The sequence below is a fragment of the Nannobrachium achirus genome (assembly GCF_963921795.1).
Source record: "Nannobrachium achirus genome assembly, contig: SCAFFOLD_210, whole genome shotgun sequence".
In the NCBI taxonomy this organism is placed as follows: domain Eukaryota; kingdom Metazoa; phylum Chordata; class Actinopteri; order Myctophiformes; family Myctophidae; genus Nannobrachium; species Nannobrachium achirus.
In genome coordinates this window covers 31,782-99,280 of record NW_027664989.1, presented here as the reverse complement: position 1 = coordinate 99,280, position 67,499 = coordinate 31,782, and the positions used below count along the sequence as shown (strand labels likewise).

The window sequence follows — 67,499 nt, the reverse complement described above, 5'->3', positions numbered from 1 at the left end:
AAACAATAGGGGGAATAAGAATAATAAAGTCGGGACATATGAAAGCTTTGGCCTAATTATTTTATTTTGTCATGTGTCTAATCTAATCTCCACATTAGATTAATAATCAATAGCGCGGTGCGTGCTGTGTTGGCCTTGAATCTCCCAAACCGTAAATAAAACAAAGCCATAAAATATATGTTTCTGGATAAACAAACGTGTCTATAACCACTCAAACTGCATGGCGCACTGTGCGCAAATACGCTGATCATTGATTTATTCCTGCATGCAAAACTGAACTGTTTTAAAATGACTTTCAAAACTCAACAATCTGTTATAATACAAAGGCCTCGGCGGATGCTGGGCTGCGCTGCGAAGCGATACGAAATTAAACCAGTGACATTAAAAGTAAGATCATGATACAGTAGGCCTAGGTCATTTTCTCAAGCCTGTTCCCAAACCATGAAGTTAACATTGAAAGCGAGAGTGTTTGAGAGGTCAATTGAAATGCTAATTCAAATTCGGAAGACAATAGAACCCCCGCTGGCAGCAGGGGGAGGAAGTGTTGCGCTCCTGGGCAAAAAGGGAGAGAAAATAACGGTCAAAATGAACGATAAATGCAGGCGTAGTGGTAGTTTTTTATTTTCAGTCACCCAAGTGTTAAACCTCCCTGTGTTCAGTGTTCCCTTGTCGGGTTATAGTCAGTGTTACTGTGTGTTCCTGCCTTTGTTCGTCCTGCTGTAAGCCTGTTAGTTAATGTCTCCTGTCTTTCCCCTAGTTTAATATTTCCCAGTATAGTTAGTGTCCCAGTCTACTTCCCTGTGTTTGCGGTTAAATGTTTAATACATATTGGACTTGATCTGCCTGCCTGCCGTGTTCTGCTTCTGGGTCCTCCACTTCTGCCTCACACCGTGACAGAGATGAGGCCACACCCCAAACAATAGTGGACACAGGCAATCATCCACAACTGCACACTCCTGACAATATAAAACACATTTTCACTGTAAACCATAGAACCAAAATAACACAGTAAAACGGTAAAAGAGACCATACAAAACACAAGCAAACAGTCTTACCGGTTAACAGAGCAGCATACACATCCACCTCTACATCATGCAACCAGCAGTGTTTTGCTTCAACTGTTCTTCAGGTGGATTCAATCAGCCGACGCCTAACAAGCAACCATCTTAGCTGCTGCATTCTGGGAAATGTAGTTTTTCTGAAAACCAAACAAAGCCATCATTTAGTTTCAGTTCACAGCCAAAAAACCTGACCTGGATAAAAAAAAAAGAAAATCAACTAATCAGCCGATCTACAAGGTTAAAACAAAATAAAGTCGACAAATCTGCTGATCTACAAGCTTGCCGTTGAACTCAAAATACATCAATAATCAACGCAGCTTATCTTAACAAGCAATAATTACATTCCCGAAATGAATCTTTTTACATTCCAATCCCAAAACCAGAAACAAACATTTCTGAGCCACATGTTCACTTACCAATTATCTTAGTCACACAGCCTCAGTGTCAATATCAGAGTTGGTCAGGTGGTTCTAAAAGCCAAATATAGTGTGGGTTAAGTATAAATGAAGTAATGCTGTTAGAAATTGGAATAGCATTGAAATGAAATGTGTACAAACCTGCAGCAGCTCCAATGAGGTTACTGAACAATCTGAAGACAGACTGGCTTTATACAGGGTGTGGTGATTACCAATGCTCAGCAGCTGTGGCTGATTGTGACTTAGGGACCTTAGGGCACAGGTTTTTCCTTGGCCTCTGGGAAGTGTGCATACAAAGTTTTACACTAATCGGTGGTTATAGGTAAAAGCACAAATTGGCCTCTAGTCTACACAACATGTATGCAAAAGACTGTAGGCCTATATGCAACAGACATAAAAAAAAAACTGTGATACTATGCACCTGGACAGTTTGATGATGTACATAGTAAGCCTTGCTGAGCTATGAAGACCATATGAATCGTCCGAGCCATGAATCTCATAGGGCAGGAGCCTATCTCCTGTTTCTGTAGCGTAGTATGTCGCAGGGACTTACCCCCAATCCAACCCTTGATGCTGAGTTTCAAGCAGGGAGGGACTGGGTCCTGTGTTTTAGAATTTTTGTTATGACACGTCCCAGGTTTGAACCCGGATCTCCCAGTCTCAGGGCAGACACTCAAACCACTAGGCTACTGAGCTGGTACATGATATCATTGCAATCCTTGGAAATCACAACATATGTGTAGACATGACAGTTTGTATTATAATGCTATTTTCAGGATTTATGATGCAAAATACATTATTTAGTAATGGCGGATATTAAAATACGCATCAAAGGGGGTTGGGGGACATTTTTAGGAAGGCTCCATATCAGACATTGTTCAAGTAACTAAACTGTAAAGTCTACCAAATGTCATGGTTTTATGCTTATATAGACCCCAGGGGGGATTCAATCCAACGACCTTCTGCATGAAAGGCATTTGCCCTGACCACTACACTAGGCAGCCACAGGTTCTGTTTACCATGTTTGTTTAAAAAAAAAGTTCTATATAGTGCCTTGATTTTATTGATTTATTTTTTTATATTTTGGAGGATTGGGGTGAAATCAATCGGAGTAAATGTAATTTCTGACATTTTCGAGTGATCATATTTTCTTTCACTCAGAACAGAAAAATAACGGCCGGTAGAGAAGGGCTCATTTTAAACATGAACGTGATCTGGAGCTAGATCAGACGTGTCAACATTAAAGAGTTTCACATACGCACATGCCATGGGCATCAACTCAGCCCGACGTGGGGTTTGAATTCATAACCTTCCGTATATCAGGCACAGGCACTGACCACTACACTACGGCAGTCACACATAATGGACCTGTCATTTAAAAATAAAAATAAATAAAACGTTCCATGTAATGTACTTGACGCCTTCTTTCAAAATGATATAGCGCCCCCCTTTGGCCAATTGGGGTAAGATTGGTTTCAGTGATATTTGGACTAACCCTCTACAGTAGTTCATCATGAAAATTTTACTTTGCATGTATGTTTTAGAGGCAGAAGAATAATTTGCATAATACTTGCAATATTCATTGAATTATTAAAAAAGCATGTTTCAATCTTAAAAAAATCTGATCTGACAGATCTTTAGATATTGGTCCAAAGTTCATGTAAAAAAGGTTCCGTGCACGTGACGCGAAAGTTCCGGAGAAAAAGCGGGTTTAAGTGTTTTACAAACTGCTCAAAATGGCGGAAAATCTAAGGGCGGAGCTTACTTAACAATGACAAAGATGTCTTCCGCTTGAGTCAAGGCACGCGTGTAAGCAAGTTGCATGTCTTCAAACGAAACGAGGCATGACTTATGCCCCTTTAAAGTTTGAGTTTTCAAACGCTTCGTATAGTGCCCCCCTTTGGCCAATTGGAGTAAGATTGCTTTCAGTGATATTTGGACTAACCCTCTACATATTTGCCAAATGCCATGAACGTGTCACTTTGCATGTATGATTTAGAGGCAGAAGAATAATTTGCATGAAACTGCAATATACAGTGAATTATTAAAAAATAATGTTTCACTTAAAAAAAAATCAGCCGAGACAGATCGGACCGTATTGGTCCAAAGTTCACGTAAAAAAAGTTTTGCGCACGTGATGCGAAAATCCCAGGAGGAGATAGATTTTGACTGTTTTTCATATAATTCAAAATTGTGGGAGAAGTAAAGGTCAGAGGTCAAAAGTCAGAGCGTAAAAGTTGTTCGGCATGAGGAGACGCATAAGTGTATACAGGTTTCATTGCTGTACCTGAAACAGGGCATGAGCTACACCAGTTCAAAGTTGGTATTTTTCAAAGGCTTCCTACAGCGCCACCCTTTGGCCGATTGTTGCGAGCTTCGCGTTTTAGCCGTTTGGCATAGTCCTCTGCCATACTGCCGAGTTTCGTAAAAAGCGACTGCACGGTCTAGCCGCTAGAGAAAAAGTGGCGGAAGAATAATAGTAATGATGAAGTCCAATATCAATGAGTGGCCATTTGCCACTTCGTGGCCTTGGCCACTAATTACTGTAATTCCAGCTGAACCCTGGGTTACAGTGCACAAGTGCACAGTGCACTAACCTACATTATTGCAAAATGTGATTAAAATGTGACTTTGCATGTATGTTTTAGAGGCAGAAGAATAATTTGCATAAAACTGCAATTTACATTGAATTATTAAAAAAAGCATGTTTCAATTTAAAAAAAATCGATCTGACAGATCTTTAGATATTGGTCCAAAGTTAATGTAAAAAACATTCCGTGCACGTGACTTAACAAAGACACAGATGTCTTCTGCTTGAGTCAAGGCACGCGTGTAAGCAAGTTGCATGTCTTCAAACGAAACGAGGCATGACTTATGCCCCTTTAAAGTTTGAGTTTTCAAACGCTTCGTATAGCGCCCCCCTTTGGCCAATTGGAGTAAGATTGCTTTCAGTGATATTTGGACTAACCCTCTACATATTTGCCAAATGCCATGAACGTGTCACTTTGCATGTATGATTTAGAGGCAGAAGAATAATTTGCATAAAACTGCAATATTGAGTGAATTATTAAAAAATAATGTTTCGCTTTAAATGAAATCCGACCAGTCAGTTTAACCGTATTGGTCCAAAGTTCATGTAAAAAAAGTTTTGCGCACGTGTTTACCATGCTAAAACAGAGCAGTGATGGCTGAGTGGTTAGTGTCCATACCTAGGACTCCGGAGGCCCCAGAGGTCGCAGGTACGATTCCCTGCTCCAGCTATCACTGCTCCCCACTCCCCCGCGTTCCTTGTGAGCAGCACTGGGTTCAGCTGGGTTAAGCTGAAGAAAAAAAGCAGCTGGGTTGGGCTGCGATATCTGAATTTCCCTCGTGGGATGAGTAGGTATTTCATCATTTCATTCAAAATGTGGGGCATGCGTACAATTGGCTAAATATGTATTTTTAGACACAATACGCCAGCAGTTTCTTTATAGCTATTTACAGTAACACTTCTAGCCCCCATAAGTCACATCCATGGGCTTATTAAGTGTGCCTGCTATGCAATAGCAAAACACTTATTGTAATCCGCCATACTTAAGTCAGTAAGTCATGTTCTGGCAAATTTCGGCGCGTAATAACTGCCGCACGATTTACACCACCCCCGCAATATATACATCAAAACGTGCGGCTCGGCCGGGAATGGGGTGCTATTACTTTTCTTTCCGATCCGCGTTACCATGGCGACGTAATTCGCAAAAAACGACGCCCAAAAACCCCATTGACTTAGAATGGGGGAAATTTCGGCACGTAATAACTGACGCAAGATTTACGCCACCCCCGCAATATATACATCAAAATGTGCGGCTCGGCCGGGAATGGTGTGCTATTACTTTTCTTTCCGATCCGCGATACGATTGCGATGTAATTCGCAAAAAACAACGCCCAAAAACCCCATTGACTTAGAATGGGGGACTCCGAAAAAAACCCAGAAACTTTGGCGCCACATAACTCTGCCATACTTTTGCCTAGCAACGTGATTTAAACTTTAAAATGCACACACAACTTTGGTCTTTTTCCGGCCAATAGGGATGAGCTGTAATTGATTAAGCCCCGCCCCCTCTGTATTCCTATTGGCTGGCTTTTAAACAGCCACTACTCCAGTTCACAGCATGGTACCGTCTTGAAACTTGGTGTCTGGACTTAAACGGCCAATAGGGACGTATTACTTAAGCCCCGCCCCTCTTAAGCCACGCCCCTATCTTCCTATTGGCTTAGCTTTAAACAGCTTTATCTCCAGTTTGCAGCATGGTACCGTCTCGAAACTTGCTGTGTGTACTTAGATGGCCAATAGGGATGAGCTGTAATTGATTAAGCCCCGCCCCCTCTGTAACAGGAAGTGCCCTTCAGCCAAACAGGAAGTGCCTCTACATCTCATGAACCGTTTGTCGTACAGACGCGCATATTGCGTCATATGACTTGATTAAGAGTCCTTGACCTTAATTGGGGCCTATTTCGCCAAACAGGAAGTGCCCCTCACCAAACAGGAAGTGACCCTTTACCTCGTGAACCGTTTGTCGTACAGACGCATGGATGGCATCAAATGACTTGATTAAGAGTCCTTAACCTTAATTGGGGCCTATTTCGCCAAACAGGAAGTGCCCCTCACCAAACAGGAAGTGACCCTTTACCTCGTGAACCGTTTGTCGTACAGACGCGTGGATGGCATCAAATGACTTGATTAAGAGTCCTTAACCTTAATTGGGGCCTATTTCGCCAAACAGGAAGTGCCCCTCACCAAACAGGAAGTGACCCTTGATCTCGTGAACCGTTTGTCGTACAGATGCGCGGGTTGCGTCAAATGACAAGTTTAAGAGTCCTTAACCTTAATTGGGGCCTATTTCGCCAAACAGGAAGTGCCTCTCACCAAACAGGAAGTGACCCTTGATCTCGTGAACCGTTTGTCGTACAGACGCGCGGGTTGCGTCAAATGACTTGATTACGAGAATGGGGGACTCCGAAAAAAACCCAGAAACTTTGGCGCCACATAACTCTGCCATACTTTTGCCTAGCAACGTGATTTAAACTTTAAAATGCACACACAACTTTGGTCTTTTTCCGGCCAATAGGGATGAGCTGTAATTGATTAAGCCCCGCCCCCTCTGTATTCCTATTGGCTGGCTTTTAAACAGCCACTACTCCAGTTCACAGCATGGTACCGTCTTGAAACTTGGTGTCTGGACTTAAACGGCCAATAGGGACTTATTACTTAAGCCCCGCCCCTCTTAAGCCACGCCCCTATCTTCCTATTGGCTTAGCTTTAAACAGCTTTATCTCCAGTTTGCAGCATGGTACCGTCTCGAAACTTGCTGTGTGTACTTAGATGGCCAATAGGGATGAGCTGTAATTGATTAAGCCCCGCCCCCTCTGTAACAGGAAGTGCCCTTCGCCAAACAGGAAGTGCCTCTACATCTCATGAACCGTTTGTCGTACAGACGCGCATATTGCGTCATATGACTTGATTAAGAGTCCTTGACCTTAATTGGGGCCTATTTCGCCAAACAGGAAGTGCCCCTCACCAAACAGGAAGTGACCCTTTACCTCGTGAACCGTTTGTCGTACAGACGCATGGATGGCATCAAATGACTTGATTAAGAGTCCTTAACCTTAATTGGGGCCTATTTCGCCAAACAGGAAGTGCCCCTCACCAAACAGGAAGTGACCCTTTACCTCGTGAACCGTTTGTCTTACAGACGCGTGGATGGCATCAAATGACTTGATTAAGAGTCCTTAACCTTAATTGGGGCCTATTTCGCCAAACAGGAAGTGCCCCTCACCAAACAGGAAGTGACCCTTGATCTCGTGAACCGTTTGTCGTACAGATGCGCGGGTTGCGTCAAATGACAAGTTTAAGAGTCCTTAACCTTAATTGGGGCCTATTTCGCCAAACAGGAAGTGCCTCTCACCAAACAGGAAGTGACCCTTGATCTCGTGAACCGTTTGTCGTACAGACGCGCGGGTTGCGTCAAATGACTTGATTACGAGTCCTTAACCTTAATTGGGGCCTAGTTCGCCAAACAGGAAGTGCCCCTCACCAAACAGGAAGTGACCCTTTATCGCGTGAACCGTTTGTCGTACAGACATGTGGGTGGTGTCATATGAAGAACCATAATGTTAAAGCTTATGCAAAAAATGGTAATGTTAAAAAATGTAACGCTAATGCTAACACCAACCGCTACACAAGGTTGCACAGACTTAGCGAGCTGCAGGCACACTTAACATTTCTTAGAAATTTTCTTTTCTAGTTCTGTGTAAAATTACATATTTAGCCTCTTGTACACATGCCCCCAAACACTGAAATAGGAATCTCTAAAACAATAGAAAGTAAATTTAATCAATTTAACACTCATCTTTTATATTTAAGTGTGCCTGCTATGCAATAGCAAAACACTTATTGTAATCCGCCATACTTAAGTCAGTCATGTTCTGGCAAATTTCGGCGCGTAATAACTGCCGCACGATTTACACCACCCCCGCAATATATACATCAAAACGTGCGGCTCGGCCGGGAATGGGGTGCTATTACTTTTCTTTCCGATCCGCGTTACCATGGCGACGTAATTCGCAAAAAACGACGCCCAAAAACCCCATTGACTTAGAATGGGGGAAATTTCGGCACGTAATAACTGACGCAAGATTTACGCCACCCCCGCAATATATACATCAAAATGTGCGGCTCGGCCGGGAATGGTGTGCTATTACTTTTCTTTCCGATCCGCGATACGATTGCGATGTAATTCGCAAAAAACGACGCCCAAAAACCCCATTGACTTAGAATGGGGGACTCCGAAAAAAACCCAGAAACTTTGGCGCCACATAACTCTGCCATACTTTTGCCTAGCAACGTGATTTAAACTTTAAAATGCACACACAACTTTGGTCTTTTTCCGGCCAATAGGGATGAGCTGTAATTGATTAAGCCCCGCCCCCTCTGTATTCCTATTGGCTGGCTTTTAAACAGCCACTACTCCAGTTCACAGCATGGTACCGTCTTGAAACTTGGTGTCTGGACTTAAACGGCCAATAGGGACTTATTACTTAAGCCCCGCCCCTCTTAAGCCACGCCCCTATCTTCCTATTGGCTTAGCTTTAAACAGCTTTATCTCCAGTTTGCAGCATGGTACCGTCTCGAAACTTGCTGTGTGTACTTAGATGGCCAATAGGGATGAGCTGTAATTGATTAAGCCCCGCCCCCTCTGTAACAGGAAGTGCCCTTCGCCAAACAGGAAGTGCCTCTACATCTCATGAACCGTTTGTCGTACAGACGCGCATATTGCGTCATATGACTTGATTAAGAGTCCTTGACCTTAATTGGGGCCTATTTCGCCAAACAGGAAGTGCCCCTCACCAAACAGGAAGTGACCCTTTACCTCGTGAACCGTTTGTCGTACAGACGCATGGATGGCATCAAATGACTTGATTAAGAGTCCTTAACCTTAATTGGGGCCTATTTCGCCAAACAGGAAGTGCCCCTCACCAAACAGGAAGTGACCCTTTACCTCGTGAACCGTTTGTCGTACAGACGCGTGGATGGCATCAAATGACTTGATTAAGAGTCCTTAACCTTAATTGGGGCCTATTTCGCCAAACAGGAAGTGCCCCTCACCAAACAGGAAGTGACCCTTGATCTCGTGAACCGTTTGTCGTACAGATGCGCGGGTTGCGTCAAATGACAAGTTTAAGAGTCTTTAACCTTAATTGGGGCCTATTTCGCCAAACAGGAAGTGCCTCTCACCAAACAGGAAGTGACCCTTGATCTCGTGAACCGTTTGTCGTACAGACGCGCGGGTTGCGTCAAATGACTTGATTACGAGTCCTTAACCTTAATTGGGGCCTAGTTCGCCAAACAGGAAGTGCCCCTCACCAAACAGGAAGTGACCCTTTATCGCGTGAACCGTTTGTCGTACAGACATGTGGGTGGTGTCATATGAAGAACCATAATGTTAAAGCTTATGCAAAAAATGGTAATGTTAAAAAATGTAACGCTAATGCTAACACCAACCGCTACACAAGGTTGCACAGACTTAGCGAGCTGCAGGCACACTTAACATTTCTTAGAAATGTTCTTTTCTAGTCTTTAATTACAATCTAAAATATGAACCCTTGTTGTAAAAAACTAAAGTTGTCCTTTAAAGAGGAGGCTGTCAACCAAGAGGGCTACGGTGCTGTGAGATCCAAGCCAGTGCTTCTCAACCCATACAATTCCAAGTGCTTGTTAGGGTGTGGGGGACCACGGTTGATTGATATGATTATTTGGAAGCCAGGGATATTTTGGTTCAGATTCTGGCAAATTCGCCAAATTTGGCACAGATGTTGTCCATAACATACTTAATCATTTTAAGATGGGTGCCAAGATGGGCACCCCATGGTACTGCCGTATTGCGCAATCCAATTGGGCTCCCATTGACTTTCTATACAGGAGGAAAATACCCAGAAAAAGATTTTTTTTCTGTGTATTTAAGGAGGATCTGAGGGGTCTAACTAGGGGTTCATCATGATGCTGAATCCATTGCAGGCATTTTTAGAAAACAATACACGTATGGGTGCCTAAGGCCTCCGACTAACATGAATACTCACCCATACGTGTATTGTTTTCTGAGACCATTTCTATCCCACGGAATGTTTTTTGTGCAAAACAAATGCCTGCAATGGATTCAGCATCATGACAAACCCCTAGTTAGACCCCTCAGATCCCCCTTAAATACCCAGAAAAAAAATCTTTTTTTCTGGGTATTTTCCTCCTGTATAGGAAGTCAATGGGAGCCCAATTGGATTGCGCAATACGGCAGTACCATGGGGTGCCCATCTTGGCACCCATCTTAAAATGATTAAGTATGTTATGGACAACATCTGTGCCAAATTTGAAGAATTTGCGAGAATCTGAACCAAACGGTCCTTGCATTGCACTGGGGGCCCCGACTAAAACCCATCACCATGGAGAAGATGAGGACACTCAATAAATACTTGTTTAGATGTCCTACTGGGTGGGTTATATACTGTATTGTCAGAATTGTCTTTGTTTATGTGCTAAAGAGTCATTGAAAGTCATTTCACCATACATGAATTCAATGAGAAGACCCCTGTAAAATAACGATTACATCATAAATTGTTGGCCCGAACCAGTGTAAACAGATGAAAAGTATTTTATTCCTTCTTCTCTCCCAAGACTTTGAAATCATTCAACACAGCATGGATGGAATGGTTGCAGTTTTATTGACCGTTTACAGAAAGGGCACAAAGGGCAGAAAGTGCACATGATGCGTCAAACCGATTTAAACGCTACAGTGCATTCTAGCATGTATAACGTCCATCTGCTTGTGTGTGCACATGATGAGTCAAACAGATTTTAACGCTACATTCTAGAATTTGTATACGCTATGTACATGAACACATTAAGGCACCCTAGAATGCTAGAATTGTGGCAGTACAGTATAGGCTACTACTCATACCACCAGATTGGTTTCTAAAGAAACCATAAACATGTTAGAATGCTATTGGTCCCATTTACCCATTGAGACCCGAGGCACAGTCTTCGAGATCAGGGGTTCCCAAACTTTTTGGTCTCAGGGCACCCCATAATATATATATTGTTTTAATCCGAAGCACCCCTACATTATAATTTTCACTCCCAGCACCTTATATTTATAGCATATTGTCGTTCTCGGGTGGAAACCTTGTATGTCCAAAACCGTTCGTTTTGTATTTATCATCTATAAAATGTACTAAACAAGTGAAAACAGCAGATCTACAGCACACAACTGCTTGTAGATCGGCTGTTTTCACTTGTTTTGTGCGACAGTCTTGTATGATGAAGCACGGCTTTGCTTTACCAAAATACGTACAAATTTTAAACTTGGAGATACGAGGTTTCTTCCCAGCAGTGACGATATTTTAGTGATTATGTTCCGAGGAAAACGTTGATATAATAGCCATTTTGGTTAGAACAGACTGAAAATAACTTTGTTCTTCCACTTTAAAAGGATACTAAATATTTTTTCAAGTGTCCAAATAAATTCAAAATATTATCAAATGATCTCGCAGCACCCCTGGACTGCCGTCGCAGCACCCCCGGGTGCCCCTCTCACCCACTTTGAAAACCCCTGTTCTAGATTCCTTTTAAATCTTCAGTTTTCCAACGTTTTCGTACCATGGCCCCCCACAATTATATCATGTACTGTATTTGGCCATTTGTGTGGATTTCTTTTTAGCATTTCTTTTTTCCAAGTTGTTAAAAAATAGCAGCAAAGCTCACAGTGACGGGCTGTAAGCTTGTAATCTGCCATTTCTGAACAGCCAATGTTAAAAACTAAAACAGCTCAGTGGCCTTGTGGTTAAGAGTGTCCGCCCTGAGACTGGGAGGTTGGAGTTCCATCCCTGATCGGCTCATACCAAAGACTCTGAAAAATGGGACCCAGTGCCTCCCTGCTTGGCACTCAGCATCGGGGGTAAGTCCCTACGACATACTAGCGTCATGTCCAGGGGGTGTACTTGTACATCAAGCTGCCTCACGCTACAGAAACAGGCGATAGGCTCCTGCCCAGTGTTTCTCAACCTTTTTTTCTGCATGGGCACAAGTTTCATGTCCCAAGAATCCATGGGCACATCAAGCCTTACCGAAGGTCATAAAGGAGTGTGGATCACTAGCATCCTTTAAACTTGCCCTGAAAAACCACTTACAGGCAGCAGCCGTTCGCAACTGGTAAAAAAACTAACCTAGCCCAACCCTACCCTCCCCTGCCCCTTCTTTGTATATACTGTTTGTTTAGACTTACTGTTTTCTTTTTTGTTTTTCTTTACATATCTACTGCATAGTACTGTGTTCTATTTGTCTGTCATTCAATGTTATATGAGATACTTCAATGGTTTCCAGTGGAAATAAGCTTAGTCTTTTCATGGATCTCCTTTTAGTAGACCTTGTACCAGTGAACTGTACCGTCATGAAACTGTACCTTTTCCTATGCAAACTTCTAATAAAGTCTTCAATCAATCAATCAAACAAACATAATAAGGGGGTGTAAATATCGTCACTGTTAGGAAGAAACCTCCTGATTAAAAGATAAACCTTGATTTAAACCAGTTTAAGGCTTAAACCGTGTTGGTGCAAGCCGCCCTAAGGGTCCATTTGGTTCCATGTACAAATAGAATCTAATGGATACTTACAGGACTGTAACAGAGTGTACAAATGGAACCAAATGGACCCTTGCAGGTTTGTAAGCTTGCACCAACACGGTTTAAGCCTTAAACTGGTTTAAATCAAGGTTTATCTTTTAATCAGCTTGCACCAAACCTTAAATCTAGTTTCCATTAATCAGGTTTAGTTTTAAACCATCCTTTTAATCTTGGTTTGAATTTTCACTGTAAACCTGGATAACTGTTAATCCTGTTGCACCACTACTTTAAACTTTGATTTAAACATCAGTAAGGGATTCATTTTAAACCTGCTGTAGAGGTGGTTTAAATGCAAACATGCCATTGACATGAATGGGGGTCCCCCTCCTGTGAGGGAAGCCTCACAGCAAGCCCTACAGGATTGCAACTGCAAGCTGAAGCTGCGGACAGCGTTTCACAGTTGAAAACAAAAATCTCATCATATTGTTGTCTTCAATATCCTTGTACATCGGCTATTTTAAAATAGCGAACACTTAAATATTTACAGGGACATAATACAGTCAGTTGTCATGGAAGTGGACTTCCCAACCAATATGCAGACGTTTTAATTTTCGAAATCGCTTCATAATTGACAAAACTATCAAACTGTGGTGTATTTCTTTGCTTCCTAGTTCCTAGATAGCCGCGCATCGCCGCGCCGCACGGCGCTGTAGCGAGCGTCACCGTAGTATGACGGAGCGTTATAAAATTAAATATGTTTTGGCTACAGGCGCTCTTCTTAACATAGAAGGTGATAGGCCTGCCCACATTCTCCCCGAAGTAAATATAAAAGTAACGTTAATGATATTAGGCTCAAGAGAATAGTTTATTGCAGTGTGTTTACATCGCAAATCCAAGATGGAGGACATTTAATCCATGAATTAATCGCAGGTTATAGTTTTTCACAGGTTAAGGGTTTAATCACAGATGTGTTAAGCAATGCTTAGATTTAAATGGTGCAACACACCTCGATTTAAAATAAATCATAGATCAACAAAACCATGATTAACCCTAAACTAAGATTTATTTAATCCCTCTTGGTGCAAGCCACCCTGAGAGTGTACAAAAATCAATTTCAATTCAAGTATCACTTCACCCATTTTCATATAATAGGTCCTAACTAATGTTCATAATATATAATATATTATCTTCATATAATTGGTCCTCCCTAATGCTCATTATAAGATAGAAGCCTTTCAAAAATATATATTTAAATAAATACAATAAAATTGCCTCGGTATACTCCCTGAGGGAGTGGAGGAAGTTGCTCAGGATAAGGAAATCTGGAGGTCTCAGTTGGAACTGTTACCCCCGCGACCCGATTCTGGATAAGCGGTTGAAGATGGATGGATGGATGGATGGACAATAAAATGGCCAATGTCGTCACCGGCAGGCAGGTTTCTGTATGGTCCACAGCCCTACTCTGAGACACAGAGAGAGTGGACAGAAATGGTTCTTATTATCTTATAATGATCAATAGAGAGGACCAATTATGATGAAGATGGGTTGTTGGCGCGTTCCAATTTCAAATAGCAAACAATGGCCTCACACTGGAGGTCCCCGGAAGCAGCGTTCCAGGTGTCACATGTTTTCTAATCTAGATGATGGCACGTGTTCTAGATGTCATAGAACAGGGGTCTTCAACGTTTTCAGGCCGAGGACCCCTTAGTTGAGACTTGAGAGAGAGTTGAAGCAGGGACCCCCACAACCTTTTCATAGATTCCATATAGTTTCGTTGTTTGACAGCACAATCATCAGTGTATTTTGGATTCATGTAAATTTGTGTTTTCAGATATTTAACCACTTGAACCGTCAATACTTCATAAACTTGACCTTTACTCTGTAATTAGTCTGCTCTTTTCCCCCTCTACAACAAAGCTCTTTGCCAAAAATAGACAATCTACAAGCTCACAGCGCCTCGCAGCGTGAGGCGTTGTGAGCTTGTAGATCAGCTATTTTTGGCTAAAGTTCTCAGAATAAGGACACTAGGGTTCAAGTGGTAAATATAAAAAAAGAAGGAACTAGAAGAAGTGCTCTTCCGAGCACGTCTCCACCAGGCCACGCATCCTGGTGGTGCTATAATAGGCAAATGTAAAAAGGGTGGCATGTGTTCTTCACCAATCTTAGACCTTTCATGGCGCCACCATGAGGCTGATTTGAACATTTTGTAGTGTAATTTCTTCCTTGGCCTTGTGCGTGCACAATTTCATTACAATTGCACGCTGTGATGCATTTTGTTCGAAACGGATCAATCCTGCAAAGTTTGGAGGCCAATCTTAGCCATTCAGGATGGAATATTTAATACGGGTCAGATCCGTCTTGATCATATGACTGTAGAGATACTGTGTACTGATTTGTGTTAATTGTGGGTAAAATCTGAAGGAGTAATATCCAAAAATGTGTCTTACATAAGTCGGCCTCCTGGTGGCGCTATAAAAGGCTGATGTGAAAAATACAAGGAAATGTTTTTTCCTTGGCCTATAGGGAGAGCGCTTAAAATGGTGCAACACACCTCGATTTAAAATTGATTGATTGATTTCTTTATTGACATATTAGCATATAAGCATACAAATAGCCAAAAGGATGAACATAAGAAAGCTGGTAGGCTTATTTCCATTATGGTCCTTTCCAATATAATATAATACAATATAGTACAATAATACAGTACAACAATATTCTCTAAAAGCATCTTACTGTTGCAAATGTGACATAGTTATGAAAATTGTCTTTTTTCTTCTAGCCATCTTTTATGTGAAGATTTAAAAGTGTCCTTTGAGACTATGGATTTAAGTTTCTTAGGAAGTCCATTCCACATAACGGCTGCTGAGTATAGAAATGTGCTCTTTCCCATACCGCTGTTGAATTTGTATGGTACAAAGTCAGTAGAGCTACCTCTGGTGTTATACCGATGGGTGTCCTTTACATCTACAAAATATTTTATCAGATACCTGGGTACCTCCCTGTTCTTAATTCTGTGAACCATGCGCATTTTTGTGTGCGATACTCTCAAATCATAGATCAACAAAACCATGATTAACCCTAAACTAAGATTTATTTAATCCCTCTTGGTGCAAGCCACCCTGAGAGTGTACAAAAATCAATTTCAATTCAAGTATCACTTCACCCATTTTCATATAATAGGTCCTAACTAATGCTCATAATATATAATATATTATCTTCATATAATTGGTCCTCCCTAATGCTCATTATAAGATAGAAGCCTTTCAAAAATATATATTTAAATAAATACAATAAAATTGCCTCGGTATACTCCCTGAGGGAGTGGAGGAAGTTGCTCAGGATAAGGAAATCTGGAGGTCTCAGTTGGAACTGTTACCCCCGCGACCCGATTCTGGATAAGCGGTTGAAGATGGATGGATGGATGGATGGACAGACAATAAAATGGCCAATGTCGTCACCGGCAGGCAGGTTTCTGTATGGTCCACAGCCCTACTCTGAGACACAGAGAGAGTGGACAGAAATGGTTCTTATTATCTTATAATGATCAATAGAGAGGACCAATTATGATGAAGATGGGTTGTTGGCGCGTTCCAATTTCAAATAGCAAACAATGGCCTCACACTGGAGGTCCCCGGAAGCAGCGTTCCAGGTGTCACATGTTCTAATCTAGATGATGGCACGTGTTCTAGATGTCATAGAACAGGGGTCTTCAACGTTTTCAGGCCGAGGACCCCTTAGTTGAGACTTGAGAGAGAGTTGAAGCAGGGACCCCCACAACCTTTTCATAGATTCCATATAGTTTCGTTGTTTGACAGCACAATCATCAGTGTATTTTGGATTCATGTAAATTTGTGTTTTCAGATATTTAACCACTTGAACCGTCAATACTTCATAAACTTGACCTTTACTCTGTAATTAGTCTGCTCTTTTCCCCCTCTACAACAAAGCTCTTTGCCAAAAATAGACAATCTACAAGCTCACAGCGCCTCGCAGCGTGAGGCGTTGTGAGCTTGTAGATCAGCTATTTTTGGCTAAAGTTCTCAGAATAAGGACACTAGGGTTCAAGTGGTAAATATAAAAAAAGAAGGAACTAGAAGAAGTGCTCTTCCGAGCACGTCTCCACCAGGCCACGCATCCTGGTGGTGCTATAATAGGCAAATGTAAAAAGGGTGGCATGTGTTCTTCACCAATCTTAGACCTTTCATGGCGCCACCATGAGGCTGATTTGAACATTTTGTAGTGTAATTTCTTCCTTGGCCTTGTGCGTGCACAATTTCATTACAATTGCACGCTGTGAGGCATTTTGTTCGAAACGGATCAATCCTGCAAAGTTTGGAGGCCAATCTTAGCCATTCAGGATGGAATATTTAATACGGGTCAGATCCGTCTTGATCATATGACTGTAGAGATACTGTGTACTGATTTGTGTTAATTGTGGGTAAAATCTGAAGGAGTAATATCCAAAAATGTGTCTTACATAAGTCGGCCTCCTGGTGGCGCTATAAAAGGCTGATGTGAAAAATACAAGGAAATGTTTTTTCCTTGGCCTATAGGGAGTGCGCTTACAAAGTTTGAAACTGATCGGTGGAGTTATAGGTAAAAACACAAATTGGCCTGTTATAGCGCCACCATGAGGCTGATTTAAAGATTTGTGGCATTTCTTCCTCGGCCTAGTGGGAATGTGTGTGTGCGATTTCATGTTAATTGCACTCTGCGTTTGTGATTGGAGGCATTTTGTCCAAAACGGACCAATCTTACAAACTTTGAAAGCCAATCTCAGCCAATCAGGATGGAATATGGACAATCAGACAGGTCCATGTCGATCACATGACTGTAGAGATACTGTCTACATTTTTGCGTGATTTTTGGACAAAATATGTAGGAGTACTGGCCAAAAGGTAGTTTTGCACAAATTGGCCTCCTGGTGGCGCTAGAACAGGCCCGTGTGAAAAATGTGGGGCAGAGGTTCTGAATTGGCATCCAGGGAGTGCGCTTACAAAGTTTGAAACTGATCGGTGGAGTTATAGGTAAAACCACGAATCGGCCTGTTATAGCGCCACCATGAGGCTGATTTCCGAAATTTGATGTGGCATTTCTTCCTCGTCCTAGTGGGAACGTGTGTGCGCGATTGTGTGATAATTGCGCTCTGCGTTTGTGATTTGAGGCATTTTGTCCAAAATGGACCAATCTTACAAACTTTGAAAGCCAATATCAGCCAATCATGATGGAATATGGACAATCAGACAGATCCGTGTCGATGACATGACTGTAGAGATACTGTCTACCGATTTGCGTGATCTTTGGACAAAATTTGTAGGAGTAGTGTCCAGAAATGTGTTTTGCAAACATCAGCCTCATGGTGGCGCTAGAACAAGGCCATCTGAAAAATGTGGGGCAGAGGTTCTGAATTGGCATCCAGGGAGTGTGTGTGCTCATTTTGGCAGCGACCGGGCCAACGGTGCCGGAGATTAGCTGGTAACAAACTCGGAGGACGGACGCACGGACGGACGCACGCACGGACAGGGGCGAAAACATACTCTCCCTCAGCCTTCAGCTGGTGGAGACAAAAAGGTTTCTATCACACAAAGATTTGGAGGACCCCCTATAGTAACTCTGAGGACCCCCTAGGACAGGGGTCTTCCCCAGGGGGTCCGGGACACCTAGGGGGTCCTCAGAGTTACTACAGGGGGGCCACCAAATCTCTGTGTGACAGGATCATTCTTTTAAATTAACAACTTAACCCTTGGATGCATGACCAACCAATACCTACACTCTTCCATGAGTGGGGTCAAAAATGACCCCAATTAAAATCAATGCGTTTTGCAATAAACTACTTTGCTCTCACACGTAACTCTGCCATACTTTTGCCTAGCAAAGTGATTTCAACTTTAAAACACTCACACGACTTGGACCTTTGTTCTGCCAATAGGGACAAGTTGTAATTGTTGAAGCCCCGCCGCCTCTGTCTACTAAACGCGTGCAGCAGCTGTCACACTTTGCTGTCACACTTTGCTGTCACATGTAACTCTGGCCTACTTTTGCGTAGCAACGTGATTTCAACTTTAAAACGCTCACTTGGCACTTTTTCCGGCCAATAGGGACAAGCTGTAATTGTTTAAGCCCCGCCCCCCCCGTCTTCCTATTGGCTGGGCTTTAAACAGCCATAACTCCAGTTTGCAGCATGGTACCGTCTTGAAATTTGGTGTCTGGACTTAGACCACCATAAGGATGAGCTGCAATTGTTGAAGCCACGCCCCCTCTTTCCTCCTATTGGCTGGGCTTTAAACAGCCATAACTCCATTTTGCAGCATGATACCGTCTCAAAACTTGCTGTCTGGACTTAGTCAGCCAATATGGACGAGCTGTAATTGTTGAAGCCCCACCCTCTATTACAAGTTTGTTGTTTCCACCCGCCCTGACGGTCGTTTCTCGCCCTTAGGGCGTCTTACTGGTAATAGTAGTAGTAATATAGTAGTAATAGTAGTAGTAATAGTAGTTGTAGTAGTAGTAATATTTGTAATAATAGTTGCGACCGTAGGTCGCAAGTTTAGTATGTGAACGGTCACAGCTTGTCCGTATGTATGTATGTATCTCTGTCACGCCTGACGATGTGGGTCTATGGGTTTATTGCTCTGACATCATGCTCTGATGTCACTGTGATGTTTTTATGCCCATACATGGAGATCCCTGTCTGTAGAACCAGCTACACAGATATGGGATGTCTTGGCCATATATGGATTCTGTTAGTGTGGTATGTGGCCGATGTTGTCTCCATATATGGGTATTCCCATATGAAGTCCTGTTAGATATGGGCTTAATATTAATGACATCAGGGAACTCCATGTATGGGCATAAAAGGGATTCTGTTAGTGTGACATCATAGTGAAGCCAGAGCGTGAAGCCAGAGCGGCAAACCCATTCTGTTAGTGGTTCCCCTGACATCACAGTGAAATCAGAGCATGATGTCAGAGCGTCAAACCCATAGACCCACAGTGTCAGGCGTGACAGAGATACATACATACATACGGACAAGCTGTGACCGTTCACATACTAAACTTGCGATCTACGGTCGCAACTATTTTACTACTATTACTACTACTATTACACTATTATTACTACAACTATTACTACTTTTATTACTACTATTACTTACTACAATTACCAGTAAGACGCCCTAAGGGCAAGAAGCGACCGTCAAGGCGGGTGGAAACAACAGACTTGTAAGAGGGTGCGGGGCTTCAACAATTACAGCTCGTACAGACTGTACAATGCTGCAAACTGGAGTTATGGATGTTTAAAGCCCAGCCAATAGGAGGGAAGAGGGGCGTGGCTTCAACAATTGCAGCTCATCCCTATGGTGGTCTAAGTCCAGACACAACATTTCGAGACGGTACCATGCTGCGAACTGGAGTTATGGCTGTTTAAAGCCCAGCCAATAGGAAGACAGGGGGGCGGGGCTTCAACAATTACAGCTCGTCCCTATTGGTCGGAAAAAGTGCCAAGTCGTGTGAGCATTTTAAAGTTGAAATCACGTTGCTACGCAAAAGTATGCCAGAGTTACGTGTGACAGCAAAGTGTGACAGCAAAGTGTGACAGCAAAGTGTGACAGCTGCTGCACGCGTTTAGAAGACAGAGGGGGCGTGGCTTCAACAATTACAGCTCGTCCCTATTGGCAGAACAAAGGCCCAAGTCGTGTGAGTGTTTTAAAGTTGAAATCACTTTGCTAGGCAAAAGTATGGCAGAGTTACGTGTGAGAGCAAAGTAGTTTATTGCAAAACGCATTGATTTTAATTGGGGTCATTTTTGACCCCACTCATGGAAGAGTGGGGTAGTGATACAAAAACTGCAATTTCTTAAAATTAATGAAAGGAATGATAAAAATGCAAATGGCCTCATGTCACAAACATGTTTTATGAGGAATACCTGGAATATGAAAATATTTAAACTTTTAATTTTAAAGATATTGAAGAATAACAACCCCTGGGGTCGTTTTTGACCCCACTCATGCATCCTAGGGTTAAACCCTCACATCCATATTCTGAGAACTTTAGCCAGAAATAGCCGATCTACAAGCTCTCAACGCCTAGTTTGTAGATCACCTATTTTTGGCAAATAGGTTTGGTGTAGAGGTAAAAAAAAAAAAAAAAAAGATCAGACCAAGTACAGAGTGAAAGGGTAAAAGTATCGACGATTTAACCGATAGCCGGCTTCCCATAACCAGTCACACTGGTTATGGGACTGGTCCATTGGTCAATAAATCAATAGAGACTTATTCTAATTACAATTTAAATGTTGATTCTGCTACAGGGGCCCTACAGCACATATAATCAGCAGCCATTGTATTGTTCACCCATGCATTACTCATATTACATTATTATTACACATTTTTACAATTTTTCACCCTATACTTTAACATTACTAATATTACAGCACTACTCTCACTAAAACATCTGTAGAGTTTACATAGTTTGAAATATATTCATGAGATTTTGCCTATCAATTGATGACACCTTGATGGACAATTTCTCTATTCACTATATATGTCTCCAATGTCTCAAATGAGGTCTTGAGTCTTTTTCACTATTCAGAATGCAAGTTTTCCATAGGCGGAGGTCTTTTTCAATCCTCTTTTCCTATTCAGAATGCAAGTTTTCCATAGGCGGAGGTCTTTTTCAATCCTCTTTTCCCTAGTAAGTGATCACAGCATTACAATTTGGTAAGAGAAATGTGATGTTTTACACTGCATTTGTGACTTTTCAGGGGTTAGCTTACATTTGGTGGGTCAAATTGTAGTTTTGTGTCCACAACTGTTCCAATTTGGGCATGCATTTTAGGCAGATTTTTCCCCTGGACCCCCCTGGGGTTCAAGTGGTTAAATCTCTGAAAAAACATGAATTCAATATATACTGTACTGATGACAAGTGCAGTCAAACAAGTCGAGGAAAATCTGCAACACAATTTTACACAATATGTAATGCTTTATCTCCCTCTCAGCTAAGGGGTCCTTGGCCTGAAAACATTGAAAAACCCTGCACTAGGGGTCCCGGACCCCCTGTTGAAGACCCTTGTCATAGAAGTCCAGGTGCTGTCTCTGAACTCGTCTCTCAGTAGAACCTGCAAGCAGCTTGGAGGAGGCCTCACATGTTGCAGACAATGGCCGCGTTTCCCAAAGCGATTTTGAGTGCTCGTAAGCTCAGGCATGGTCGTAGAGACCAAAATCGTCCTTCGCAGCCTGCGCAGGCACCTGTCAATCAAGAGCAATGAGGGCTTTCAGGAAACCGGTCGTCTCGTACAATGGAACCAAATAGCTGTGATGACGGTTGAATGCACACCTCATACGAATGGCCATCGTAAGGAGGATTTTAGAAGCAAACACCTTTCCCGCAAGTTTCCCACGGGTGCTGCAGACAATGTTTTTTTTAAGGGTGCGCACCGTGCGCCGGGGCGCCCGTAAGCACCCTTCATAGAAAACTGAGCACTATATAACTAAGTATAACTATGAACGTTTATTTAAAAAAGCTATCTAAGTCTTGTGGATGGTAGAGTAGGCTATTCTACACACCTGCTATACAAAATAAACAAGTGAACTATATATTTATATTTATATAATAAATAAATAAAACATACAAAGGTGAACTATGTTTTATTGTTTTATTGATATAGGTCTATAGGCTACTGAGAAATAGCGCACCACATAACACACACTTACATAAAAAAGAACAAGCTTATAGGCTGCCTCATTTGTTAAGTGGGTCCGTGGACCAGTGGGGGTCCCCTCTCCCCAGCTAAAAGTCATGCAGTGATGCGTGAAAGCGGTGATAGAACTCGGATCATCCAGTCGCTAGTCCAACACACAACCCCTCGTGCCAACACGACTCAGCGAGAACCAGTCCGCTCAGACAGTGTGCTGGAGCCAGGCACTCATCATCCTACACTCTGAGAGTTAGCCTACATTTCTGAACCATTGGGTTCCTAACTTGCAAACTTCCAAACTAAAATATAACAGCCCTGCGCCTCTTTAGCCCCTCGTGCGTCGTGCCAACACAACACTGAGGTAAAGAGACAGGGACGTTTGGAGTTAGGAACCAAATGGTTACAAAATGTAACTCACAAGTTGAGAGTGTAGGATGATGATCGCCTGGCTCAGCCCACTCTCTGAGCGGACTGGTTCTCCAGCGCTGAGTCTGAAATCAGGCTAGGATGATGAGGGTCCATTGGTTCATATAACTAATTGTAGCCCTATATTTATTACAGCCAGGCTTAATAGCATGACGAGTTGTGAGTTGGACTAATGACTGGGAGCCTTGGGTTCGACTCCTGCTTGAGCAGATCGATATAAACGATACAGAGCTCATTTTGAGAACCAATACTCTAGTCTACAATACTGTAGGCCTAGCCTAAAAAAATAAAAAAATATATATATTTAAGACGGGCAGTTAAGTCAATTTGTGCAGTCAGTTATAGGCCTACCAACAGGCAACAGCGCTTTGCAGCTTTGCATGTATAGTTTCAAATTAAAACAAGGGGTTTGAGCGGTCAGTTAGCCTACCAACAGCGCTAAAGGTGTGTTAATTTTCAGTGTTGTATGTTATGTTTTATTGATGGGCCGGCCCGATACAATCACACAAGCCGCTGAAATTCATTTCGGAGCGCAGCTGCTGACGTCCTATCAATCGAAGCCCAGAGCCATTCAAGGAGAGAGTTGCATCATCTCCGTTCACATGGGGCCAGAGTTGGCAGAACTCTCTAATACAAGGCTCTGGCCAGCCTACTGGCGTGCGAAGGCTGTTTTACGAGAGGCGCTTACAAATGCGTTTGAGAAACGCCATAATCGTAAGGACCGCAGCCGAGCGAAGGCCCTCGGACGACATGCGCTTTGGGAAACGCGGCCATTGTCAGTACTTCAGATCCATGGTTCTCAAAGAGGATTCCAGAGACTCTGTGGGTTCCTTTAAGGGGGTCTAAATTGACCCATACAAGTCTGTAACTCTGACAGTGTACACATGGAACCAAATATTTTGGTTCCATTTGTACACTGTCAGAGTTAAAGGACAACTTTGTTTTTTTTTACAACAAGGGTTCATATTTTAGATTGTAATTAGAGAAAAGAAAAGATGAGTGTTAAAATGTTTTCGTTTACAGCTTTCTATCGTTTCAGCGATTTTAATGACATTGATTTCAGTGGTTGGGGGTATGCGTGCAAGTGGCTAAATATGTCTTTTTAGATACAATAAGCCCATTCCCATTAGCCCCCCGGCTCCACCGAGCGCGTCGAGCGTCGCGTCAACGTCAACGTTGGGAACGCTCCCGTTTTAATCAATGAAGGGAGCTCCACTGCCGACGGTAACGTCAACGTCGGACGCTCCGGTGCCGGCATCCAAAATCAAAAATTGCCCCGGTTCAATTTTTTGACGGCGTCCACAACGTCCAGTCATGTATAAATTATGATTAAATGTAATTGCATTGCATATTAAATGTATATACCGTACGTGCCTTTCTGCTGTTGGATATCCATTCACGTCATTCACAAGGGTGACTAGATGTCCCAAAATTCCTCGCATATTTTTTTATGTAATTACAGTGGTCTTCCCACTTGATATAGGCTAATCACAAGTTCACAACAGGCAACAACTTTTCTCAATTCTTCCTCCTAAAAACAGACCAGCAGTGAGTGACTGAGTCTGATTTTAGGCTATACATTATCGTGGCTGCGCTGGACTGGTGTACCGAAAATAGCCAATCTACAAGCTCAGACACAGTCACAACAGCGTGATGACAGATTCATGCACTCGACATGTTGTGAGCTTGTAGACTATCTGCTATTTTTTTCCGGCACTTTACACAGCATAAATTATTATAATTAGGCATATATAACACTACAGTTGATAATGCGAATATCCTATGATCTTTGATAGAAATATCAACACATTCACGTTCAGTGGAGCCAGTCGGACGGCAACGTGTCTGCGTCAATGACGCCGTCAAGACGCAGAGCAACGCGACGCAGCCAGTGGAGCCCTGGGGTAAGATGCACCACAATCTTTCATGGGCAGATGTGACTTATGGGGCCTAGTAGTGTTTCTGTAAATAGTAATGAAGACATTGCCGGCTTATTGTGTCTAGAAAGACACATTTAGGCACTTGCATGCATGCACTGAAATCAAAGACATTAAAATCGCTAAAACAATAGAAAGAAGTAAATGAAAATATTTGAACACTCATCCTTTCTTTTCTCTAATTACATCAAAAATATGAACCCTTGTTGTAAAAAAAAACAAACAAACAAAGTTGTCCTTTAAGGGGAAACCTTGAAATGTGAAATTTTGAGAAACACTCAAACACACTAGATTGATTAGTTTTGGAAGCGGTGTCCTAGATGTCATAGAAGTCCAGGTGCTGTCCGGACGTGAACTCGTCTCTCAGCAGAACTTGCTGTAGCTTGGAGCAGGAGGCCTCGCACGTGAGGACCTGGCCCTGGGAGAACATCTCCAAGAAGGACTGCTTCACGCTGGGATCTGCCGTGTTGGACCTGGCCTCAACCAGCATGGAGGTATCTAGAATACCTGAGGACATTAGTATTAGTAGTGTTATTATTCTGCCGACAGAGGCTAAAACATAAAAACAAATGGAAATAACTCAACTTCACATGAAAAGGTTTGAGAACCACTGACATAGTAGTCTCTCAAGAACAGACTAACTGAGCTCCATTTAAGTGAAAAGGACCTTTTATTTGACGATGGCTAGCCAGATTGCTGACATAGAAACACAATGAAAAAACCTTAGAAGGATTCAAAAGACACTTCGAGCTGGAAGAAGTTAATAAATGGCCGAAGCTCCCCAAAGAGCAAATGGGTTAAAGCAATTGACTCACCCAGGTAAGGGTAATATGCAAGTTTAGTAAGGACTGCTGCACACTGGGATCTGCTGTGTTGGACCTGGCCTCTACCAGCATGGAGGTATCTAGACACCCTGAGGACATTAGTATTAGTAGTATTATTATTCTGCCGACGGAGGCTAAAACATAAAAACAAATGGAAATAACTCGACAATGTTAAGGAACTCGAACGGGAGCAGCCTTCCCCCCACCATGGTGCCTTAGGCTTATATTGAATTAATAAATACAAATATATAAATGACATGTTTAATAAGTTCAGAATCAGGTGGTGTAAACCAGGTAAGGGTATAAAGGTAACTAAGGGATTATATAGGTTAGGTTTGACTTTCATTCAAAGAAACTGGGTGTGCTCTTTGACTCAGAGTTCAAACTTTGAAAAGCAGGTTAATGCAGTAGTCAAAGTTTCTTTCAACTCCACTCCATAGCAAAAATTAAGCCATTCCTTTCTGTCCACGATCTTGAAATCAACATACATGCCCTCATAACATGTCGATTAGAGTAGACTACTGTAATCCCCTCTACATTGGGATCCGCCTCCAATTGGTCCAGAATTCGCGCCTTCTCTGTTGCAGCGCCCGTGCCGTGGAACAACATTCCATTCTCCGTTAGATCTGCTCTCTTTTAAATCCAAGCTCAAACACCTGTTTTACTCGCAAGCATGTGAATACTCCTGATACGTTCTCCTTGCTTTTACCTCTTCATTTCCATTCGATATACGGTTAATTTTTCTAGTATGCCTCTATCTTTTTATTTGTTGTACTGATGAAATGATTATATAGCACAACGTTGTGCTTCATAAATACACATGATTTGATTTGACTCAAGGGGTTAGGGTAAGGGTTAACTCAACAGGGTAAAACGTCATTCCCACCAGGCCCGATAAACGTCGCCGTTCACATCAATTATGTCGGTGTTATCATTGTGGTGTGGACGCTACCATCCACTCTCATCCACTTCAATGGAGAAATATATCTTTTTATCGTTATCTTTATCACGCCGGGTGGGAATGACGCTTAAAGGAGTAATTCACCCCCAAAATGACTTTTTTTCTATTGATTACTCACGCCATGGAGACTTGAGTTCAATAATACTTTTTGGTATTTTCCGCATTCTTAAGACAAAAATGTGATTATAGTAAATGTACCCCCATTGATTCCGGATGGGGACCCGAATGCATTTAGGTCACCATCCGGAATCAATGGGGGTAAATTCATTGTACTCACATTTTTGTCTTAGGAATGCGACAAAAAACAAAAACTATTCTTGAACTCAAGTCTCCATGGCAAGAGTAATCAATAGAAAAAAAGTAATTCAAGGGGAGAACTACTCCTTTAAGGGTTATAAAGATTAAAGATTGTGGTTACACAGGGGTAGTATTGACTCACCAGGGTAAGGGTAAGGGTTAGTATTATTTCCACACCCGGGGCTAGGGTTAGGGTTATACAGGGTTAGCATGGACTCACCCGGTGCGTAGTTGAGCACCCTGACATCTGGCTCCTCCTCCGCCAGCACACTGAACATCATGTCCCGGGCAGCCTTCCTGGTGCAGAGCAGGACCCAGGATGGGAACGGCTTCACCGCAGCCAGAGAAGAAACGTTGACCACCGTACGATTCAGCCCTGCGCGCTTTGGAAATGCCTGTTAATAAAGATCAGGGTTCAGCAACCTTCTTGAAATGAAGTGCCATGTTTTTATTTTCTAGATAGTCAAGAGTGCCATGTCAACAACAATTCGGATTTTGATTGTCGGGACATTGTTATAATGGTCATTAGACTCAAGAGCAATACCCCACCTATCTCCCCGAGTCCCTCCCCAGTCAGAGTTCAGAATTTTTATGAATGTAGAATTATGTGCAGGATGTAATTTGCTGCAAATTAGGTGACTTAATTGAATTGACCACGTTTAAAACAATATTTGATTTTAAAATAAAAATCCTCTCACAATTCTGCCAGTGATCACCATCCCCTGTGCCAATGTGCACCCATGCCTAAGGTACTACTACTACTATCCATAAGACGACTGCTGCTGCTCGACTCCTTACTAATACCAAGAGAGTGAAGCATATCACTCCAGTTCTTACACTGGCTCCCTGTGTGTCAAAGAATTGGAGGGAGAGGGAGTGCATTTTACGGCAGCGGCAACTGCCAGCAATCAATCCGCGGCACCTCTGCAGCAGACATTGTCTGACGGTACCTAAAGCCTAACCTCAGTACAACTATGCCTAAACCTAACCACCGTCGGTCCGTGTTGTCGGCAGTTACCGGCGACGCCGTGTCTGACACCGGTGCCGGAGAATGCACTCGCTCCTTCTGAAGAATTGATTTAAAAAACATGTCTAATCTTTACGATATCACTAACCATCCATTCCAGACCTCTCAGGTCATCAGGGAAAGCTTTCTGTCCCTAAATATGAATGTGGGGAAGCAGCATTTAATTGTTATGCGCCAGCGCCACATTATCTGGAACAAACTCCCTGAACACTCTTATTTTGTTCTTTATTTTTTTCTCTTTTGCAAGGTAACGTATCTACAGTATAATGTCTTACTTATTTTGTTCTATGCATCCTAATGTAGTTTTATAATTGTTTTATTGTGTTTCCTTTGCTTGATGTTCTGTGTTAAGCACATTGAATTGCCTTGTCGTTTATATGTGTTCTATAAACAATATTTCCTTCCCTTTGCCCACTACTACTACTGCCACAAGCACCTATTACAGTTAAAACATAAAACATTTATATTATTTAAAGTTTTCAAATCTTACCTGCAGCACAGCAGTTATTAAAATGTATTTTACATAAAAACGATAGTTTTATATCATTTGAATCCATCTCACCAGCAGCACAGCGGCGGTCAGACACAGAGCAGAGCTGATGTTCAGTGACAGATATGAGTCCATGTCCTTCATGTCTGTAAAGCTCCTGGCATAGCGGGACACGTCTCCAACAGAGGCTGTGATGACATAAGAATTCAAATTTAACAACACATCAACATAATGTTTACATGTCCTCTTCTCTAGACCAGTGGTTCTCAACCTGTGGGTCGGGACCAGAGATGGGAAGTAACGAAGTACAAATACTTCGTTACTGTAACGAAGTACATTTTTCAGTACTTTGTACTTTACTGAGTAATTATTTTTCTGAGTACTTTTTACTTTTATCCGTTACATTTTAACACAAGTATCTGTACTTTTACTCCGCTACATTTTCAAAACAGGCTCGCTACTTTGTTTTTATACCGGTATGTTAATGTTGCGCCGATGCGTGGCAGATCAAACAAAATGATTAGAGCGCTTGATCATCATGCATACAGGCTGCGATGACGCTCTGCTGCTGCTGTGCTGTGTCAAGTAGGCAAGGGAGGGCAAGCACCGGTCTATTTACTTCCTGTAGACTAACAAATAAAACTAATCATATAGGCTACATAATAGCCTCATACCTTGTGCTCTTATTTTGAAATCCGCGGTTTTCAGAGTCTGGTTTAATTCTACCATCATGACAATGCTGTGTAAACCATTCATCTCGTCGTGGCTTTCAAACATGTCAACACGATTCACGTGGATTCTATAACTCTGGATTATGAACACGACTTTGGCCATGTAATGCACACGCGTTGGAAATGCGTTCTTTTTGAAGCTCCGAAGTTTAGGTGAGTCAGTGGCAGTGCTTTTTAACTCATGCTGGATAAAGTGTAGCCTTGAAACGGGCAACCTAGATAAAGTAGTGCTTCTGTCAAGTTCTGTGTGCATGAAAAAATGGTCTGCAGTCTGCACAACTGTAGCTTCGGTCATCTTTGCCTCGCAAAAGCCTTTAGTGTGTGTGTGTGTGTGTGTGTGTGTGTGTGTGTGTGTGTGTGTGTGTGTGTGTGCGCGCGCGCGCGCGCGTGCCATCATGCGCTTGCATGCATGCGTGTGACTGTGTTTGAATTGATTGATTGAATACTTGATTAGCAGTTCGCATAGCAAAAGCACGACTACAGTATGGCTTACATTGGGGTCCAGTGACAGACATGCAAAATATCTTACAGTAACAGTCAGAAATCTGTCTGTCTGTGGATGTGAGATGTATTATAATTATAATTGAACAATGAAAACGACATTCTTATTACGAAACCTTATCTGTATTTTAACATCAGTCATAATGGTGTAGGACTACTTGGTGGTCAATTGACACTTAAAAAAAGGGTTACAAAATTGTGGGTTATACATTTATTTTTTATAATATTAATGATTGTACTATATTATCTGACTATAACTGGTACTCAGTCTAAAAAAAAACACTGCTGCGTTTAGATTTCAAATCATATACGTGTGTTTGGTGGGGATCTTTTAATTTTAATATCCTTCAAATTCTAGAAATATACGGTAAAAATACTTTTACTTTTACTTTAAAAGTACTTTTCAAAGCACATACTTTTTACTTTTTACTTGAGTAATTATTTGGAATGAGTACTTTTACTTTTACCAAAGTCGTTTTTTTCACAAGTACTTTTACTTTTACTTAAGTACAGAATGTGAGTACTTTTCCCATCTCTGGTCGGGACCCACAAATAATTTTGGGGGCTCCCCAGATGATTAACTTAATGTGCAACATTGTTTTCTCACTCAACAGTAAACAAACCAACATTAGGTTTAAGTGTATAGAGGGTATCTGTACATTTCTAAATTGACAATTTACAGACTTTTTAATAGCTCTAAAATGACAAATTAAACAATGGCCAAAATTGTCAAATATTAGAGGCAGAAATTGTGAAAATGGCAGATCTACATGCTCACAACACCGGATGCAATGTGTATTGCACAACTGGACATCAATGGTGACTAAGCTGCCCTACGGGCACCGGTCTGGGTTCTCCAACATTACTTCTGAGACTCCTACATTCAATCCCTCATATACTGTGCACACCCCTGGGCACAGGACTAGTTCATATATTTTATTAAATAATCATAATGCAATCATACACTAGCTCAGGGGTCTACAACAGGGGGTCCTCAGAGTTACTACAGGCCAGGGGGTCCGCCAAATCTTTGCGTGATAAGATTTTCATTTTTTACATCAACCACTTGAACTCTAGCATCCCTATTCTGAGGAACATGAGCCATAAATAGCTGATCTACAAGCTCACAGCGCCTGAGTCGCAACAATTGTAGATCGGCTATTTTCAGCAAAGAGGTGTACTGTAGAGAGGGAAAGAAGCAAACCAAGTACAAAGCCAGAGGTCAGGAAGATAGCGGAGAGAGATTTGATGCAGGGACCCCCACTTCATTGTATACAATTGTGTTGCAGATTAAACTGTTTCATAGATTTCATAGATAGCTTCCTAAGGGGTCCTTAGCGTGAAACATGTTGAAAGCACTAGTTTATTCTGAGCTTTACTGTACAAATGTCATTCTAACAACCGAAGCGTAGCATCTAATTCCAGTTACAGACTTTCAGCATTTTTCTTTCTGCATGTTAACTCCCATCTCCTGGTGAGATGGAGATAAAAGTGGGAATGAGGTTACATGCCTATTATGATGAATATGATGATATAATGAGGTTACATGCATATTATGATACATCTGTATGGTAGAGTATGTTAATACAATATATGGGGCAGTTGTATTTTGTTTCCCTGCTCTTCTAGAGGGGGGCTAGAGGGGGCTTTAGCCCCCCCCTGGTAAAGGCTTAGCACCCCCTAAGCCCCCCCACCTCACACAGCCAATTGTGATGAAAAATATTTAAGGAACAAATAAATTAAATAGGCCTATATATGAATATGTGAAAGACAATTGACTGACTTCTATGTAAACCATAGTCCAGGGGTAGACATTAAGGGAAAATTGCCACTGGGCCAGTGGATTTTCAAGATCACTGGCCCCACCATTGTAACCATTGGCCCGGAACATTTTGTCAAGTTGTCCCATAAGGATAATGAACAAGTGTGATCCTGAATTTCTCCCTAAAATAAAAATCCCCTTATTTACCCCGATATAGGCAAGTGCATATATGAAAAAAATGCACCTTACCCAAAAATAATTGCACAGTTTCTCAACATTTTTTTGTATTAGGTCTCCTTAATAACATACTAAAAGTTTACCATAGTTTGACCACTAGAAAGGTGTAATTTTCAAGACGGTGTCCAAGATGGCCAAATTAAGAAATATTACACGAGATGGTGTGCTTTATAAATACAAAATAAAAAATAAATATCGATTCAAGGCAATTAATAACTACACTCTTTGCATTGTTGTGAATGAAAGAATGGGGACTTTGTCCCACTGCATAACTCCGCCCCCTGTAGCAAAAGAGAAGGCTGGCCAGTCAGGGACCAATCAGAACTCTGACAAAGGGTGAATTGCGCTTATTGTGGGAGCGAGCGAGCATAGACCATATTCACATGATGGCGGCCATCTTGCTATAAAGTCAATGAAATTGACTTTATAGCAATTTGCCACTCTATAAGGTGCAGTTTTCAATGCAAATTTCAAACATGACTGAGGTGAATATTGAACCACTTGCTTTATCGTCAATATCATCATGCCTGCGTTGCCTCAGGAACGAGCCTAAAGGCGAGTTCTGTTGGCAGCGCAGGAGTGCAAGTGCAAGTGTAATATTGAGATTATACAACCGTTGCCCTTAAAAAAAACATCAATTTAAGTATACCCCACGGAAATGTCATAGCTCCCCTACTGCAGGAGTTTTCAACTGGTGGTCCGTGGACCACATGTGGGCCCTGATCATGCGTTCAGCAATATAGGAAAGTGAAGATGAATTGATTTATTTTCATTCTTTTTTATTTTGGAAAAATAAATGTCCAGACGAGACTCAAGAGTCACATGAAGTAGTCCTTTGTGAAGTTCAGGATGAGTTGTCAAGCTGAATTTCCAGAGCTTACAGTAAAAACGAAATTGCGTCACAGATGCAACCATTGTGAGCTTGTAGATCACTCTTGGCTGCGGCGTTGGGAAGTTGTGGATATCCAAGAAAAGACAGACAAGGACCACCCGTTAATCATGTCATGGTCCACTAGTGTTCCATGGACCCAGGCCCGGCTGCAGGATGAAATGACTAAGGGGGCTTTTGAAAATTGTGAGGCGGCACATATTTTTTTATATAGGCTAGTAATAATGAACATTCTTTTTATTATCTATAATACCTACAACAGATGCCAGTTTTTGGGAGCTGAAATAACAGCCGTTGCTACTGCGCTGTGGTTTAGGTGATTTTAAATTGCGGATTAAACTGTATTTCAATACTGTTATTGTAATCTCTATGAAAATAGTAATATTCAGCCAATATTTGTGTTGTTTTTTATATTTTCTTGACTTAACATAGAATATAAACTGAGGGGGCACAACTTGCAACTGAGGGTGCAATGCCCCCCCAGGCCCCCCCGTAGCGCCGGGCCTGCATGGACCACAAGTTGAGAAACAGGTCACTCAATGACTGGTGACCTAAGTTGTAGCTGACAGCAGTTGTTACTGGGAATCAAGAACTTCCACAGAAAAGCTGTTAGAATCTCAAGAAGGGGAAGTGATACCAGATTGCCTCAGTTATCATTATAGGAAATGTGCCCATGTAATAAGGTGTGTCTGCTCAGTCATACACAAGTTACAACACAGTATATCAGGCTGGATTAAGGACTGTTAATTTTATAGTCTTAGTCTTCTGAAATTGTTTTAGTCTAGTCTTAACCACAAAGTAGCGAAATCTTGTAGATGTAGGCTTTTGGTCTGAATAAATGTGTGTTATTCAAAAGACTAAAGGGCTGTATTTTGATTGTCTTATTAAAGTACCAACTCTCCTTATCGTAAAGGCCTGTCCATACTGTCTCCGACGACCAAACCTTTCGTCGGAGAGTTCAGACTTTCTGACATGCAGCTTTCCGAACTCTAACTCGGGATAATGCTTTTCAGAAGATGCGAGTGACGTCATTTTGTAGTTGAACCGGACCTTTCAGACGAAAAGTTCGGCGGTCGGAGACAGTATGGACAGGCCTTTAAGTTAAAAGGAAAAACCACTCATTTTCAATATTGAACTATATCATCAGCGATTTTTTTCATTTCAACAAATATTCACTGTGTATTCACTCTATTGTGTTCCGAAATGTTCCTATTTATCATGACAAAGCAAAAAATAAATACAAAATAAAAAATAAATATCGATTCAAGGCAATTAATAACTACACTCTTTGCATTGTTGTGAATGAAAGAATGGGGACTTTGTCCCACTGCATAACTCCGCCCCCTGTAGCAAAAGAGAAGGCTGGCCAGTCAGGGACCAATCAGAAGACTGACAAAGGGTGAATTGCGCTTATTGTGGGAGCGAGCGAGCATAGACCATATTCACATGATGGCGGCCATCTTGCTATAAAGTCAATGAAATTGACTTTATAGCAATTTGCCACTCTATAAGGTGCAGTTTTCAATGCAAATTTCAAACATGGCTGAGGTGAATATTGAACCACTTGCAGCGAGATGCTCTGCGGTTTGGGGGCAGACCACCCTGTCTTTGATGCAAAATATGACAGGGCTCATGTGTGTAACACTACGTTTTAATCATAATTAACAAGACTATTTCACAGAAATGTTAACAGAACACACAGCACAACAGGGGAATTATGTGAAATTATTCTATTTTCAAGGCATTATTTTCACTGGCCCCACTGGGCAAGTGCTGGGTGCATTCTGCTGGCCCTGGCGGTTTTAAAAGTACATCCGGGCCACCGGGCCATTTATAATGTCGACCCCTGCCATACTATAACACTGTCCTTTTTATGCTGGAAAGCATCTTCAGCCTCACAAAAACCCTATTCGATCACCTACAGTACTCAGATTTGGAGCTGACAACTGCCAATGATCTGGTTTGTTCCGTTATCCATACTCTAAGCCAGAGCAGTTTCTGGGCCCATGGGGGCTCTAAGCATGATTCTGCTATGGGGCCTTCCTGCGAGCGCCCGCGAAAAAATAATAGGCCTAATATTTTTTATCATTTTTTTAATCCATTTTATAATGGAAATATATATATATATATATATATATATATATATATATATAAATTAATAAATAAAAAACGACAACAACAGGCAACTTATTTTTGCTATGTTTGATTTGTTATTTTCTTATTTAAATAAAAAATGAAATCTTCCCCATAGGGGTGCTGGAACACCTGCAGCACCCCTAGTTCCCATGCTGTTCCCATGCTCCTGCACAGTGGCCACTGTGCCAAAACATCACATTCACTTTCTCTTTCAGTGGTGTGGAGATGCGCCAAAGAAAGTCACCACAGTTTGATTTGATCATTGCTTATAGTCAATTATGAAGGGATTTAAAAAATTAAAACGTCTCCATATTGCTTGGGAAGTCTACTTCGCAGGGAAACCGTGGCCTTTGCGATTCGCTAATCGCGAGATTTCGCATCGCGATTTCGGTTTGAAAACGATTAACCATGCAGCAGTAGTTCTTTTCTGCTGAGGAGGGGCGGTGGGGGCCCTTTTGATCGGCGGGGGCCCTACGCAGAGTGCGTAGTCTGCGTATACGGCCCGCCGGCGCTCTAAGCGAGAGAATCTCGTTTGTCATATTCCTTTCTAGTTTATTTATTTTTTCCTTCACTAACTTTTTGACACTGCACTATTAGGTTGTGTTAGTAGTTTTGGGTATTTTTGCTTGTGTTTGACATGACAGTGAGATACTTGTTGCACTAACTAGCATTGACTGCTATGGTCACTTTTGATTTGATTTGGACACTGTACTATTTTGATAGTTGTGCTTAACAGTTTCCATGCCACAGAGGTAGATTGACGAGAATCATTAATTAGGCAGCCAGGCCACAGACGAAGATTGACGAGAAAAGCACTTAACAGCAAGTACCCCTAGCTGACAATCTTCCCCACCCTGTGACAAAGTTTGGGACTTCTAACTTATTTAGAAAAAAAAATATTACCAAATATATTCACACCATCTCAAAATCTAACATTTTCACATCACAAAAACAGCAGCTGTTCCTTCCAACTACAAACTGCTCTCTCTCTACAGCAGAGATAGAAAGACGCTCGGCAGAGAGCTACGGAGAGAGAAAAAGAGACGTGTGCACACACACACACACACCCACACACACACACACACACACACACACACACACACACACACACACACACACACACACACACAACCCTAACCCGCCGTCAGGAACGCTTTTTGCCTTTTGCGAACATCCTACCCGGAGAGTGGGGGTTCTGTGCTGGTCTCTCATCTGTTTGCTTCTCAACCGTGGAAGAAGGTCCAAGCATCGTGTTGAAATAAAGAGTTTATATCGCTCATGGTGTCAGCCAGTGCATTATTTTCCCCACCAGTATGCATCGTGTCTATACCACGTGACAACCTTCCCCGGAATGCTAAAACGCAGGGGACTGTCTGAATAAATTAGTGATTTAAACCTTTTATTTCAACACGCTGCTTCGACTTTCTTCCACGCTTGGAGAGTGGACAGATGGGGGACTGTCATGGGACCTGTGCTTTCTTGATCGAATGTTCACAAAAGGTAAAAAGTGGCGAAGAGGCGGGCGTTCTCCCAGCAGTCTGATAAAGAGAGGAGCTACATAGAGCGAACCAGCAGCTCGTGGTCTCGGTTGCTACTCCACGCGTCCAAAGTTTATTATCCAATATCCAGTGGTTGTAGTTGTAGTTTTAGGGCCATTCACCAGGCTGTGTCACCGACGAAAGTATAATCCATCTGCCTTTGAGTCAGATTTACTGTATTCGCACTGAATCGCACTTTAGCTGCTATGCTAGCAATCAAACAGCTGCAACTTGTTTTCACTTCTGCACGAGCCTCGCGTGCGCGTGCATGAGCGTGCGTGCGGTCGTGTGTGTGTGTGCGTCGCTGTGCGGTGTTGTACATACGTTACGGAAGGCTCATCCTAATCCTGCGTTAGATTCGCTTGGCATTTTTAGCAAACAAACACGCAGTGTTTCTTCTGTGTGTGCGCGCGCGTCGTGTGTGCGTGTGGTCCGTGCGTGTGCGGTGTGTGCGTGCGGTGTGTACTGTGCACGCGACTGTGTTGTCATCCGCAGGGGAGGGGCAGAGTGCATAGGTCTACTGTAAAACAACTATAGATTTTCACACTAAACGTTATTTCTTTATAAAAAACCCAAAGAAAATCATTTTTTACATATTTTTTTGTTTTGATTTGACTGACAACAATACTTTATGATGTATGATGTCACAGAAGCCAAAAAATAAAAAGTTCAAGAGAGAGAAATGATTGAATAAGTGTCATTCACAAAAGGGCCAATTTCTCAGGTTTCCGTTTTGTTTTCCTCCTCTGGGGAAGAACAGACAGTTTTAAAACTGATATAGCTCAACAACTAAACATCGTTGAAACCCCTGGTTAACTTCTGGTGAAAGTGCTCGAGTTGCACTTTATTTGAGATACTGGGTGAAATTTTTTTGTCTTTTCGATAATTCTCAGTAGAGCTAGAAAGACTGGTGAAAATAGTAGTTTATAATGGTGGCATCGGAATAGAGCAGGCCAGTAATCAGTAGCAGGGAAAGTGTTAAGGACACTTGTCTGTCAGGTCAGTGGTATGGTGGTGTCGGCCATCTTGTCGTGCGTTGCCATGGTGATGGTGTTTGTTTACTCCTGTGTGACGCTGAGCTACGGAGAGGAAGAGGAGGAGGTCTTCATCCATCACCACAGTCCTGATGTGGTAATGCACACACACACACACACACACACACACACACACACACACACACACACACACACACACACACACACACACACACACACACACATTACATCACCACAGTCCTGATGTGGTAATGCACACACGCACACACGCACGCACGCACGCACGCACGCACACACACACACACACACACATTACATCACCACAGTCCTGATGTGGTAATGCGCACGCACGCACGCACGCACGCACGCACGCACGCACGCACGCACGCACGCACGCACACACACACACACACACACACACACACACACACACACAGCCTATGACGTGTATATCCCACATGGTTTTTAGAGGGCTTCAACAACTTGGGATGACCTAGAAGGATGATATGATTATTGCATCATAAAACCTCTGCATATGCCATGATGTTGGGAATGCAACCTTGTTTAGCTCTACCTTCAACACGTGTGTCCTTGAATGCTCTCCTTCATGTGAACACGAATACATTAACCCATTAAAACTGGGAAAGCATTCCATTTTATATTTTGGCTATACTGTAGATACCAGCTAGCTAAGATTTCCAGAAAACTCTTAGGATTTAGAACATTGGTTTGGAACAGTGGATCTAAAATATATAGCAGATGTACAAGTGCTGCAAGCTTGTAGGCCACATCTGCATTTTTGAAAGAATTGACAAATGATTTTATTTTTAACCCAAATCTTCTCTTCTTGGGGTCCTTAGCACAAAACAAATGCAATTGATTTTGGGAGTCCGTGGTACAAAAAAGTTTGTCCACAAATTGAATTATCAAGGACTTAAAATGACTTATTTGGGATGTTCCTTTTAGGCAGGGTGTTTAACTGTACTGGTACTGTACTAAAATGTTTTATTGCATCGACTATTATCATACTTGTACTTAATAAAATATTAAATCAATCAATCAGTCAATCAATCAAAGAACTACTGATTTAGGTGTGTGTGTGTGTGTGTGTGTGTGTGTGTGTGTGTGTGTGTGTGTGTGTGTCAGACCTTTGTTCTCCATGGCATGGTGAAAGGAGCCAACGCCACCATCCTATTGGCCGGCTCCCTCAGCCTACTGCTGTGCAGTCTGATGGCCTACGCAGGCTGCCGCAGCCTGCCCTGCTGTGGATGCTATGATGCTCGCACTGGACTGGTACAGTAGGCCTACTCTACTTACTGTACTATATACACCACTGGACTGGTAGGGCTACTGTACTTACTGTACTATATACACCACTGGACTGGTAGGACTACTGTACTTACTGTACTATATGCACCACTGGACTGGTAGGGCTACTGTACTTACTGTACTATATACACCACTGGACTGGTAGGACTACTGTACTTACTGTACTATATGCACCACTGGACTGGTAGGGCTACTGTACTTACTGTACTATATACACCACTGGACTGGTAGGACTACTGTACTATGTACACCACTGGACTGGTAGGGCTACTGTACTTACTGTACTATATACACCACTGGACTGGTAGGGCTACTGTACTTACTGTACTATATACACCACTGGACTGGTAGGGCTACTGTACTTACTGTACTATATACACCACTGGACTGGTAGGACTACTGTACTTACTGTACTATATACACCACTGGACTGGTAGGGCTACTGTACTTACTGTACTATATACACCACTGGACTGGTAGGACTACTGTACTTACTGTACTATATACACCACTGGACTGGTAGGACTACTGTACTTACTGTACTATATACACCACTGGACTGGTAGGACTACTGTACTATGTACACCACTGGACTGGTAGGGCTACTGTACTTACTGTACTATATACACCACTGGACTGGTAGGGCTACTGTACTTACTGTACTATATACACCACTGGACTGGTAGGACTACTGTACTTACTGTACTATATGCACCACTGGACTGGTAGGGCTACTGTACTTACTGTACTATATACACCACTGGACTGGTAGGGCTACTGTACTTACTGTACTATATACACCACTGGACTGGTAGGACTACTGTACTTACTGTACTATATACACCACTGGACTGGTAGGACTACTGTACTTACTGTACTATATACACCACTGGACTGGTAGGGCTACTGTACTTACTGTACTATATACACCACTGGACTGGTAGGACTACTGTACTTACTGTACTATATACACCACTGGACTGGTAGGGCTAATGTACTTACTGTACTATATGCACCACTGGACTGGTAGGACTACTGTACTTACTGTACTATATGCACCACTGGACTGGTAGGGCTACTGTACTTACTGTACTATATACACCACTGGACTGGTAGGACTACTGTACTTACTGTACTATATACACCACTGGACTGGTAGGACTACTGTACTTACTGTACTATATGCACCACTGGACTGGTAGGACTACTGTACTTACTGTACTATATACACCACTGGACTGGTAGGGCTACTGTACTTACTGTACTATATGCACCACTGGACTGGTAGGACTACTGTACTTACTGTACTATATACACCACTGGACTGGTAGGACTACTGTACTTACTGTACTATATACACCACTGGACTGGTAGGGCTAATGTACTTACTGTACTATATGCACCACTGGACTGGTACAACTACTGTACTATACTGTATATGGGGCGGCATAGCTCAGGGGTAGAGAAACCGTTATTAGAGCACAAAGGGTTACCGAAGGGTTCCCAGTTCGAATCCGGGCTCCCCCTGATTTAATGTCGAAGGGTCCTTGGGCAAGACTCTGAACCCCACATTGCTCCCGGTGAGCAGGTTGGTGCCTTGTATGGTTTCCTCCGCCACCGGTGTATGAATGTGTGCGTGAATGGGTGAATGTAATGCACAATCTCTGTAAAGCGCTTTGAATAAAAGCGCTATATAAATGCACCATTTACCATTTACCATTTATACACCATGTAGCTTGCTGGCATCCTTCAAAACTGCCCTGAAAACTCACATTTCAGGAGGCCAGAGAAGGAGGTACAGTAGTTATCACTTCTCCCATAGACAAGCCAGAAGTGAGCATATTTGAATGTCTTCTCTGCTTGCTAATTGCCTTGTCCATGAATTGAATACGAAGGACTTACGACGTAAACAATACCATAAAATGACTTATTTGGGATGCTCCTTTTTAAGCAGGGTGTTTAACTGTACTTGTACTGTTCTAAAATGTTTTTTATTGGACTGACTATACGTGTATGTTCTCCATTTTTGTCTAATAAAATAGTCAATCAATCAAACGACTAGACTGGTAGAACTACTGTACTATATACTCACTAGTAGAACTACTGTACTATCTACCTGACTGGTAGGCCTATTGTACTTAATAGTGGAACTCACAGCAAAGGACACATACCAATATCATGCATCTACAGAGAGAATGTACAAACATCCATGTTCCATCTCTGTGATAACCCAGACATATTTACATCTCTGTCATAACCCAGTCATATTTACATCTTTGACAGCTAATACACCAGATGCTGTTGTGGTTGATGAAGTGTCTGTATTAGAGATAGCGGCACCCCTGGATTGCCGCGGCACCCCAGGGTGCCCCGTCACCCACTTTGAAAACCCCTGCCATAGAGTACTGAGTGACATGCTTATTGTATCATGAAAATGCCATGATTTAGTGAATGTATTCTTGCTGCACCAATAATAATTGTGTCCTGTATGTTTCTCCCTTATGTGGAAATAAATAATGGTTAAAATGTGTGTGTTTTCAGGAGATCCTGGTTCCTCAGACAGACCTCTACACAGAGTTGTGTGCCTGGCAGGGTAAGAGACACTAGTGTTGTACATATATGACGACCAAGGAGACATTCCATGGTCATTATTTCATCACCATGCTTTTGTTACTTTGATTGTTTTTATTGACCACAACTAAATGCACACAATGCACCTGTTTAATCTGGAGTGTTGGGGCATTCTGCTTTGCAGTTTCTCTCAACTTGACTACAATGTTAACAATGTTATTTATGTAGTATATTGTTTAGACAGATGCTAGGTCCTTGTTTATTGTCTCCACCAGCCGAAGGCATGGGGGAGAGTATGTTTTCCCCTCCGTCTGTCCGTGTGTCCGTCCGTCCGTCCGTCCGTCCGTGCGTCCGTCAGTGCGTGCGTGCGTCCTCGCAGTTTGTGTGCACCTAATCTCAGTCGCCGTTGGCCCGGTCGCTGCCAAAGTGAGCACACACATTCCCTGGATGCCAATCTAGAACCTCTGCCCTAAATTTTTCAAATGGGCCTTTTCTAGCGCCACCTAGTGGCCGATGTTTGCAAAACACCTTTCTGTGCACTGCTCTTACAGATTTTATCCAAATATTTTGCATATTCCATCCTGATTGGCTAAGATTGGCTTCCAAAGTTTGTAGGATTGAGCCGTTTTGAACAAAATGCCTCAAATCCCAAACGCAAAGTGCAATTATCATGAAATCGCGCACAGACGTTCCCACTAGGTCGAAGAAGAAATGCCACTTCAAATTTTTTAAATCAGCCTCATGGTGGCGCTATAACAGGCCGATTTGTGGTTTTACCTATAACTCCACCGATCAGTTTCAAACTTTGTAAGCGCACTCCCTAGAGGCCAAGGAAAAACCCTTTCACTGCATTTTTCACATCAGTCTTTTATAGTGCCACCAGGAGGCCAACTTATGTAAAACACATTTTTTCCTATTATTCCTTGAGATTTTATCCAAAAATCAAGCAAATCGGTACACTTGATCACATCTCTATAGTCATGTGATCAAGTCCGATCCGTCTGATATTTCATATTCCATCCTAATTGGCTAATATTGGCTTCCAAAGTTTGCAGGATTGCTCCGTTTTTGAACAAATGCCCCAAATCATCAACGCAGCTTGCGATTAGTGTGAAATTTGCCACAATTATTCCCACTAGGTCAAGGAACAAATGCTACCTTTTTCACATTGGGCTGTTATAGCGCCACCAGCAGGTAGACTTTAGCAAAACACATTTTTGGAACACAATGCCTCAAATCATGCATGCAGCGTCCGATTGCCATGAAAGATCTAAGGTAGGGGTGTAACGATATAGTAACTGTATCGAAATATCGTTTTTAACTTAAAAAATCGAAGTAGATCGAAATGAAAACAGCTAAAATCGAATCGCATCGTTTTATTTTGTATCGTATCGAATCGGCAGTGCAAAGAATCGATTGTATCGAAACTACCTACTTGTGTATTGTATTTAGCATTTTTAAGAAGAAAAAATAAAAAGGAGGGGTTTAATTACTTTTCCTTTCCATATAGCTACACTGGTCTATCGATAAATGTGTGTAATCTCTGGGTTCATGTCAAGGTGCAGGTTTGTCAATATACAATGTCCATGTATTTGGCAGATAATCACTGTGTTTACTTATTTATATCCATAATAATACATGTTTCCCTTAAAAACCTGCACTATCCACACCTTTCACACAGATTTAATGTCTTTGCTAAATAGTTACTATATCGATTTTAAATCATTAAATCGAATCGTATCGTATCACCATGAATGAACCAATATCGTCCATGTATCGTATCGTTAACCATGTATCGTGATGTGTATCGAATCGCTATTAAAATGTATCGTTACACCCCTAATCTAAGGTGAAGAACATATGCCACCCTTTTTACATTGGCCTAGCACCACCAGGACGCCTGGCCTGGTGGAGACCTGTGCTCGGAAGAGCACTGCTTCTTGTTCTTCATGTATTAGAGCAGTTTAGAGCAGTGATGGCTGAGTGGTTAGTGTCCATACCTAGGACTCTGGAGACCCCAGAGGTCGCAGGTACGATTCCCCGCTCCAGCTATCACTGCTTCCCCCCTCGCGCTCCTTGTGGGCTGCACTGGGTTCAGCTGGGTTAAGCTGAAAAAAAGCAGCTGGGTTGGGCTGCGATACCCGAATTTCCCTCGCGGGGGGAGTTGGTAACCAGACCTGCCAACCCGTACGCATTTTGCGTACTAAGTACGCATTTTAAGTGTCAATACGCAGGTACACTATTTCCCCTCATTGCTACGCAAATTGAGGAACCGGAGCCGGTTCCATCATATTTTCATGACCGGTTCCTATAACGGTTCCATGAGCGTTCATTTGGCCCGGCTGTGTGCATTTCAAGCGACTGTGGTGACGTCTCGCTACATGTGTGTGAGCGAGGTGGATACGCCCACTCAAAGCAGAGTCTACGACAGCAGTGGCAGGCTGATCCAGGATCAGAATGCTAGTAGCCTTCGAGACAGACGGAGCTAACGTTAGCGCAGCAGCAAAACTACTCACGATTGTGGTTGCACTTTACAAGAGAGGAAAAAACGAATGCAAAGTGATCGAAATGCAGTGCAATCCTTCCCTGCAAATGTGCAGTCTCCTAAACTCTGTACCAGTGACTGCAGCTGCCGCTTGCCGTTTCACTTTCTTCACTAGCCTAGCAGCTAGCTGCTAACCACGTAGCGCAATGTCCAATTCACTCGGCTTGTACTTCATTCATGGTGTTGCTGATGGACGCGACGTTTGCGCTTTCACGCTGGTAGCAGCTGGGATGATGATGACAACTGACAAGACTAGCCGATCTACAAGCTCACAGCACGTTGCGTGCGACGCGTAGTGAGCTTGTAGATACTAGATCGGCTATTCATTGTTAACTAACCATGTATTCTCCACTATTTGAAAGTCCACCCTTAAAAAACATTAAAGGTGAACAAGTTATTTATCACCTGTGAATATATGAAGACATTAATGGTTTGTTAACAATGAGTAGCCTGTATCCTCTATGAATGAATATACAGACTAGACGGTATGTGATCTATACACAATGTAGGCCTATATATCAATTAATGAATGCAATAGAAACCTACATGAGTTGAATACTTTCAACTTCATGCAAATCATGCTCAGAAAGGTGGTTTTATTTAGGCTGCTCAATCAACAATGTTTAACAAAGACACAGGTAAATATTTAAAGGTAAATAGCCTACCTGACAATCTAAAGCTATTTTGCTATTTGAATAACATGATTATGTTGATGTATGTTCATTCATTAAGTCACTGGTGAGACTGTTTTGCTAGTCTATTGTTAACTAACTCTGAGCAAGTGCAGTTAGTATATTTTATTAAAGATTTGTCAACAATATTGCCAAAGCAACATTACTGTATTGCCTGGTAATACTAGCCTACTTTTTCTCCAGACCAAATGGCATTTTTATTTAAAAGGTTGTTCTAACATCTTGCCTCCTCCTATTAGTGTAAGTCAAGTCAAGACAAGACAAGACAAGACAAGACAAGACAAGACAAGACAAGACAAGACAAGACAAGACATGCAATGTGCTACATTTCTGGTGTGAAATTTTGTTAACATAACTGTAAAGGTCCCACCCAAAAAGGTGCATGGAACCCCCCAAAATATGCGCTGTTTTGTGCGGGAAAACAACAAAAATTGCACCGCGGGCGCCGCGCGGGCGCTGCGGGCGCCGCGCGGGCGCTTCGTGCCCGCGCATGAGTACTCAAAAAAATTTGCCAGGGTTGGCAGGTCTGGGTAACTATCATTATCATAACTATCATGTATTCATTGGGGGATGGATCGCACACAGTGGCAAGAGTTGCTTTTTCTTATTTTATTATTACATGGATGTCAAAACATTCATCCATGTAATAATAAAATAAGAAAAGGCAACTCTTGCCACTGTGTGCGATCCATCCTCCAATGAATACATGTTGATCTAATAGGACACCACACCAGTCAAGTCAGAGCGCGTTGGTAACCAAAAAGTCAATTTTGTTCTTAAAAAATCCATATCTCAAAATATTAGAATATTACTTCAAAAGAAGGATTTATAATACAGAAATGTCAAACTTCTGAAAGGTTATGTTAAATGATGCACTCGTATTTGGTATGGGATACTTTTGAACAAATGTCTTCATCAATGGGGCGTGTAATCAGCCTGTGGTACTGCTGAGGTGTTATGGAAGCCCAGGTTTGCTTTGATAGAGGCACAGTGTGGAGCAAAACCACCATTGCATTGTATTGCTGGTATTGGTTCACTGTGTTTTATTAAGTTCAGAGTCGACACAGCCATCTACCCAGGGATTTTAGAGCACTTTGTGCTTTGTGATTCCATAGGTTACCAAGCTTTATGGAGATGATGATTTCCCTTAGCTAGAAGCACTTGGCACCTGCCAAAACTACTAGCAACGGGTGTACTGACCATGGTACTTGGTCCCCTCCTTTTCCCTGCTACACCAAATCCCTTCAGATTATGTTGTTGTTGCGACCGAAGGTCGCAGTATACCATGAGAAATGTCGCAGCTTGTCCGTCCTTCAGTCAGTACAGGAAGTGATGTCACGTGACATCACCTCATCAAAGATCAAACCCTGGATATCCATACTGTGTCAGTCATGTCGTGATATATATATATATATATGTGTGTGTGTGTGTCACGGTTAGATAGAGAAACTGTTGGATTGAGAAACGGAGCGCTCGTCGTGCGGCGCGGGGCGGAACAAGCGTTCGCTTTGAGCCACAACAACGTAGCGTCGGCAGGAATGATGCGCCTCACCCCACGGAGGTTAGGGTTAGGGTTAGGCATAGTTTTACTGAGGTTAAGGTTAGGGTTAGGGTTAGAGTAAGGCATAGTAAGCTAATGGCTAAACACTGCCGAGCTAGGCTAGTAAATAAACGAAAGAGTCACAAACGAGTGACGTCAGCGCCTACACTAGTGAATGGCTGTTGTCGCCATCTGGTGGTGATTGGTGTGTGGTGAACGACAAAACAAGTGCTCTTACCATGATTTAACTGAGTTACCCAATCTAACTGTAACATATATATATATATATATATATATATATATATATATATATATATACAGTATCACTGGCCAGATGGAAAAGGCATGGCCCATATCTGTGTGTCTGGTTCAGATTGGGATCTCCATGTATGGGCATAAAATATATTGTACGTATATGGATACATATACCTAACCCATACATTATTATTAATAAAGGATCAAATAAAATAAAAAGTCCATTTATGGTCATTCCCAGAAACAAAAATCCCTTTTATGACCATATATGGAGATTTCTGATGTCATCAATCCCAGGTCCTAACTGGCCAAAGAGCCTTACTCTGATTTACACCCTACCTTCCCTGAAAAGGTTAATATTAAGACCATATCTGTATATGGATATATATTAATAAAGGATAACATAAATAAAATGTCCATATACAGTATATGGGTTTTCCCAGATGATGCCCTGTTAGGGTACCCCTTTTGCCCATACAGTATATGGAGATCCCCAGGCATCAAACCCAGGCCCTAACTTGCCAAGGCCCTGCTTGGCTTTACTAATTAACATATATTTTATGCCCATATATGGAGATCCCTGTCCCAATGTCATCAATATTCAGGACATATCTGGGAATGCCAATATTTGGTAATGCCCATATATGGGCATTTTTTGACATAACATTGTTGACTATCATGTGGGGGTCTCCATATATGGGTAACTGGTCCGATATACATCACTGGCCAGATGGCCAAGGGCGAGGTTGCATGTCGCCCTGAGGCGTCTTACTAGTAATGTTCCTTCTGTGGCCACTAGGTGGCGATGACGTCAGGCTCTTCAACTCTCCAGTGGGGTCAGCAGTGGACAGAGAGGAAGCCCCGCCCACTCTGCCTGCCTACAGCCGACTGACATGACCTCCATGTGACCTTTAGGGTGCGCTACAACTAGGGCCGGGATGCTTAACGATTGGGCAACTTTAATGATGGAGAGGACCAATGTATTTCCACGTGTGATTCCTAAACCCACCAGGATTGAGTTAAGACCCGCCTCGCGGAAACGCGAGGACTTCCAGGAGTGGCTGAAATCCCTGCCTGACACATGGAGGGTGGATAAAGTCAGAGGCATGAAGACTTGTACTTGAGAAAAGCCTGCATTTGCACAATGCACAGCTATTAATTTCTCACTACAGTGCTCAAAATAAACTGTGCTAAAAAAAACTTGAAACTGACTGTGCTTAATAAAGGGAAAACTTTGTAACTTTGCTAAAGAGAAAAACGTACTGAGAAAGCTATTAACTCTTTTACTGCCACAGAATTTAACAAAAAGCTCCATCCACTGCCAGCTAAATTTGAGAATTGTCGCTCATCTTTGAAGGCCTACTGGAGAAAATTGGCTTTGACTATAAAGACAACAATTATATGGCAACGAAGAATAGAATGTCTACTTTGCAACAGAAAAAGATTTCGTGTTTTTATCATGTTCTATTCATTAGCTAGAAGCTGCTGAATATGGCCTAAAAAACAGCTCTTTGAGAACATAAAGCTGAGAAAAATGCATTTTTGTGAAGGAGACATTTTCAGGCAGAAATCTCTCTTTATCCTTTAGTGTTGGCAGTAACATCACACAGTAACATCACACCTATGCTCAGTTGTTGTTTACAAACAAATTCAAAAAAATAAAAACAAGTGCTTTTTACACACTTTTAGTGTGTAAGAGAAGTAAGAGCAGTAGTAAGGAGCAGTGCAGAACATTGACACAGTGACATGAGATTCAGCCTGAATCCTGCTTCTGCTTTCAGGGTTCTTTTTAGGTTGAAGTACAGTACAAATGATTGATGAAAATGAAAATAAAATATAAAACAACATTTTAGACACTAGAACTCAATTGTAATACTGCAAATGGAAAAAGGTTGTGGCCTACCTGCACTTACACAGGCCTCAACCACTACATGTCTACAGAGTGTATATGTGTGCGTGCGTGCGGGTGTGTGTGCGTGCGTGGGTGTGTGTGCATGTGTGTGTGTGTGCATGTGTGTGTGTGTGTGTGTGTGTGTGTGTGTGTGTGTGTGTGTGTGTGTGTGTGTGTGTGTGTGTGTGTGTGTGTGTGTGATACAATTATCCATAAATAATCGATATCCATAACCTGCTAGCCCATCAAGGAGGAATTCAACCGTCTCAAGCAGGGAAACAGATTCTCCACAGTAGGGTTTCATATTGAAACAGTAACCTGTACCTGAATCACAGAGAATATAAGATTTTATCCCATATTTCACACCCGCTTCTAATGCTATCATGCTGGTGCTCTCAAGTCCCAAGATCCAGTGGACTACCTGGAACTGTTAGATAACACAGGTCCAGATGCAAAGAGTGGTGACAGGATGTTCAAAATACGCCCAGTTCTAGATTATCTTGTCTCCAAATTCCGTGAACTGTACAAACCAAACCAAGATATTTCCATTGATAGGTCCACTTTTATTCAAAGGGCGCCTACAAAGTGCAGCAGGTCCAGGGACTGCAGTGAATTCAATGTCTCTGGGGCTCCATTCTGTTTCATTCCAGCCAGGCTCCTCCGGAAGGGCTCCCCCAGGTCTGCTGAACTCTGCACCCCTACCCCTACACGAGCCCATGGTCGATCTGTAAATTATACAAATACATAATTACTACGAGTAAGCAGTGTTGTTTTTGACAGCAAATTTTGATTTTGTTTCAGTCGTAGTCTTTTGAATAAAAGACTACGACTGAAACGACTGAAACCTAGCGGTCGCAATAAAATACATGAAAAATAGTACACCTCCAAGCTCACAACGCGTCACAGCAGAATGCGTGGAGGTTGGGGGCCTACTATTTTCATCAAAAGGCTGTTTTAGACATTTCAGCCCCTGCCTCTCTAACATTCTATACAGTATATACTAGTAATTATGTAAAAACAGAATTCATGGTCTGGAGAGGGCACTTTTTACAGATGGATAAAGGGCATGGGCTCAAGCCCCCTTTGATGTCTAAGTCTGATTTACAGAAAAAAGGTTTTTGTTCTTTACCTATCCTTGTCCTTGGACGACCACGATGTGGCAATGAAGAAGTAGGCTGTGCCGCACTTGACTCTTCTGAAATCACAGTAGTAAAATATAAACTAGTAAACATGATGTGCACAAAATGAAATCAATTATTTACACACCCAGCATGTCTCAGACAGGTCCATGACATTATGATGTAAATGATAAAAGCATTGAACAAACAGATAGCTGTATCTACTCTAAAATGCTATAGAATTATACAAAATGCATCAGTTTTTGTTTTCTCCTTACCTCTATTACCTCCAAACGGTATAGACCTAAGAACACAAGGAGTCCCCGGCACCTCTCCATCCGACTCATCATCTAAAATCATAGCCAGGAAAATATCAAACTGTTTATATGTAAACAAATCAATTTACAATTTTGACATTAGCAAATATGAGTGACTTACAATAAGTTCATAATGTAATACATAAAATGCAGATATAGTAAATAGTTACCATGCATTTACTGTCACAGTGAAATGCCCTTTATATCCTGTATGTATATATAAAATGTCACAATGCAACATAGCTCTGTTTACACAAAGCTGTACTTCCTCCAACTGTATATATAGGCTATCTTCCCCATTTTCAACTGTTTTTATTTATAACACTTGCTTTGGCAATGTAAACTATATTTTCTCATGCCAATAAAGCTCCTTTGAATTGAATTGAATTGAAAGGCTACGGGTGTGCACCGTACACGTGCACAGTACGATCACGCGCGTGCAACGCACACCGTACGTGCACGCGCGTGCACCGCACGTGCACCACACGTAAAAAGAAACCTCTCTCTCTCTCTCTCTCACACGCATTGTACGCACGCACACACAAACTAAGCCACTAAATCCTAAAATCCCATCAAATAATCATAGTAGCTGGCTAAATGCTAACCTGTGCCGTGCACCGTACACTACATGCGGTACGTGCACGCACGTAATAGGAAATCCACGTGTGTCCTGTGTAGCAAAAACAAACGCAATGCACTTGGATCCTAACTCTATGCTTGGATCAAGTTGCTGATCCGGTCCGGATACGGAAACGTTTCTTGCATGTAGTCTATGTGTGCGTGTAAATAACCGGATGCAGTAGGCGGGCTCTAGACCGGATCCCACTGGTGTATTCACAATAGAGATCACGTCTGACCAGACCAGACTTTAGGCTTGTCAATCAAACCAGACTTCCTCACGGATGCAGTGGAAAGCCTGAAGCGATTCACATACAGTATACTATACATACATGCAGATGCACTGGATTTAAGTCTTACCACTCTGGACAGTAGAATCATGGCCATCGTCCAGTGAGTCTCTGCCTCTGTACGTCTGGCTGTTGAATGGGTGGCGGCGGTCACGGCGGGCGGTGGTCTATACTGCGCCCGAGATGTGTGTCCACTGTGCTGTGCCGATCCAGCGCGGGGGTCTCACTCTCAGGAACGAACGGCGGGGGTCTCCGAGTCCATATCGGGATATCAGGAGGCTCTTGATGCACTTTTTGACCCGGTTCTTCGCGACCAACGGCACCAAGAAATGGAATGTTTCTCTTCAAAGCCAACGGCTACACTACAGGAATCTTTTTCTCTTCTTCTTCATCATCATCATCATCATCATCATCACGACCACCACCACCATTCGTGGTGGGCGCTGCCTGGTCCTGGGTCACCAACGCGGGTAGGTTTGTAATCCTAATTCTAACAAAGTTTGTTGTCGAAACTTTCCTTCCGTGGACCTCGGCCGTGGGGTGGTGGGGGATGGTCGCTTTGCTTCGGCGGATTGATACTGAGCAGGGCCTAGTACTTGGCCTAATACATCTCAATGTTCTAGTACTGCTAAATACTACTACCTACTACAATTACTATACTACTAATACTATAAAACAACTGATTTCCGACAAAATGATCGCTTTTACCAACGTTTCTCTCTCTCTTTCTCTACTAACAGCCCGATGCATAAAACAATATAGTCCCTCAAGGCTAGCAGCTAGGTAGGCGCAGAGTCGCTCTGGGCAGGCGGAGCCAGGACAGTCTGTTTACTTTTTTTTTTTATGAACGGTTTCCGGCTGTCCTCAAAAGACCCCGACGACCAATTATACATTCAAAAGTTGCGCAAGGACGTCTTTTATCATAATCCATAAAAAACATCAAACGAACGAACGGCCGTATTGGCCATCCTCACTAGAAAAAATTGGGGCGAACAGGAACGTCCAAAGCAGTATAAGAGTTAATTTGTCACTACTGTGCTCAAAATAAAAACTTAGTGATTATCAGTTAATTGTTATGGTTTGGATATGGCTTTGGGCCTATTATGCTGCGTGTATTATTGTAACGGATCAGTAGGTAGTAGGTACTTTGCACTTGAGCGAGCAGCACTAACGTTCATGGGCACTTTCATACTCAAGATTATCGAGAGGAGGCGGGTCTTAACTCAATCCTGGTGGGTTTAGGAATCACGCTATTTCCACACTCACTCCAGAGGACCAATGTATTTCCACACTCACTCCAGAGGACCACTATATTTCCACACTCACTCCAGAGGACCACTATATTTCCACACTCACTCCAGAGGACCACTATATTTCCACACTCACTCCAGAGGACCACTATATTTCCACACTCACTCCAGAGGACCACTATATTTCCACACTCACTCCAGAGGACCACTGTATTTCCACACTCACTCCAGAGGGACACATTGCATATACACCTGTTATCTCTGTGTTTTAGCTTTTTTCGTAAATGAATTCTGTCGCAGAAAAGTAGCAAAAATAGCAGATCTACTAGCTCAAAACGTGTCACAGTGTGACGCGTTTTGACACGTTTTGAGCTGGTAGATCTGCTATTTTTTTATTGGAATCCTGAATAATGTTTTGTTGTCATTGAATTAAACAAGCAACTTTATGTTAACTGTATGAACTTTAATACAAATACATTGGACATAAGGGAGGACTTTGTTTTCTCTGCGTGAGCATTTTTGCCAACGAACCTAAGCACAACGGTGGGGGCGCGGGGGGCTGCAAGGGAAAGGAGCGCTTGTTTTTGGTGATTCCGTCTCAGGCGACCATGATCCACGTGAGACACCGCCGAGGCTATTTGAAAATAGCCGATCTATAAGCAGTCACAACTCAAACATTTTGTACTTTGATGCCAATACTTTTTGAATTCCACACTTTTACTTGTAACAGTGGGCTATTTCTATTGCAGTATTGATACTTTTACTTAAGTCATCTGAGTACTTTTCCCATCACTGCATTTGTTTTTAACCCACCGGCACCCAGCAGTCAGCGCGGGCGAACGGATCTGTTACCAAACAGGAGGGACACTTATTCAGACCACATTGTCCCCCAAACAGCCCAGTAGAACACCATAGTGTGTGGAGGGACACTTCAGACCACATTGTCCACCGCGATTCTGCCTACCAGGGCTGGATCTAGCCTTTAGCACTAGGTGGGGCAGGAAGAAATGATAGGGGGGTCACCTCCAGCCCTAGCTCTGGTCCATCGCGTCGCCTCCCGGTGACGCTCTGACAGACCCGTCGGGAAATGGCTAGTCCCCAGTATCTCAGCCCCTCCGAGCGCTCAACATCAGTCAAAATAAACAAAACTATTTCACTACTCACCAAACCAAAGGTAGTTTTGCGTTGTTGAAACTCTATTCTCCGCGGTGGTGAACCCCTCAGCACTCTGCAAAATACACTATTTTTGGCATGAAATAAAGTGCATCCAACTCGACCGCCGCTTATTTCTGGGTTGTGAACCATTGTATCTGCGGTGACCGCTAGGTGGCTCGAGGTGGGTGCGTTTTATTTCATGACAAAAATAATTTATTTTACAGAGAAGGTGGGGTGCTGAGGGGTTCACCACCACAGAGAATAGAGTTTCAACAACGCAAAACTACCTTTGGTTTGGTGAGTAGTGAAATAGTTTTGTTTATTTTGACTGATGTTGAGCGCTCGGAGGGGCTCAGATACTGGGGTCTAGCCATTTCCCGACGGGTCTGTCAGAGCGTCACCGGGAGGTGACGCGGTGGACCAGAGCTACTCCAGCCCATGCCGCGAAGGGCCCAGTGGGCGGGGAAAAATGGGGGGACAAACCCCCTAAAAAACCCGAAATGCATGAAAACTAAGCATTTTGGCACACTTATACCTATAACACGCAATACAAACAACAGGTCTTACACCTATCTATTGCTTTCTCTAATATCTTGTCAGTTTATCTATCCATCTACTTAGTTGTAGCATAATATTTCAAATAGTTTAATATTTTTGACATTTTAGATTTTTGCATGCCATCATGTTTGGTGGGGCAGACAAGGCATTTAGGGGGGCTTTGCCCCCCCTTGCCTATGCCTAGATCCGGCCCTGCTGCCTACCCCTACAACTAGACGATACGAAAGGAGGGGCTACTAAAAGCAACTAGAGGGGGAAATGTCACTCAGAGCGCGCGATTTCCACATCTTTGCAGAGCGTGTGCGCTAATCGAACATGCTGTGAGCCTATAGCTCCAACCGGCCAAAACTTCTGTCGACATTTTTTGAGCACTTCACGATGACGTCGCTTCAGGACAGTTTTGGAAACGGTGTATTGCCTGGGTCGATTTCAGCTCCACAGCAAAAAGGGATAAAATGATACTAATAGTAATCCCAGAAAAATAGGAAAAAGATAGTAACTAAAAGTTGTAATTTTAGGAGCTCACAAAATCCCTTTGCCAACGACAAAGGCTATCTGAGAGCTGAATGGGGAAGAAATGTTCAACTCTACAAATAAATGCTAAATCGTTAAAGGCTCTCGCAGCAGTGGTCCATAAACAAATTAATTGTTTTCGTCCCTTTCCCTGTTTTGTACCAGTTTAAATATCGTACCATTTGGAGCCCTCCTGTCAATGGCTTTCGATGTATTCACTCTTACAGCGCTTGTTTTCCACTCGGAGGAGGATTAGGGTTAAGAAGATAAGTTAAGATAAGAAATCTTTATTGTCCACATAATTTTGTTTGAAATGGAAATGTGTCTTTTTGGCACACAGTCAGTCAGTATACAACAATAAAACATACATAGAATACTCAAATGCATTAAAACTATTTAAAATGCATCCCATAACATAGCAGCAGTAGAGATTGGAACTATTTACAGGGTTCCCACACATTTTTACCAATGAATTTCCAAAACTTTTCCAAAACTTTTCCAGGATATTTGACCCAATTTCCAGGACTATATAACAATAATTCAGCTCAATAACACGTCGCTTACTCCTATGCGCAATGCCCAAAGACAGGTAGTGTATGCCAGTGGTTCTCAACCTTTTCAGGCTGTGACCCCCAAATTGTCATATTTTAACTGGGGACCCGGCACCCTGACAAGCACTAAGAGTTGAGGAATTTTGTATAACACGTTTCTATTGTGAAAATAGCAGATCTACATGGCGTTGTGAGCATGTAGATCTGTTATTTTCACAATTTCTGCCTCTATTTATTTGACAATTTGGCCCATGTTTAATTTGTCATTTCAGAGGTATTAACAAAATCAATAGCCAAAGACAATGCATAGCTATTTTTTTCCAGGACCTTCCAGGACCCTTGATAAATTCCAAAACCTTTCCAGTACTGGAAAAATATTTTACTAATTTCAAAATATTTCCAGGAATTTCATGAATGTGGGAACCCTGGAGAGACAATTAATGGTTATGTAAAATGCCATAATCGTGACAGCCCTACTGAACACAACAACACCCCCTGGCGGTAGTGGTGTTGTAGTACGGTCTGGCACCGATCCATTGAGATTCTATTTCCTCAACCAGTTTCAAGGGTTGGCCAATCAGGGTTGTATGCTTGGGGCACTTGGTTTCTGTAGGCTTGGGGCACGTGGTTTGGGGCAAACCCCAGAAATGAAAACTCTTCCTGAAATCCCAGACTCTCTTCCCAAAACGAAGTGTGTGATAGAGGCTGGCAACGCCAGTCAACTACTGAACAGCTCACCTGATGAGTTCCTCCAGGATGTCCAGCCTCCCCACCCGCACCGCGTGGTAGGGCGGGGTGCTGCGGTGGTGCCGGCTGCCGTTGCGGTCCGCGCCGGCCTCCAGCAGGATGCGGACGCAGTCCAGGTGGACGTTGACCACGGCCACGTAGCGCAACGTCTGGCCCTTCACGTCCACCAGGTCCACCTGGGCCCCCTGGGCCATCAGGAAGGCCACGCAGGCCGCGTGGCCGGCCCTGGCAGCGATGCGCAGCGGCGTGCAGGGCAGGCAGCCAGCGCAGCACCGCACGACTTTTCATTGACACGCCTGACAACAAAGCAGCGGCGGAAAAAAAGTATTCACATTGTTTGCTTAAAGTAGGACTGTCATCTAAAGGGGTACTGTCACTTTAAAAAGTAATCTTAAAATATTAGTTAATATGTTTATGATAGGGCATTCACGAATAGTGATTTTTAGTATTTGAATTATTCGACCTCAAAGTATTCGAATAGTCGAATATTCGACAGGACTGGCCAAACTGTTAAATATTACGTAAGCAAGAGGCGAACATTGTGAAAATAGTTGTAGATCGGCTATTTTCACAATATTTATCTGCGGAACCGAGTCACATTAAATGTAATACCTACAATCCCAAGTGCTTGTCAGGGTGGGGGTCCCCAGTTCAAATATGTTTATTTTGGGGGTCACGGCCTAAAAAGGTTTGAGAACCCCTGGTATAGAACGTAGAACAAGGACGCCAGCACTCCATTTAGAATGAATTCTTCTCTTTTTTTTAAAGGTATTTCCCCCAGCAGCCATCAGAACATGCGGATGTTTGGTCGAATAGTGACTTTGATATTCGAATATTAGAACATTTGGTGAATGCCCTAGTTTATGATGTCATTGTGAGAATGCACAATTATAAGCCAATCAAATTAATTGACTGTACTTAGACTACTTACTGTACTGGTCAGCTGTTGTTGGGGGGCGATGGGCAGATTACACTGACATGAGTTTCAGACTATTTCAGACAGTTTTCAGAGAGACCACGTGACCTACTGTATCATACTATTATAATTTTGGGGCGTGTCAGCGGGCCTTTAAGTAAAATTGTCAATACTGTGAAATAGAAGTACTCTGTTACTAGGGCTGTCACGATTATGATATTTCACCTCACGATTAATACGTCTTGCAAAAGTATTTTCTTGGGGGGGGCTCTAAACTTTATTCTAAACCATTTTCAATGGAATAAATCGTCGCAGCATGTAGCATGGCTCGTTGGAAAGCGATGGACGAGCCAGGACCACCCACATCGCTACTAGCAGCTCAGGGTAAGTAAAATAGCAAAAAAAAAAAAAAAAAAATAGTATTGGAATGAAAAAAAAAAAGAACCGAAAATATTCGGATTAGCACTAAAAGAGTTAAAATTATGTTTTTATCTGGGTGGTGACCCAGCTGAAGTTAGCTACACCCACGTATGTTGGGTGAATGGTAATTAGGGGAGGGGTTGATATGATGTAATAAGTATCTGTGTTTTTGGACCGGCACGTTTGACCCCACAAGGTGGCAGCCTCCAGCTAAAACCTAAATAGAAAGGCAATACATAATTGCTCATATCAACCACACCAGGGGGTCTAATGAAGTACTGTCAACCTCCTAGACACATGAAAACTAGAAAAAGTACAAAACTATGGCACCGCCTCTTTAAGACACCTCAGGGTGTTAAGGGCGAGGTCGCATGTCAGTGAGTACCATTAAAAAGACTATCTAACTCTCTCCATCTATCTAGTTAGTGTGGTTGCCAGTAGGGCAACCACACTATTGTCCGGCCACAAACTATTATGGTCAACATTGCCAATCAAGAAGCGGCATTCTCGGCCACAAATTATTACGGTACAGTAATTGAGTAAATGTACTTCGTTACTTTACGCCACTGACTGTGCAGTTGGAGACAAAGCTCAACAAATCACCCTGAAACTGTCTCCATGGAAATTATTATTTGTAGATCCGCTATAAAAATTTAATAACGGATGAATTCATTATTTTACTTTCTTTTTGTTGCTTGCTCCAGCAGAGTCCGCAAGTACTGTGCTCGGTGATTTTTTTTTATGTGGCATATCTGTTTGTGTGTCTGTTTGTTATTTATATATATCTGTTTGTGTTATTTATATCAGGTCGCACTTGTTGATTGTGATGTCACAGAGAACGCTGGTCCCTGATTGGCTACGGCTTGGACGGCCCCTCTCTGATTGGCTACGGCCCGTACGGGACAGTCAGTGGGATTAGACTGGGCAGACTGATAGGCGACATACCAAATCACCGAACGCAGTGGGGATGGGACGATATGAAAATGGCATATCACGATTATTGTGACAAAAAAAAATAGCAGATCTACAAGCTCGCAACGCAACACGTTGTGAGCTTGAAGATCGGCAATTTTTTGGCAGACATTTGATAGAGAGTGAAAAAAAGACTGGATCAAGTACGTATATTCGAAGTACCTTTAACAAATTATAGAGGGTTTAAGTGGTAGCGGATATGCAGCTCGGCAAATAAAAGGTGAATTCAGCCCAGTGCATGACGGAGGACAATATCACAATCAATTAAATCTCCACATTATTGTGAGTGTTATTTATCACGATAAACGATAATATCGCTTATCGTCCTATCCCTAGAGTGCACAAGAAAAGTACTGCGTTCGGTGGTGTATCTGTCGCGCATCTGTCTATGTTTACGCATGTAGCCAATCAGGGACCAGCATCCTTGATGATGTCACCATCAACAGCCAATGAGGGACCAGCATTCTTGATGACGTCAACAACAAGTGCGACCTGAAATAACAGCGCGCACTCTACTGGCACACAAGTAGGCCATACATGGCCACGAGTGCACAAGACGCAAGTTGGCACCTCGACAGAGTGCACTTTAGTTACTTGAACCAACAGAGCGCGGAAGTACTGCGTTCGGTGTTTCAGACGCGTCCTCTGTGTATGTGTATATATAATATATATATATATATATATATATATATATATATATATATATATATATATATATATATTACAGGCTTTGTAATTAATTACTCGCAATTAAACGCATTTTAATCGCATATTAATATCTGACCCGAGAAGCTAAGCTAAGCCAAGCCACGTAAAACGCATTTTGTTGTACGAGTGAATCAACGAGTGAGTTTTTTAAATCAAAATTTCGCATCCACTGGGCCAAGCAAAGTATATATGCTAGTCCCTCATTGGCTGTTAATTGTGACGTCACCGAGGCTGCATTCTTGGTGACAACAAGTGACCTGATGTAGAAAACAAGGTGCAAGTTGGCACCTCGGCAGAGTGCCAACTTGCCCACCCACATACATAGAGACAGCACCGAACAGCCTTGGTGACGTCACCATCAGTTTGTTCTGGGATCAGACACCCATATACAGTACGGTAGGTGCGATTTCCGGCTGATTTAGATGTTCCTCCCTTTTCGCCTTTTGCAACTCCTACAGATTTCTTTCTAAACAAGGACTGACAGATACATAGATTTCCATATTTGGGCGTAGTGATGACTGAGTGACGACATGGTGATGATACTGTAATTACAGTATTTAAAGGGTTGCAGTTACCCCATCAGCGCAGATGCAATAAGTGTTACCCAGGATCTTTTATTATAACCAAGACTAGAACCTTCAGAGACCAGCTTCTACGAGGAGAGAGTCGAAATACTTATCGTCTGTGCTAGAGTTTGACAACCAGTCTCCATTGCCTACTGTATATTGTTTAACTCCAGTACAAAGGACGCTGCAGGCAGCCTGCTAAAAGTCGAGTTGAAACCATGGCTCTGCCGTTGATTTTCCTCTGCCTTGCGATCGTTACCGTTGCTTCTGGCTGTGGCGTGCCCGACATCCCTCCAGTCATCACGGGATACCCTGCCCGTATTGTCGGGGGTGAAGAAGCTAAAGCCCACTCATATCCGTGGCAAGTGTCAGTGCACGGCTACCATATCTGCGGCGGAACCCTGATCAGCGAGAGCTGGATCGTGACAGCAGCACACTGCTCTGTGAACCAGGGTGACCGCGTCATCTTGGGCCAGCATGATCTCTCGTCCAACACAGAGGACATCCAGACCATAGACGTGGAAAGGTCCGTCAAGCACCCTCAATTCAATCACCCCAGCTGGGTGAACAATGACATCCAACTGATCAAGTTAGTCAGGCCTGCTGTGTTGGGTAGGCGTGTGTCTCCGGCGTGCGTGGCTGAGACCAATGACAACTTCCCGGGTGGAATGAGGTGTGTGACATCTGGCTGGGGCCAGAACAACCGGCCCTGGCCCACCTCTGCACGGCTCCAGCAGGCCGCGCTCCCTCTCCTCACTAATGAGAAGTGCAAGAAATACTTCAAAGTCACTGAGCAGATGATCTGCGCCGGAGGGAATGGAGCCTCTTCCTGCCATGGTGACTCTGGGGGCCCGCTGGTCTGTAAAAAGAATGGTGCTTGGACTCTGGTTGGTGTGGTCTCCTGGGGTAATAGGGACTGCAGGGTGGACTATCCCGGTGTGTACGCCCGCGTCACTGCGCTGCGTGCCTGGATGGACGAGACCATGGCTGCTAATTAACTCCCGGTAAAGGAACAATGCACATAAAATATGGCCATAAAATATGGCCTGCCTGTGTGCTTGTGTTGCACGTTAGAAGTTAGAACTCCCTATGGACGCTATGGACCAGAGCTAAGCCAGAGGGAGAGGAGATAAACTATTCACCTTATTCCCGTCCCTCTCCAGGGCGCCGCCATCGTACAGAGTGTACGATGGAGAGCCATCCACCGGTGGAGAGCTTTCCACCGCAAGTCAGAAAATAAGTGCAGGACATCATAGTCACGGGGCCCACGGTGAAGTCCTCCCCCGCCTCCCTCTGGTTCAGACGCAAACTCCGTCTAGATTGACCAATCAGTGAACGAGGTGTAGAGCCTGTCTGTCTGATAGTAAAAACAGAGAGATGTGTTGGGACTTGCGGTGTAAAGCTCTCCACCGCGAGGAATGATGTAACGTTGTAGTTTCATGACTCAAAAAGACTCGAAAAGACTACACGGCGGTGTAAAGCCTTCCACCGCCCAGGCGACTATGATGTCGGCTTTAAAAAGACTACACCGCGGTGGATAGCTTATCACCGCGGTGCCTACTATGCTAGGGGCTTAATATTCTATGAATTTTCAAAGGTACATGAAAACACTCCGATTTGCTGGCAAGAGCCGGCCGAGCAGACGATTAGCCTCGCTCAGCTTAGAATCTGGCAGTCAAAGAGTAACAAAAACAATAGAAAGCATTAAAGCAAGCCCAATAAGCAACTACACTTAAAACTAGACCAGGTCAACCTGGTTGTGCCAGACCCCGGTTCTGCCAACCCCCTGTCTGTCATCATCATTTATGACATCATGCCTTTTGTAGGCATGTCATCATCATGTCATCATCATATATACCCTTTATATAGAAAACCCGGACAGACAGACAGACCGACATTTGCTTATGTAGGCCTACCCATTTCATGGGTCTGGCAAAAATTATTATTATAAGCAGACATGGCAACACTGGTAAACAGGAAACTCAATGATGTGGGGCTCTGGCCCGGTGAAACTCTTTCCCAGGTGTGTTTTTTTTCCCTCTTCCCCCCCCCCGGAAATGAACTGGTCACGTGACCCATGTTTCAGCTCGAGAGTGACAAGCGGGTGATTTAAATTGGTTTCAATAGCAGCGTCGCGAATGTCTGCATTTTTAGGTAAATATATAACATGTTTTAAAGTATTTTACAGTGACAACTAAAGTCTCTGTAATGTTTACTTTATACTATTGCCAAAAAAAACTATGTAAAATAACGTGGTTTAAGATCATTAAAGTCGGGCTGTTGTTGCCTTGTCACTGGCTAATCACTGCGTTGTCATAATGTTGTTAACATGCACAATAGCACCACTGAGTGGCAGGTGAAAGTAAGGCAATGAAAGGCATGTGTTATCTGAGACTGTCAGTTATTAACAGCTTGCTATCCCATTCTCACGATTTGTCACTTTAGAAGTGCCCTGCACGCCGCTGCGCATCGCCGCCACGGCCGGCCACGCAGCCTGCGTGGCCTTCCTGATGGCCCAGGGGGCCCAGGTGGACCTGGTGGACGTGAGGGGAAAGACGGCGCTCTACGGCCACCGTTACGGTCAACGGCCACCTGGACTGCGTCCGCGTCCTGCAGGAGACACTGTTAATAAGGGCCTAAATGAAGCCCTCAATATCAGACCGTTCCCGCAATGATTGCACAGTGTTGGACATAGTGAAATGTAAAAGAGCGTAATTTATGTTGAACAACTCACAGGCTTAATATATTATCACTTGGCCTGGTTAAAGGAGGAACAATATTAGCCTGGCTCCAGCCAATAGACCCGCCCACTCTCTGAGTGAACTGCATCTCTTGGTCTGGATGTGTCATATGACGTGTCTCTTGCTACCGAAAGCTTCTCAAACCGACCGAAACCGACCAATGAAATCAATGCAATAAGGAGGAGGGGCGCGTCTAACTTTTGAAAATCAACAGAAACAGTGGAGGGGGGGTGGCTGCGTGGCTCACCAGAGTTCTTAATTGCTCCCTTTGAACTTCAAAAGGGCTCCGAACTGCAGTCATTGATTGAGCCATACACGTGTCGAATAGCTCGTTAGTGATTCTCTCTAATCAATGAAACATCAAAGACAATGACCTGTTTGGTGCATGTCATTGAGGGGAGGGGGAGGAGGGAATGTTTTGTGTGCAAAAGTCAAACAACCCCTCCCACCAGATCTCTTGTGATTGGGAATTTCAAATTTTAAATCCCCTCCCCTTTTCAATCAAATAGAATGGCCACAAGTTCAGACTCAAGCCCCAGCGTAGAGTCTGAAATCAGGCTAGAACAATATTGACTGGTTGAAATGACTGCTGAGATGCGCTGGGAAACTTTGCCAGCCTTTAGAAGCCTCTTTGTGGTTATGCATTTCCTGTGTTTGAAGTACATACACTGTTTGACTGTGTTTGATGCGTACATGCCATGTCTATTTCCATCACCGATCAGCGCATACTGCATACCTCAGATATGGCCATGTCTGAAAAATATGCAAAATAAGTTGTGTGTGTGTGTGTGTGTGTGTGTGTGTGTGTGTGTGTGTGTGTGTGTGTGTGTGTGTGTGTGTGCGCGCGCGCGCACACTTACATGCACACACGCACACACATACTCATGTCTGGGGAACTTCCCTGAGATCGGACCACCGTATACAAGGGCTCACACAAGAGCATCTTTTAGGCTTTTTGGGGGATTTTTGGAGGACACAGAGGGCCCTGCCGGGGTCCTTTGCGCTCTTTTTGGGGGATTCTACTCAGATCTCAAGTTGGTTCCACATGGAGGAAGGTCAAATTGACTTATATTAAAATTAAATTATTTTGAGATTAAGACTATTTGGCGTTAAATATTATACATTTCTGGAACTATCAAATTTAGACTGGCCTGTAACTAAGGCTAAATCTAATGGAACCTCCTGCTTTTAAATCTAAATTCGGAATTATTTTAGAACAAGCCTAATTTAAGGCATTGATAAATCCTGATTGATTTCATTTCTATTCTTTTTTGTATTTGCATTTGTATTGTTAAATACACATGTGTAATACCCTGAGTGAATAAAAGGAAGCTTTTAAACTTCCAAAAAGCCTCATTTTCTGAATTTTATAGTGCTGTTAGGATAAACTGACTTGGTCTTCTTTAGGAGAAGAAGCAATACCCATCTGTGAGTATCTGAATTCCACATGGCTGTTACATTACTGATAAAAGCTCTCACTTCATATTTTTAGTCTTTAGTGGTGAGCATCAGTACGTTTCCCTGGACAGAGTAGGACAGGTCGTCTCGTAAGAATATTTTGAGGACCTTAACGGTCTTGCCTGTGACATCAAAAGGGTACACCGTGAGGGTTAAGGCTCTAACCGCTTTCTGTGGTCGGGGACCTCCTGTCCGAAATGTATTTACCATACCGCTTTCAGGGGAGCCCCCCAGCCCCCCTGTTACGGTCTACATAACTCATCTCCAGAAATGACAGCTTCATTTCTGATGAGATATTTTAGACACTGATTAGAGTTATTTTCTGAATATGGCATGTGGCATCGTATACAGTATCTGGGAAAAAGATTACATTACATTACACTACATTAGAGCCAAACACCCTACTAAGGGCCTGAGTTTAACAGAGTAACTGATATGGGAATGAATGATTATTTGTATCTATTCATCTTTTCAGGTGGAAAAAGTACTCAAATTCTTAAGTAAAAGTATCAATACTGCAGTGCAGAAATACTCTGTTAGGGTGCCCTCACACCAAAATACCTATGAGAGTGGAATCCGCGTTCCGCCAATGCATTTCAATGAGAAGAGAGCGTTTTTTGCAGAAATCCTCTGCTGGCATGAAACCGCTTCACTCTCATTGAAATGCATTGGCGGAACGTGGATTCCACTCTCATAGGTATGAGAGTTTTACAAGTAAAAGCCTGGAATTCAAAATGTACTTGAGTAAAAGTACAAAAGTATTGGTAATTTTATCGTCTTATCAGGCTTTTATGAACACCCTGGACAGTTTTTAATTTGCTTCATTCAATATTTTGATATTTCGATAACCTTTTTCATTTATTTTAATAATTCATTTTTGTATTAATTTGTTTCCATTTTCCTAAAGAATTAAATAAATACCGGTACATAAAAAGTTAAGTTAAGGAAAAAACACGGCCTGCTCACGTATTAGGAGGGTAGTATGAGTCACCAGAAAAGAAATATTGTTTTTAATGAATCTATCATGGTTAAAATGGAGTTTGAAGTTACAATGGGAATGTATGGGGAGAGGAACTGGGCCTGGAGGGCCTGAACATTTAAATCAAATATCTAAATATTGAATCAAGCAAATTAAAAACTGTCCAGGGTGTTCATAAAAGCCTGATAAAACGATAAATTGACCAAAAGTTTTTTTTTTAAAGTGAAATATCCCTTTAAAGGTCTAAAAGTAAAAATACAAAATGTTTGAAAATAGCAGATCTACAAGCTCACAATGCATCACGATGTGACACGTTGACAATAGCCATGTTTCCATAAACATATTCAAATTAGGGAAGCGAATTATCAGAAATGCGTATTAAGAAAAAACTAATTTAGCCCATTTCCATTAAACTGATGAAATGCGATTCTTGGGAGATCCTGCCTGGGTCCGTCTGACCGACCTGCTGTAAATACTTCCCGTGGGCTTGCACACAGTGCACAGAGCTGGGATGGGGCTGATTTTTTCAGGCCGAGAGACGTGAGCACTGTTGCACTGAGTGACTCGCTGCACACTCACCCCGACCCAGAGCCGGTCGCAACGCACCGCCGCGGAGAAAGTGCGCCTGGCCGGGGCACAGCGCAAGCGACCACCAGCTTCGACTGCTCTCTTCACATTCAATCGGACTTTTTCACCATTTATCATGCATTTGAATGCAGAGAGTATCCACAGGGTATCCACGGAGGAGTATCCACGGGATACTCGTTTTCGTGCACTTTGATGTATGCATGCGCCGATATCTGTCGCCTCGAATATTATATTCCCCTCACGGGAATTGAACCCAAGCCGTGGGATTGTTGCATCCGTGCTCTACTGACTGAGCTAATGAACGGATTATGTGACTCCTTTTTTGTGCATTTATCTTTGACGTGGATAGTGGGGTAGACGTGCAGTGGGGTAGACGTGGATAGTGAGGGACTGAATATTTACTATTCTGTCCATAACGGCACATATCTCGGTAACGCGGCTGAGTGGGATTGGTCGCCGTTCCCACCGCTCGTCGCGGCAACTCGGCTCGCTAGCGCTCGCCTCGGTGGCGACTCACGGGGGTCATCGGCGCCCAATACCGCACCGCTCCGTCGGGGTCTGTGGTGTGGAGCGTTACACCGGGGAACAGAGAATCCATGGCATCTGTTTCGATGCTGGGATTCAGCTCAGTTTTTATTATTGTGCACCTCTGAGGTTGACCACTAGATGTCGACATTTTACTACTAATATCTCTGCATTGGTGAGATACTTGGATACCCAGTATCCAGTATCCATGGATACCTCTGCATTGAAGCGTCTGAAAGCATGTGAATATTTTGCATTAAGTGCGTTGATATCATTCGAAACAGGTGCAAGCGACTGGCCGGCCCGCCACCGGGCAGACTGCATCCTGCAGCGTCGCAGATGTGAGCTTGTAGATCGGCCACTTTTGGCACGCGCAACACGGTGTGATGACTAAGGGTCACTCCATGTGTAACAACCAAGCCCCCGGGACCGAGGGGGAGCTTTGAAGCGCCATGGACATGGTGGCTGTTTGAGGTACTGCAGTTGGGGCTTCTAATCATGAATGCGCATCTAGGCTTCTTTGAATTGACGCGCGTTCAAACCAGAAGTGCTCGTTCATGAATTGGAGCCCCGGCGCGTCCATGAACACAAACTATGACACAAAATGCATCACAGAAGGATAATGAAAGTGTATTCGCATTTTGAAGTGTTTCCATAAAAAGATTTAGAAATAAGCCTTAAATGCGCATTAAGTAGCTTTATGGAAACGTCACTATACTCAAATAAAGTACAAATCAATAAAGTACTCAAAATTGTACTTAAGACTGACAAAATAATTATTCATTTATTTCATTTTCAAGATTTTATCCCTTTTAAGCCATATGGACACAATAAAATGTCACATCTTTAACCCCAGCATAAAAATAAATAACTTAATTATATTAATGACATGCTATAAACCCTGGCTGCATAAGATTTTAAATACCAGCATTCTAGTTACTGCATCTAGCTGCAGCCTTGGTGTCAATGATGAGAGGTTGGTTAAAGTCTGTTAAAGACCATCTCTACAGAATGTGTTTCATTTACAGTATACTATAATGCAGGGGTTCCCAAACCCTTTTGTCTCAGGGCACCCCATAAATATTTTTTTAATCCGAGGCACCCCTACATTATAATTTTCACTCCCAGCACCTTATATTTATAGCATATCGTCGTTGCCGGGAATAGAACACTTCATTTTGTACTTATCATCTACAAAATGAACTAAACTAGTGAAAACAGCAGATCTACAAGCATACAACGCCTAGATCGGCTGTTTTCACTAGTTTTGTGCGACAGTATTGTACGATGAAGCAGGGCTTTGCTTTATCAAAAGACGTACACATTTGAAACGTGACAATATTTTAGTGATTATGTTTCGAGGAAAATGTTGAGATAATAGCCATTTTGGTTAGAACTGACTGAAAATAACTTTGTACTTCAAGTTTAAAGTTATACTAAATATTTTTTCAAGTGTCCAAATAAATTCCAAAAAATATCATATTATCTGGCGGCACCCCTGGACTGCCGTCACGGCACCCCAGGGTGCCCCGTCACCCACTTTGAAAACCCCTGCTACTGTATAATGTAATTAGGCCTACTGAGTAGAACTGACGCACTGCACTTAAACACTATGGATCATTGTTTAATGAAAGCAGCGAAATAACTATTTCAAACTGAAATGGACATGGTAAAACATGATGAAACAGATAATCCCTGTAGAGCAGGGTCCGGGACCCCTAGGGGGTCCTCAGAGTTACTACAGGGGGTCCTCCAAATCTTTTTGTGATAGAAACCTTTTTTTCTCCTTTTTTGTATTAACCATTTGAACCCTAGTGTCCATGTTCTGAGAACTTTAACCAAAAATAGTGTGTAGATCGGCTATTTTTGGCAAAGAGGTTTGGTGTAGAGGGGAAAAAAGAGCAGACCAAGTACAGAGTGAAAGGTCAAGTTTTTTAAAGTATTGACGGTTCAAGTGGTTAAATATCTGAAAACCCAAATCGACATGATTCTGAAATACACTGATGATTGTGCCGTCAAACAATGAAACTATATGGAATCTCTGAAAAGGTTGTGGGGGTCCCTGCTTCATCTCTCTCTCAACTAAGGGGTCCTTGGCCTGAAAACGTTGAAGACCCCTGCTGTAGAGCCTTTACTTGTAGACCTACAGCGAGGGGCACCGGGTTGCTTTTAGTCAGACGCTTGCATGAATTTCAATGTCCAGAGTGTTGTCTCAGGTTGGATATGCCAATCCATTTATTGTACATGAAACCATTAGCATACAACTCGCTCAAAATACACTGAATGCCAACCAGGGTGGCGACATGAACATGGTCAAAACTGTGTGGCGTTTCTCCTTGCACACCTGGGGCTAATCGGCCATTGCCCAGTGGGTAACCAGTAACCTCCCCATGTGGTGGTTACCAAGGTGAGTAACAATGCCACACCTGGGCACCATATTAGGCCCACTCACTGTGTCAAAGTCATTACAACAAGGCCACACAATTAATCTAAAATAAAAACAAAACTAAATAAACAAAGGCATTTTGACTCCAACTATCACAAAGAATGAAGTGATTCAACTATACACTTCACATGATTCAGGCGCTGGCTTAAAAATAAAATAAAGTGATCAGCAAAA

General features: G+C 42.7%; 2 protein-coding genes across 2 annotated transcripts; one reads left to right on the top strand and one right to left on the bottom strand.

Annotated features, from left to right (window-relative positions):
- Nucleotides 1–24,994: 24,994 nt before the first annotated feature.
- LOC308280680 (sepiapterin reductase-like) lies at nt 24,995–35,782 on the bottom strand (the record flags this gene model as incomplete). Its single annotated transcript, XM_080755003.1, has 4 exons — nt 24,995–25,185; nt 26,981–27,155; nt 28,350–28,465; nt 35,713–35,782. 4 exons carry the CDS (start codon nt 35,780–35,782, stop codon nt 24,995–24,997), a joined length of 552 nt encoding a protein of 183 aa, XP_080611129.1.
- A 23,024-nt stretch (nt 35,783–58,806) lies between these two features.
- Nucleotides 58,807–59,586, top strand: LOC308280679 (chymotrypsin A-like; the record flags this gene model as incomplete). Its single annotated transcript, XM_080755002.1, has 1 exon — nt 58,807–59,586. The coding sequence occupies one exon, from the start codon at nt 58,807–58,809 to the stop codon at nt 59,584–59,586; it is 780 nt and encodes a 259-aa protein (XP_080611128.1).
- Between the last annotated feature and the right edge of the window lie 7,913 nt (nt 59,587–67,499).